Below are 71,535 nucleotides of genomic sequence, written 5' to 3'. Positions count from 1 at the left end.
ATGATGGTTTGTGAAGCAGGTAATGGTGGAGCATCTGATATGGTGTAGGTCAAAGAAGAGGATAACAATTTGGTGGGAGAATGAGCGATGGAAGTGCTTTTGCTTGTTTATTTTTCTTATTTTGTGTGTGGACAAATGTAAGAGACACTGACCTTGGTCCATTAGCATCTTGCTGAAGGGCCAAGGCCCAAGGGTTGATGCCATGATGCAGTAATTTGTTTTGATTATGTAAATACACTATCTTTATTGATCAAAAAGAAAAATAGCAGAAAACATGTGTCCTCTAGTTCACTAACAAAACCAACTTATTTATTATGGTCCAAATTCTAGTGGGCCACTTATATTGGCGTAAATAAGAAGCTGTGCCAAGCAAAACGAAAGCGGAGCGGGCTTCTACTTGACTAAGGGTATAGGGTATAGGGCTAAGGGCTTTGGGGGGGAAGACATGGAATAAAACATGATTACCCTTAAAGCCAACTCATTGGGTAGAGTCGTAGAGAAGGCAATTGATCAGAAAAACTAATCTTGTTAAGCAAAACCATTCAAGGTAATTATACCATAACAGTTGGCCGAACAATAAAGGACGTAAAAACACGAAAACTCTCCAATGGAAAATAAAGGATCACTTACGAACTTGAACGAGGGTCTCGTCAGTCATTAAAGAACACATCTTGAAGAGATTAAAATTTTGCCTATTGCCAAACAGTCCCCTCCCACCCCCCACCCCAAAAAAAAACAAAACAAAATTTAGAATGTAATAACCTTGGATTTTGGTATTGGTAGTCTTCTCTCAAACCTATATGTTCTGTGTTACATGCCAATTATATATCCAAGACTAGTCATACCAAATAGATCCCACACCTTCATTTCTAGAAGCATTCACTCTATTTGCACTAAACCCATCAGACCAAAACACCAAAAGAAATACAAACTTTCTGAATACCTTTCTTAAATGTGAATCATCAAAAAGTGCCCATTGTTTCAAAGTTACTTTTTATCTATCGATCTGCCATGAAAAACTTTACATGCGAATCATGCATTTGTTTTACATAACATAACCAGGGTTAAAGGCCGATCGTGTTCTTTGGCCTATAATTGAGGCGGACTGGCCTTTAACACTTACTAACTTGATAGCTAACTAAGAGTGGAGTACATGCAAAAAGAGTAATCAGTTCACAATCAACAAAAGGAACAAAACCTAACTCACAAAGAATAAGGAAGATAAAAGAATAGGATAATGTTGGTGAGTCTCTTGCTCACTTTTTTCTTACTTTCTTCTCATATGAATAAGATGCCAATTTATCAAAAATATATATATATGATAATGTTTTAACTCAGGAAGAACCAAAGAACAAGGAAAAAACAAATACAAGTACATTGACAGATGAGACCACAGAAATGAGACACATCATTCAACAATGAAATTAAAGGATCACCTGATAACTTGAACCTGAGCCTTTATAATAAGCGTATCAGAAGTAATAAATCCATCTTGAACTTTTGATAACTCCATAAACTTTTTCCAACCCCAGTCATGCTCTTTCTTCCAGAAGCGATGTAATGTATCTGCAAAACTTCAACGATTAAAATACAACGGAAGAAAGATTAGATGTGCTTAGGAGGAAATAAAACCTAGATGCAATCAACGAACCAGAATATTTGGATTTCTTTGGATCCTTATTCACAACAGCAATTGTAAATTGAGCAAAATGGCTCCATCCTGTCAATAGTTGGAAATAGAAGAATATTATATTAGCACCACTTGCAAGGAACCAAGAAGATATATTGTGTAGTATAAAGTTGAATATCAGTAATATAAACCTGGAAGAAGTTTGTCGTGATTAGCAACGCATAGAAATAAAGAGAGGTGGTTGCAAACATCACATCCCTGTGGGTAGATTAAAATGTACCTGGCAAGCCATCTCAGAAATTTAATTTAAATGCACAAGCACAGCTAGGCTTGCATATAATTACAAATAGATGCAAGTAATATATGCATATGGCAATATAAAAACTGACAGAGCTGTAAAATTAGGATAGGTTCCAATATCACAGAGAGAGAGAGAGAGAGAGATCTTGGTCTTAATTTTCCATAAGCAGTGCAAACTATAATGGTTTTGAACAAGTTGTGAATACTTCTGTCTCTGTGTCTATTGGTACGGAATTTGCTGGGCTATTAAATCATTGAGTACTCACCGATTAACTCGCTGCTTAGCTGACCCGACTAACAATTTAATCCCCGATCACGATTGGGCTCAAAAACTCCCCGAGTACTCGGCTGATTAACCGATTAATAAGTGTTGATTAGCCGATTAGCCGAGTAATTGTGTTCACTATTTCAACTATTTCAATGCTAAACATCGAACTCGACATTTCACCGATTCGATCAACCCCGATTCTGTAAAGTTCTACACTTTAATCATATTTATTTTAGTTGATTGAGTGTTTTAATTGTTTATTGATTGATTGGGTTCTTAATTGGCTCCATTATGTTGGTATTTCAAAGTTAAATATATTTAATAAGTATTTGTAAAGAAATATAGTGTTATGAAAAATCGCCGGATTAATTCCGATTAATCCCGACCGATTACACCTAACCGCTACTCACTCTTCAAACGAGTAGCGACCGAGTAGCGATTTAACTGCACAGGGAATTTGGAAAACAAATCTTTCAAGAAGAGTGAGATTGGGGGATAGAAAAGAACTAGAGAGAAGGGGAAGGCTTATGATTATCTGCAACGGTACCTATTACACCAACACCAACACCAACACCAATAATAAAGTCAAATGAAAAGGTGCCTCTCACACAAACAACAACAGTTGAGATATTTAATTCATAATTTCTAAGAACAAGGGTAATTTAAAGGACATGTGGCACAACTATCACATTACATGGAAACTTTGCACCAATAGAAAGAAGAATCATCCACCACAAAAGTAGAAAGTCGTAACCTGCTTTCTCAAGAAATAATATACATCCGTGAGCAGAGTGAACTCTTGGGCAAACGGGGGTGGGGGCTAAATGCCTAAATGTATTTGGCATCCTACTATCTGATTGTTACCTTTCATCTTCTTCATATCTAGCCTCCCTCCTTCTCTCCATTCTTCTTCTTTCCATTTTCACCCTTCGAATCTTGTCTCCTTCTCACCAATTTCTCCTTTGCTCTTCTAAAATCTTAAGAGTAATTTTTTTTCTGAGCACTACTCTTTCTCTTCCATAGGCACCAAACAACATCATCTTTCTTTTCTGTCAGCGACTAATATCGAAACTTGTGTCTGCTCACGCCCCACTGCACTGCAGTTTGTAGTCTTGCAAAAATATAATAAAATAGATCCATCTAGATTCCTTGAATAGCTTGGTCCACAAACTTTGATGGAAACAAACAACTCTCATGTCTTGTTATTCTTGAGAGAACCATCAACGTTACAATTGTCAGAGGAAAATAGGTAAAGCAGTAAAACATGATTAACTAACTCTGCTTATCAATAACGAGAACTCTTTTCAAAGATATATACAATGCGATTCGCAAACTAGGTAGGTAACCTGCCGACAGTCTAGGCAGGCCATCCAATTCCCAGACATTCAATTTCCTTCCAAAACTGAAATCCCATACTAGCAAAAGTATCCTAATTGCTGTGCAGTTTTAAAGCATGCTTCTTTCTCAAGACAGCATACAGCAAAAAAAAATCAACATATCAAATTTTCCATATGATCAAATAGTCATCTCAGACTTTGACCATGTCTCGCGTACCCAATCTTCACTCTATTGTTTTTCCAAAATCCTCATTTACCCATCAGATCTCACAACCAAACAGAAGGCTCCTCTAAGTACCCAGAACAGGAGCAAATTTTTCATATCTAGCCACAATCACCTTTCTAAAAAGCTACTCTTCTACTTCAAACCCCAAACACACCCAGCCGGCAATCGAATTCCTTTATACATATTTATGTTTTTAACCTTTTAAGAGTTGAGACAATATACTCAGAAAAACAGAAAGGCATTACATTCAAACTAAGTCAAAAAGAATTCTAAAGCTCCGTGACCACCATCAAGGAAATATCAAAGTTCATGAACTCGTAATTATATACAGACTTTCAATCACACGATACCAAACTGACAAAAGAAAACAACATCCATGATAAACCAAATATAGTAATCACCATACCATTTGTATCCGCCAACCTCGAATGCATTGCTTCGAAGTTCCCTTTTGCTAATTTGTGAAAACTTCTCTATTCTCCAAGTAAACTTTCCATATAGTTCAGAAGGCTTTGGCCCTGCAAAGAACTGAAAATCAGCTCACAAAAACTACAGCCATACAGCTTATTAGAGTAGACAGCAGCAAACAACTTCCTTCTAAACATCAGGCATATTACTGTTAAATCCTAAGGTGAAATCAGCCTAGTTATCACCTATATGCCAATCAGGATTTATGGTGGCTCTCTGTGGAATCAGGTACAGATAGGCGATTCACAGTAATGACAAAACCGATTATGAGGAAGTGCACATTTTCTTCCTCACGTGATGGGAGTATATTATAATTTATTTATTTTTTCAATTTCCTATAATATGGTCATTTGAGAAAGCGGGCACTTCATGATAGGAAGAATCCTTCAATGAAAGTTACAAAAGTATATCTTTCCACCTGACAGCAGCTAATCAGGTTACAGGCTGGTATCAGGTTGCTGGTTCAATCCAGTCATAATTGTGCAGACCTTTCTTTGCTGACTGCTACACATAAATCTAAATATTTTATTAGACAATGGGGGCTATCATTGAGAAGATAACACTTGCAATTCTCTTTGTTGAGTACTATTGCCCCACCTCCTAAGTCCCGCCCCTCCATATCCCATTCATCTTTCCAATAATTTTCCCCTCCATATCCCATTCATCTTTCCAATAATTTTCTAGTTGTACTTGGAGTAAAATCTTCAATAATTTTCAAAGCAACTTCTAATTCTTTGACCTACTGAAAACTTTCATTCTATCAACAAGGAATATCAGATGCAGTATTTGTCCTTAGAGTTGTCCATAATACCAATGCACTCCAAAATTATCAAACGACTGAAAAAACATATTTGCCCACTCTATTTATATTTATTCAAAGTAATCAAAAAACCGAAGCAACATAACAGAAAACATTTCCGGGCTTTCATTTTTCTTACCACAGTCATCATCATCCTCGTCTGTATCCCAGTAAGGTGGTGATGTCGAGGGAGTGCCATTCTCGACCTGTTCACTAGAACGCCATTCCGCCAAAGCTTCTCCAGACTGGCAACGTTGTCCGCTTGAAATTCCATTCGACGACCCTCCAACCCCACAATCGTCATTTGGACTACCAGCCATTACCCTTTCTTCTTATTCTTATTACCTCACCCACTCCTTCACCTGCACCCATCAATTTCAATAAAAATAAGCCATCCCATTTCTCACAACATCAAACCCAATACAAAACTCCCATTTCCTAATCATAAATTAATAAAAGAATCAAAATTTTCAATTTAAAAATCAAATAATCTAAAACCCATAAATTTATAATCAAAAAACAAAAATTAAACAATACCCAAATCTTAAAAAACCTCAAAACACATAAAACCAATAAAAACAGACCCCAATAAATTATGACTAATTAAAACCACTCAAAAACTAGTCAATTCTAGCTGAACAAATGATCAAATTATGTAATTGAAATGGAATCAGAATCGAGGGTGTACCAGTAATGAAGAGGGAAGAAGGTGGTATTGTTTTTTGGTTAATAATGGCGGAAAGACGCCGTTTTACCTCTCTGGAGAAAAAAAAAAAAAAAAAAAAAAGAGATTGGGGCTCGAAAGACAGCGAAGCCAAATGAGGTAAAATAAATTTAATTTTTATTTTAAGACCGAAATAGTTTTATATTTATATTGAAAATTTACTTAAAGGTTGTGAGATATCGAAATTTATTTAGGCATTTTGTTTGTGTGAAATATTGGAGACTTTAATAGTTTGCCAGGTTTACTCCGATTAGGAAGATACGATGAACACAACAGTTTTCGGTATAGATTTTGGGGGTGCGTAGATTGTGCCATAGTACAAAATATTTATGATATTTATAGAGATTCCAATAAGAGATACATAAATATTGCGATATATTTATATATATATATATATATATATATAATACTGCAAATATCAGTGATATTTCAACAACATTAGTAATATTTATAGATATATGGTGATATTTTGTATAGATAGTAATTTTATTTAATATTTATCATTATATTTTAAATAAATATAAATAATATATATCATGATATATCAATAAATATCTCTAATATTTGTCGATATTTTTGATATCTACGATATTTGCATATGAAACAATATAAAATATCTCTAAAAAGATAATTATATCCACGATACATATCAAGAAATTGAGTTAAAAAAGTATCGATAAATACTCATATCTCGATATTTTATACTATGGATTGTACTATATAGATAGTAGTCCATCACTTAGTTAGAGTACTTAGTCCATCACTTATTTTACTATTCGGTAATACGGTTCTGATTTTTTATTGGTTCGGTTCTTAAAAACCCACTGTTAATGGGTCTAACATTTTAGGACCCAAAACCCCTATAAACAGTTTCAATTCCGGTTTGGTTTTGGGTAATCGGACCCCCAAAAACCGATATATATTAGATTGGTTGATATATATTTTTTGGTTGATTAGTCAATTTTTTTATATGTTGATATATCATAAAATATTGGAAATGTCGCTAATATAAACCGATATATATCGGAAATATAGGAGATATTAATAAAAAAATCAGTCAAAGTCAATAAAGTCAATAATATATATTGAATAATATTGGATATATCAATTGATATATTGGAAAATTGGGGAATCTGATATATATCGATTCAAAATTGTATCAATATATCCATATGATATATCATAATATATTCATGTTGGTACCCCAAATACCAATATATATCGTAGATATATCGGTTGATATTTTCGACCCTAGATATTTAGACGGGGAAGATCGATATATCGATCGATATTTTCGGCCCTGGATACGGGGAGGATCTAGGAGGGGTTGTAGCCCACCCCAAGCTTGCCTAGGAAAAAAATATAGTAATATTATAGTATATAATTCACCCAAAAAATATAGTGATGTAAATTAAAAGTAGTACCCAGTTAGATCGAGCATCTATAGTTGGTGATAGTATTTTCTTCAAATTTGAAGGCGAAATTTGGAAAAATTGGACGCAAATTTTGACCAACTCTAAGTGGTCGCAAATATCATTCGCAAATTTGGAATATAGATACCTTGCGCGACATTAACACTGTAGCCCCCAAGTGAAAAAAAAAAACTCATGCAATATTCCCACTGTCGCACCAAATTGAAAAAGTAAAAAAAAATAACTCACGCGACATTAGTAATGGCGCACGACAGTACTACTGGCGCTGTGTGCTTGTCAAAGTCAAAAAAAAATTTGGGGCGACATTTGCAATGGCGCATGACATTACCACTGTCGCTCCGCATCCGCATCTGAATCCCAAATTTGCGAACAAGGAAGCGGCTAGAAAGGTGATACGACCGAATTTGCTTCCACCTAGAATTGGATTTCTGCGAAATTCCAAGTTTTGGATACAAATTTGAAGAATTTGGGAGGTGATACTACCACCTATAGATGCTCTTAGACTGGAAATCCTCTCCAAAAAAAAAAAAAAAAACACTGGAGATCCTGGATCGGCCCCTATATTTAGACCATTATTATACTTGCCATACATAGTAACTAAAAGCAAAGGCATTTGCATCGATAAAAAAAACAAAAAACAAAAAAAAAAAAAAAAAAAAAATAAATAAATAAATAAATAAATAAATAAAAACAACAACAAAGCCATGTGTACTGATTTTAAAGTTATTTGGCTTGCATCGCTCATCAATATAGGGATTTAAAAGAGATATTGTCATTGAGACATTGACAACGAAGATGCTTTAAAGAAACTTCTAGAGGAGGCTAGATTTGTGGCAGCTTGTACATAATGAACAAAACACATAATGGGGAAAACAGGCAAGTCCTAATACTTAAAAATGCCGCATCTGTATATCCGTTCTGTTAGAATGACGCAACTTTTATATGTATCACTCGTCTGATCAATCAAAGGTAGGCTTCGGGTACCAATGTGTACTAGAAGATGTTCTAACAAGGATGCTCTTGCATAGGATAGGACCGATTTCGATATATTGGTAACACAAATCTGTATAACTCTTTAATTCAATTCACAAGATGGATGTCTCGGATGTTACTAGTCAGTTTATCAAAGTTCTACCCTCTAACTTATCGGGCGTCTCAAATTCCAGTTCTTCAAATTATGGGTTACTCATACATCACATTGACGCCTCTAAGCTCTGTCTTTGTACTTTGCCATTTGTATCGTTCCCAACTGTCTCTTGAATGACATCGCCATGTACCCTAAGGTAAATCATAAATGTTACATTTTATTTTCCGTGATTCAAACTATACTACATCTTAACATCGATTTTTCTCTTATACAGGTTTCAGATCCTTGGTTTGCAATCTTTGCTATTGTTTACGTTTCTCCCACTTTACAACATTTAGAAGAAACTATCTCTAATGGTGGATCCTTCAAGATGTATTGGAATGAAGAGAGACTTTGGTTTATACAATCAGTTATACCTTACTTGTTTGCATGCTTGAACATTTTTATGAAGATGATGGGAATGAAGGATATCAATTTCAGTCCCACAGATAAAAGTTTAAAGGAAGAAGAAATCGAAAGATACCAAAGGGACATATATGACTTCAATATAAATGAAACGTTCCAACTTATCCCTAGCTACAATTGCAAGTCTAAACGTAGCACCGTTAGCTGTTGGCATAACAAGGGTGATTGGTGGGAAAACCTTGACTTGTTTGGGTAGATTTTCCTCTCATTCATGATAATATTTGTTAATTACCCGTTAATTGAAGGGACGAATTCCATTCAATGTAACGATCTTGTCTATGTCACTTGTAATTATTGGTTATCAAGTAGGAGTGTTGTTGCTATGATTGTTTTAAGAGTAGAGCGATCAATGATGTATTCAAATTAAAGTCAATTGTAAATTTTCTTCTTTGAAATTATCAATGTATTCCCAGAAGAGTAGAAACTTGGTGCACGATATGAATGTCTCCGAAAACGTTCTCTTTCCTTTACAGGATTAGTGGTAATCGTTACTACAAATGTTGGAGTTTCTACAATACTTATTCTGAGCACAGTTGGCCTGATCTAAACTTGACGAAAACTGGAGGAGACGGAGGTTGGAGTCCCTACTTGCAATGCTACTGAAAGTGACTAATTGAGGCGGGAGCCATTGCCTACTTCCTGACTCACCCTGAGAAATGGCTAGTTATAGTCTTGTAGCCAATCATCCTGAGGTTGTTCCTCGTTATTTTATAGACAACAACTTAATCGAGTCTATTTAGGTAGTAGACGCTTATGGATGTGTGCCTTATTCACAGAGGGTTATCTCACTTAACGAGAAATGAAGGATGTAGCGCGAAGTTTTGGATCTATTACGGATTAGGCTGCAGTCTGCAAAGTACTCAACCTTGACCACCGTTGGAGTGAATATGTGGTTTTCATTTGGAAGGCATTGATATAGGTATGGTGTTGAGATTTAATTTAGATCCACGCCTTCGAACTCTTCCAACAGTGTGCAGGATCGGAATACCTAGAGGCTTAGTGTGGAAAACGAGACTTATTTACTTGGGAACCATTGTTTCGTGGGTAGATCACGATTTGTGTTGCTCTTAGCAATTTCTTCTTCCTTACTTTCCACTGCTTGGTGATAATAATAATAGAACGATAATGACTGAAAAATTAATAATTTCAAATCGAAAATTAACAGTACGAGTTACCAAATTAACAGTAAAAGCTACCATCCAATTAATAATCCACATCCAATTAATATACTGATAACAAATATGTGCTGGTAGATTGAGGGAATTCCCTTAATATTCCACATCAATCTAGCACCAAAAAAAAAAAAAAAAGGGTCCCACCACCACCACCACTACACTAAATAAGCCAATTAGAATTTCTCCCAAATGGGAAATTAGGGTCTCCCCCAATACACACAAAAAACACCACCACTAGATGAGCCAATTAGAATTTTCCCCCACTAAATGGGAAATTAGGGTCTCTCTCAATACACAAAAAAAAAAAAAAATCAAATTGAGTTGACCGTGTATTTTCACTGCATCATTAACAGACACTAGCATAGAAACACCTCAAACATTAAAACATTTTATCAAAGAAACATATTGAGCGTTAGAGAAAAATATCAAGTTAACACGCTCTAAGCCTCTAAACATATTGAAAAGGTAATGAAATCAGTCAATGAAACAAGATATCCTCAAGACCAAGCAGAGACACCAATAGCATGAAGTAATGAATCCCAAGTTACTTGACATAGCTCCAGGAATCTTTGTCCTCATTCTCATAACTGAAAGCTTCGTTCACATTTTCCTGCAAAAAGTTAAAGGGCAAGATTTAAAGGTTCCTTAGAACTGAAAACTTAAATGACATTTACAAACTTACCGGAAACGAGACTTTATCCAAAGGTTCATCAGTAAATTCAGCAACCTTAATCACTTCATCCACACCATCATCCTATAAAACAAAAGTTAAATGGTTGTAATTCCATTTAAATAGAGCTTGTAAGTTAAATGGCTATCAGATGATTTTTTTAACGAAATCAGAAAATTAAAACAAAAACAAGGACTACTGGAAGGTATCTATTAGATTTTTTTTGTATGAAACTGTGAATATAATAATAATAATAATAATAATAATAATAAAGTTACAATATAGAGGTAATTCATGTAGGCCTTGTTTGGCACCCTGGATAAAGAAGCATGTACACTATATAAGAGGTTGATAGTGTATTTTCTGGTACATTTTTTTTTTTGTGGTTTGTGGGTGTAACTTAAGGTATAGTGGAGGCCCAAAATCGTGGAAAACCCTTGATAACGGTATCTATGGGGAAAGTTAGGATTTCGATCTACATCTTAACAAATAAGAAAAAGGCTGAGAGAAATAAAAGAAAAACACAGTCGTACTTTTTCACTCTCCCTTCTTCTTCATTGATACATGATTGATCTCCATTTCAAAAGGTAAAAGATCTCCACTTCTTCTTCTTCTTCTCTCTTTTTCCCCACCATCTTCTCTCCACGCCTTTCTCTTCCTAGAAACAAAAAGGGGAAGTCAACCCTTAAACAAAACCACCATTTTCATCTCACAATAAAATCCTTGATTTTTCAAAATTGAAAATCCCCCTCCTCACAACATCTCTTGATTACTCCAAGTTTTTTATTTTAAGAAATGTAAAAGACGGAATTAGTCCAAATTTGAAGATACAAGGTCAAACCTACTTGAATTTGGTGATTTCAGAATTGTTGGTGTTGCTATCAAAGAAGTTGATGTAATTTTTGTTTGTAAATTTCTTTTCAAGAAAATAAAAATATGTATAGAGTTGTTTTCTTCGTAAATTAATTTTGGATCTTGATGAACAACTCTGCCCTCTTAGATTTAATTGTATTGAGTTTTCCATTTGAAGCAATTCGGATTATTTTGGGTAAATTTCTGATTTTTTTTTGTTGCTATATAATTGGGGTGCGATAAATTTTGAGAAAGAGTTAGGTGAGAATCAAACACCTTCAGTACTGATTATCTCTAAAACATGAACTACTAGAATTGGATACTCCAAACTTGATTAGGTACCACCTTATACTGTATAATTTGTTGCTGCCAAAAAGAGCCGTAAGATATGATATAAGGATAGAACTAACCCATATGGCCCAGCACAAAAAAAAACGTCCGAAGTCAACTCTGATTGGTGTATTGCAATAAAATAATGATTCAAACTCTCTCCTTCTCTCCTCTCTCTTAACCAACCAATCATAGCCGACTTCAGAAGTATTTTTTTGTGTTGGGCCATGTGTTGTAGTCGCCCTCATGATATAATAGTCCAAAGGCCACTATAACATATCCTCCATAAAGTGGTCAACAAGTCAAAACTTTATAGACTTTCGGTTTCTAAATTGATGTGTGGGTTACTTCTAAATAAATATCCTATTTACTCATGCCTAATTAATTGCATTGGCTAATTAAGAGAAGAATGTTACATTATCCATTCCACCTTTTATGGGAAAGGGGAGATAAAAAGACTTGGAAGATTAAGAATGTAACCACCATCCTCTCTCCATCCTTTATAAAAGAGTGTAGAAACCCTATATTTCAACACTACAACAACTAACACAATAAAGAAAATAAAGATTTGGAAGAGAAACGGTGCTTTGCTATCGGATTCAACACATCACTCTTGCAATGGATCAAAGTACAATTTTTATTGATTCATTATTTACATTCTTTATATAATGTGAAATAATAACATATGATTCATGATCCTCTAAACACTATTAAATTAGTATTACAATTCATTTATATCTTGCGGGAATGTTTCTAGCTATGGGTGGAAATGGAATCGGATCCACATCTTTCGCCTTGGACTTGCTTCCTCTCTTCTTCTGAACCTACCAATCTACCTTTTTAGTGTAATCAGCTCAGCAATCTTTCAGATTCAATGCTAACAAGATTTTTTGTAGGAGAACATGTAGGTTATTCACCTTCCTCATCATCCTCATCGAGCTCCTCTTCATCAACTAGATCAGTCTAATTGACCGTTCGTAGAAGTGAATTAGTTTCGTTTAAGACTTTATTGCCATTGCCAGAAGACGAGGACGTGGGCTCAACCATTTTTGTCGTTGAAGAGGAATAGGAATATAAATATCTACTATTCATGGTCTTTAACCCCATAACTTCCGCAGTAGGAGATCTAAAGTTAGGGGCTATGTATTTTGTAGTATTTCCCATAGTTGGAGGAGTTGAGTTCTCAACAACTGAATTTGCATTCAAAGCCCGGGCAAAAACTCTCCTTATCAGCTATGGCAGTTTCAATATAACCTAGAGAGCTTGACATGTGAGCTTCAGTCACCATTGCTTCAATAACATCATCATCAACTACTACATTAACTGTAGCATGTTCCTCAACTGTTGGTGGGATAACCACCAACACATTTTCCACATTTGTATCTTGTGGTATACTATCTTGTACTTCTTGTTGCTCAATTGCTTCTGCATCCCCGTCCTCATTTCCTTGTAAAACTTGAAGGTATCTATTATACACTATGAATGAATTGAATGTCAACATATTACTACTATACATAGCCTTCCCATATCAGACTAACGTGGTAATTTAACTATGAAAAAAAAGCTTATAGCTTCTCTAGCTCCTTTTTGTCACCTTCTTAATAAGAAAATGAAATTGCCTTTCGTTTTCTTTGCGAATGAATTTTGCATATACTAATAATAGTTGATAATATGTTACACGGACACGCCATATTTCAAAAATAATTTGTGTCCCACACTTACACATTGTATGTCATATAATTCAATTTTTAATATTTCGCCATGTCAGAAACTTCATATTCGTGTAGAAACTTTGTATCCATGTCGGCTACGTACACACATATCCGTGTCAATGTAACTTAGGGTTATTCTTTTTTGTGTGGACAAGTGTAAGAGACATTGGCCTTGGTCCATTAGCATCTTGCTGAAGGCCCAAGGCCCAAGGGTTGATGGCTTGATGCAGTAATTTGTTTTGATTTATGTAAGTACACCATCTTTATTGATCAGAAAGAAAAATAGCAGAAAACCTATGTCATCTAGTTCACTAACAAAACAAACTTATTTATTATGGTCCAAATAAATTCTAGTAAGCTACTTATATTGGCATAAATAAGAAACGGTGCCAAGCAAAACAAGAGCAGATGGGCTTCTACTAGACTAAGGATATAGGGCTAGGGGCTTTGGGGGAAGACATGGAATAAAACATGATTACCCTTAAAGCCAACTCATTGGGTAGAGTCGTAAAGAAGGCAATTGGCCAGAAAACCTAAGGGCGTGTTTGTTATGATGGAAACACTATGGAAAGCAAGAAAAGAAAAATAAGATGAGTGGTCTATCTTTTCCATAGTTTTTAAGCTGTTTGTTTACCCATGGAAAGGAAATGTGCTTTTCCATAGGGAAACAAAATCATGGAAATGGAGAAGGTTTTGTGTCCTTTGCTAACCCCTAAATTTTTTAAGGAAATGGATAGCTAGGGACTCCCTACAAGCACACCTAATAATACAATTATTTCTTTCCATAGCTTTTGCAAACAAACATGATTATTCATTTCCCCAGTTTACCAAACACACACTATTTTGGAATTATTTTCTTTTCATTCCATTCTATAGTGGACCACCCATTTTATTTTATTTCCTTTCCATTAGCTCAAACTTAACAAACACACCCTAATATTTTTATGCTCTACACCAGATTAGAAACTTTAAGTAGGTCATAGATTAGAAACTTTAACAAATTGAAAACCCGTATCATGTTAGGCTCTACACCAACCATAAGTTTGGTGACGACCAAGTCATCAACATTACTGAACACTTTCTTCCTCAAATTAGTGGTTACCACCTGATCTGGTTACAAACTACCCCATTAATGGCGTACTGCCCCTAAACTGATATAGGCCGACTAGCGCCGACTGCACAAATTTCCACAAACCAACGATTTCATTGGCTATACTGACCCTTTTAAACTATATTTTTGCATTGAAGAACTACAACCCTGGTGATGTTTGGCCAATGTTGTGCATGCCAAAACTATCAGGAAAAAAAAAGAAATAGGAAGAAAGAATAGAAAAAAAAAAAAAAAAATTATCACCATTGCCCTTAGGGTCTGTTTGGAAGTTTTCATTTGGAATTGGAATTAAAAATATAATTCCAAGACTTACAATTTCAAGTAGTTAAAATTCCTGAATATATGGAAATCTCAAGTTTCTGCCCTTATAAAAACTTACAATTCCTTGATTTTGGGGATTTGAGGCTTCCATTCTAGTGTTGAAAAGGTTGCCAAACAGGGTGATTCTTAATTTTCAGAAATATATTCTAAATTCCACCCTAAAATCCTGGTTGCTAAACACACCCTTACACAAGTTCTTATTCCAACTATATATATATAACTCCAAAATGATACACAAGTACATAGAATCTTCTCAGTGTATGTGCTCAAATTATAGAAAATAGGGGCTGGCATTTCCTCTCGATTCAAAGAAACCCCAACCAACTTGTTCGTTTCATATCATAACCTCTCCAAAAAAAAACTCTCTTAAGGATATCGAGCCTAATTTATTTTCCACAGATATTCCAATCTTAAAAATAGGACAGTCTAAAGAGAGTATTTAACACGAATTTAAAATTTCATCATCCGTTTTAATTCTCTTTAACAAGAATTTAAAATTTCATCATTCGCTTTAATTGTCTTGCTATAAAACAAGATTTTTTTTTAGAGTCCAAATCATATTTCAAAAGATTAACAAACTTACCATGGACGATTTTTCAATAGGAACATTGGGAATTCCAACACAATAAGAATTCTTCTTTCCAATCCCAGCTTATTTTCCCTTTCAAAAGAAACAACATATAATAAGTGGGAGTGGAACAACGTGTACTCATAAACCATTAAAATGTGCACCAACCTGTTAATGATGATAATTGTGGTGAGGATCGATTAGAATATTCGTACAATCGTATACACACCCCGCCATGAAAAGCCATTTTGGGCTTGAAGGGTCAACATCTTGCTCCAGCTGTTCAACATGCTCTAGTTGTTCATCAGGCTTTCTTATCCTTGCTCAGATTCTCTCAATATTGTTTTAAACTGAGATTATGGTAATCCACCGTGCTTCAACAAATGCTCATATTCCTCCTCCTCGATATCTGACACAACAGGATACCGTTCTTCAAAGAATCTTCGATGGACTCATACTTTTGTTTCTTCCTATCACCCCATCTTCGTAGTCATCATTGGGTTTCCAACCTAAACCCTGCATTCAATTTAAAGTAACACTCACACTCACACTCACATCACAGATAGGAAAATCACCTCTTCAACAAACAAAACAACAACATCCATCATCCCTAACTAAACATAATAAACACAACCACCAACACAAAACATTCTTCCCTCAGATAGAATAACCACAAATTAGTACACCAAAAGAAGTAATAAGGGAATCAATATTATAAACGAATTTATTAAACATCAAAACCAATACAACCTAAAACCATAAAACACTACACCAAAAATAATAACAAGGAAATCAGTGTTATAAACGAACCAACACAACCTAAAACCACCAAAAGATGTACGTAATAATAAGGAAAATCAATATTATAAACGAACTGATTAAACAACATCAACCTAAAACAACAAATTACTAATAACATGCAAATACCACTATGCACACATCATTATGCATGTATATACCAACATGCATGCAAACACTACTATGCATGTGTATATCACATATGCACATACCATTATGCATATGTATTAAAACATACATACACCTCTTTGCATGTAAATTCGTTGCTAAAATTTGAATCGCCCATTCTCTGTAATTAAATATGATTCCCAAAAATTGGTGGAGGGAGATTCATAAAGAAAGAAAAGGGAAAAAACGATCAAACAAAGTGGAGACATGTTTTTGCCCAAAATCATCAAGTGGAGGGCAAAAATGTCATTGAACAAAAACTGCCCATGAACCATAATTATATGCCAACCCTAACCCTAACTAAAACCAAAATTAAAACTCAATACCGTTCTCTTATTTTCTCTTCTTTCACGCATTTTAATATCAAACTAAAAAAAATAGAAAAAATGTCAGGGAAAAATAAATATCCGATGAATCCTGTGAGTATGTTATTAGTAATTTGTTGTTTTAGGTTGATGTTGTTTAATCATTTCGTTTATAATATTGATTTTCCTTATTATTACATCTTTCGGTATAGTATTTTGTGGTTTTAGGTTGTGTTGGTTCATTTATAACACTAATTTCCTTGTTATTATTTTTGGTGTAGTGTTTTGTGGTTTTAGGTTGTGTTGGTTTTGATGTTGAGCATTTCTACTGAGACTCCCTCTATAACTCCCTTGGGGCTCCATTTCCTACGTGGCATCCAAATCCCACTTTCTCTTTCCAAAAATAAAAAAACAAACATAGAAACAAAATAATAACTAATAACTTATCTGATTAAATAACTAAAACTGTAAATAGTAACAAATAAATAAAAAACTTGCCAATATTTCCACAAACAAAAACAAAAAATAATTAATTAAAGAAAGAAACAATCTTACTTAACACCAAAAAAAATTGAATAAGGTTAATTAATTTTCTTTTCTACTGTATCTTTATCTTAAGTCACACCATTTTCATATTCAAAACATTTATCTTCCATCATCTTTTTTCATACATTTGTTCAAGTCAATAGATAGAGAACTAACATACAAAAAACAAAAAAAAAATCTCCATTCAAAATTAATATAAATTAAAGTGATAAAAAGTGGAACTTTGTAAAATGAGAGAGAGAGAGATTGATAATCAATAAGGTGAATTTTTTGGGCGTCGGTTTTTTCTTTCTTTTTTAGTTTGATGAAATATAGGTAAGTTTTTTGTTATTTATTTATTAATATATTGAGTTTTAGCTAATTAATTGGGTAAGTTATTAGTTATTTATTTGTTTCTATTTTTGTTTTTTAATTTTTGGAAAGAAAAATATAATTTGGATGCCACCTAAGATATGGAGTCCCTAGGGAGTTATTAAGGGAGTCTAAATAGATTTTTTGTTTGATGTTTAATAAATTCGTTTATAATATTGATTCCCTTATTACTTCTTTTGGTGTACTAATTTGTGGTTATTCTATCTGAGAGAAGAATGTTTTGTGGTGGTGGTTGTGTTTATTATGTTTAGTTGGCGATGATGGATGTTGTTGTTTTGTTTGTTGAAGCAATGATTTTCCTATTTGTGATGTGAGTGTGAGTGTTATTTTAAATTGAATAAAGGATTTAGGTTGGAAACCCAATGATGACTACGAAGATGGGTGATAGGAAGAAACAAATGCATGAGTCCATCAAGATTCAACAAAGAAAACAAGAACATCCTGTTGTGTCCTAACTAAACATAATAAAGGAGGAACACTACAAAGAATTGGTTGAAGCACGATGGATTGCCATAATCTCAGTTTAAAATAGTATCGAGAATCAATCGGGCAAGGATAAAATTGGTGAAACATCAAGACCTGTTGAACAACCTAAAACTATAAAACCCTTCTCAAAAAGGTGTAAATAGGAATGGATATAAATCTAACCCTCACCACAAAAACCAAAATTATGTATCGGAATAATAAGGACTATGTACTACTGTTAAGTCCCAACTTAAAAATATCATCGATGACAACAATATTGAAATCGTGATAAATCACACGATTAATTAACATAAGATTTGAATAGGCCTAAAATTCAATTGTTGTTTAATTGCTTGTCAAACTAGTGTTGAAATTGACCCAATTATTCTTCAATCAACAATAACCTAGAATTGAAAAGTTAAAAAGTAGATTGTAAAGTGAGAAGAGTGTTTGTCATGAGAGAATAAGATGTTTTCTCACATCTTAAATCACTAATCACAACACACAAATCAACTAGATCTCAAACATGGAAACAACTAGATCTCAAAAAATATTACAAGTTTATAGGTGATTTTTTTTTTAGATGGAGAAGAATATAGATGTTTATTATGAGAGAATAAAGAATTTATCGATAGAAATGGAATAGAGATTTGGGGAATAAGAGTTTGCTCACATAATAAACACAACTTAGGTTGAGTCCAAAAAATTTCAATTTCTATTATGTATAGGAGAATGTTATTATTAGAAAAAAAAAAAACAAAAAAAAAACAAAAATAGAAATTTTGTCCTAGAACCATAATTACTAACACTGGCCTCGTTAATTTGTCATGAAACCATAAATAAAAGTAACTCGATACTACAACTATAATTATTCTTCAATTTGTGTGATTGGCCCTAATTTTGTGAATAAGCATTTATATAAGTCACCAACTTCTTTCTCAAGAAAGTTGTGAAGTTATATTAACCGTTGGATCTAGTTTATATGTGTGGTTCCACCAAAAAGTAACAAACCAGCTAAAGACAACAAATGGTAAATTACTAATATTTTTTTACTTTAAGCTCTCGACCACCTTCATGGCCAATGTATCTAGTATTTCCTATCTAGTATTTCGAAGCCGAAGCCACGACTTTCGAAGAACTGCATGATGTTATGAGAGTAAAAATGTTCTGCAGTATATATACTCTACTAAAATTTGAAAAAACATAAATGGTAAATCACTTACTGTAAATCAAAATAAATTAACCCAAGTTACCAGATGCACTATGGCACTCCATAATCTTTATAATCTTTACGCTATGGCACTCCATAGACTAGATCAAACTTTTAGTTTACCTCTGTATGTGTGTAATTTGGACCTTTGGGATTTTAAGCCCTATGCCTATTTATAGTTATTGCTAATGCTAAGAAGTGGTTATAGAAGGGGCACGATCTCTTCCTTAATCATTTGATATCTTACCAAAGAAAAAGAAACACCTCAATCAAATCGTGGGTGATTATTTTTCTTAAACGTGGTAATTTAATGTTGTTTCTTGACCAGACAAGGTCTGAGTAGTCCTGCGTGTCATTCAAATTCCATTTTCTCTTTCAAAAAAAAACAAACAAACAAATATAAAAACAAAATAATAACAAATAATTTATCTAATTAAATAACTAAAATCAGAAATAGTAAAAAAAAAAAATCTCAACAAATTTACCAATATTTCCACACAAAAAATGAAAGAAAATATCTTGACGCCCAAAAAAAGTTGAATCAGATTTCATTAATTTTCTTTTCTACTGCATCTTCATCTTTAGTCACACCTTTTTCATATTTAGACCATTCATCTTCTATGTCCAGTTCATCTTTCTCCAAACATTTGTTCAAGTCAATAGATAGAGAACATACAAATATTTTTTCCTTATTCCAAATTAATATAAACTAAAGTGATAAAAAGTGAAACTTTGTAATAAGAAAGAAAGAGAGGGGGGGATTGATTATGAAAGTAAATTTTTTGGGCATTTTTTTGTTTTGGTAGAATAGATAAGTTTTTTGTTATTTGTTTGTTACTATATTGGGTTTTAGCTATTTAATTGGGTAAATTATTAGTTATTTATTTGTTTCTATTACTCTTTTTATTTATTTTTTTTTTTAAATATTTTGGAAAGAGAAATATAATTTGGATATCACCTCGTATGGAGTCCCTAGAGAATTATTAAGGGAGTCTAAATAGATTTTTGTATTTCTTAATTAGTGATCCCTCGGTCATAGCATTATATCTTCCCTAGTTCCCTACCCTAATAAAGAAAACGTGAATATTGCCTTAATTAGTGAATTGGAGGATATTGATTTTGTTTCCTTAACAAATAACACTAATCACGTACAATTAACCTCAGCTAGAGTTTGATTTTGTTTCCATAACAAAAATATATTTTCTTTGTATTTTCCCTAATAATCACAGTCACATACCTTCCCTAATGAGAGTGTGACCTTAATCTCACGAATAAACCAAAGACGCCGTTAGTACTTACCACTTCGCTTTTACAAGTACAAGTATCAAAACGAAGGTCCAGTGGCCACCGTGTCCCAATAGAGATTGAATAGTTTATGTACCTGCCTATTCTTTTCTTATGCAGCAGGGATATAGTTTGTACACCTTCCTATTTTTGCCATTTCGAGAAGGAATTTGGCTGTGGGATCCCTAAGATCCACGAAAACCAGTAATAAATATCATATTTCATCACACCTATAAAGCTTCAATCATGCCTAACATTTCATTTTCATTTTCATTTTCTAAAATATGGTTGAGTCGTTACAACATTTCATTTTCTGACATTCAGTCGTCAAAGATGAGTACTAAATGATTCACAGTTAGCTTCCTTTAACTCATGAATAATTGTTTCACTAGCTACTAGCAACGAAAAGAATGAACGAGGTCCAGATGGCTAGAAGATGTCCAAGTCACCATTGCATCATCCTCAGCAAATAGTTAAGCAAAATTCTAAGCACCCCGAAAAAATACAGCACAGAAGAACAAAGGGAACAAGTAGGTAAAAGTACAATTGTAGTGATATCCCAAAGGGATTCGACGCAGCATGTAGAAAGTAGTGCCTTCTACTTCAATATGATGGAAGAAAATTAAAAGTTAAAAAGTAAATCCTGGTCAAGGTCCATTGTGCTTAGGGTAATTAATTGGCCTAAATCTCATGATTACCCTTTCGATATTCAGAGGTTTTGGAATGACTTCCATCCCTGCTGTAGGCCCTTGCTCGTGTTATTCCCAGAAACAGACTATAGGAGACTCTACAGAGAGAGACAAAGCTAAAGATCTAGATACTGAGATTGAAGAGTGTGATATGATTCCCATGAGCATCATCAGCGAAAGGGCAGTTTTTAGTGTACTCTCCTAAAATCGTGGATGGGGAGGATGTATACTTTAAAGGGAAATTCAGAAAACATAGATTTTCGCTTCCAAAGGGTTTAGATTATTCCTTGTTTATGTTGTTATGAATTTATACATCCGGTAGAGAACGTTCTCTCTCTAAGAACATTCACACTGTTTAGTCTAGATCAAGTCGGATGTATGAAGGCTGAAGGTCTGGTGCAAGTCAAGTCAGTCTCCTCTATGTAGAACAAACATTGGTTCCCCCTGGCGTATTTCTGGACTTCAAGTAACAATGTAGGCCAGAGGCCCGTTGGAAGTCAATGTTGGATGCCCAACCCCTCTATAAGAAATGAAACAGAAAATGAGAAAATGCTTGGTTTGAGTTGTGTGTGTGTGGAGTTTTTCCAATAAGTTTTCCCATTTGTCTGTATTGTTGTTTGACGCATTAATTATTACCCAGTAGTGTGCTTTTGTAATGTTATTTCATCAAAACTGTCATTTTTTTTTGGTAACTTATCAAAACTGTCATTTTTTTGGTAACTTATCAAAACTGTCATGGTGACGGTGCTATTTGTGGATTGGCATTATATGAAATGTTTTCAATTGTTTGGCTTGGATTTAATTTGTAACCTTTCAATTCACATAAATAATCATGTACTAGATTAATGCAATTTGTTAACTGTATCTATTTGCTGACTAACTCATCTATCTGCTCCTAAGCACTTATCTGCACTTTCTCAACATTTGCTTGAAGTCCTCTCTAGTGATGAATCCATAAGAACATGGTGGAATGAACAGAGGATCTGCATGATAAGCAATGTGTTTCCACCTAGATCCTCTGCTCTCTCGCTCATTATCCTTCGTTCATTTTCCTCGGTGCTTCCACAACCTCAGCAAACATGACATTTACAACAACACAATGAGACACTAGTGTTTAAGGGATAATAAGAACATCTAATTAAGTTTGAATCATTATTAGGATAATGGCTTACATCAATGAAGGTACAAGTAAGTTAGATTCTTTAGTTTACACCTTAAATGATTCTATTTCAGATATGGTGGGTAAATCAGCATATATGAAAATGTAATTTTTAAGTGCCCAAATTTGGTGCATAAACGCCCACTACGAAATCAGATTCCCTTCTACATATTGTTGTTGAATGTGGTTTTGCACGAGCAATCTGGTTTAGTAGACGCCCATGCTCTCGAATATCAAAGCGCAGAATTTCTCTTCATGGCCGAAGGAGTTTATGCAAGTGACTTTTAAGTTGGACAAGGATGATCTGCTCTTATTCTTTTTTTTTTTTTTCAATAATAACCCTTCACATTCATCTTAAGCAACTGACAAAGAATTTACAGAGTCTAGAGACCAATAGGGAGGTGGCCCAATAGTGGCATATTTCAATGCCCACTTAGCTAATACATGAGCTTCTCTGTTGTTATCTCTTTGAAACCAGAAAAACAAAACATTACAACCATTATTTATAATCAACTGGTTAAACATACTAGAAACTTTAGAAATGAAATCAGAGAGCTCCCAACCAGCGACTGCTCCTTTTCTTCTCAGCATAAGTTCTTTGCAATCTCCCAAAATCAATGTCTGTTCCAGTTTTAATCTTCCCATCAAAATACCAGCTAGGTCAGCTCCATGGCATTCTGCTTCTAGTGGACTCCTTGTGCTGAACTTCCTGTACAATGAATCAATGATCCCACCAATTGACCATTTGCATTCCGACAAACAACTGATGCATCACCTCTATTTCTTATCTTGTCAAAGGCACCATCAAAACTAATTTGATTCCAAGATGTATAGTAATCAAATCCTACTCTAGTCATCAACTCATCATTATATTAAGGGTTCTGGGAATTGAGTCAACATGCATAGTCATGTTAGCATCCTCTTGGTCATTCTTAAAAGCTTTCAAATCGCTATTTGTTCTTCGTCTCACTTGTGTGTAGATGTTCTCCATGCTCGGTTGCTGCTTCTCAAACCTTAGTTTATTCCTACTGAGCCATATGTGCTGGCAAAGTTTTTGTTTTCATCTTCAAGTGTACTGTTCCAAACAATTGCTTCTCTCAACCAATCCTTCAAGCCCTTACCTCCATGTTCATGCATTCTCAAATTTACGTCAGACCCAAACCATAAACACTTGGTCCACTCACAGTTAAGAAACATATGTTCATCTGTCTCTATTTCTTTCTGGCACAAAATACAAGAGATGTCTCCTTTAAACTTAGGGTTATATTGACATACCCCCCACCACTAGTTGCAATTAGGATTACCCCCATAATAATTGAAATTAGGATTTCCCCCCCAATTTGACAGTCAATAGGAGTCAACTAACAGTTGTCGTCAGTTGACTGGTCAAGGATCATGAATTGTCCTAAATACCCTTTTTCTGTGGAAATTACGAAATTAGCCATTGACACTGTTCAAAGCCCACAACTCAAAGCCTAAACTCGAAAAAACAAGTTAAAATACAACTAAAAATAAAACTCCAATCAAAGTTTAAAAATCAATTACCTAATAAAATTATTCAAACAAAAACCAAATAAGAAAAATGAATTAAAAAAACAAACACCTGTGGTTTAATTTAAGGGTATTATTACATAAAATTTTGATGACTGAATTTGTGCGTGTCTGAGCCTATATATTGTTTGTTGGGTACCCTTGTTTGTTATTTGTGGTGAAAAGCCATAATTCATCAAGGTTCTAAAAGAGCATTGAAACCTTCGGTATCAGCATCTAAATGGTACCTCTTGATCTTCAGATAGAGCAGAAGAAGTTCAACCTTTTCAAGAAAATCATTGCTTGCAAACATCTTAATCATGTCAGCATAGACCAACACCTGTGGCTTATACCAATACTCCTTCCGAACATCTTTAAAGACCTGTCGAAAAATGTATGTCATCAGTCGAGTTTCATGGAGCTAAAGCAATAATCAACTTTATAAAACAAAACAATCAAATTTATAGATAATCTCCGTAAAGCCAAACTCATTTACCGAAACTGAAATAGTCAATAAGGAAGAGTATGAAAGGGGACAATACCTGGAGAGCCAAAAGAGCTTCATTCTGCCTGAGGAGTTCCCGAAGAACAGCGAGCATATCAAACTTCAACAATCTCCTGACTTTGGATTCAAAGACTTGCTCGACCATGTTATCGTCTTTCTTGGCTCGCTTCAGAGCTTGAACGGTTTGAAATGCTTCAATACTCAGGTTTCTCCCTCTCTGCAACTGTTTTCGGCTCTGCCGGTGTTTCTGGCGTTAGTAATAAGCCACAGGTGTTTGTTTTTTTAATTCATTTTTCTTATTTGGTTTTTGTTTGAATAATTTTATTAGGTAATTGATTTTGATTTTTAAACTTTGATTGGAGTTTTATTTTTAGTTGTATTTTAACTTGTTTTTTCGAGTTTGGGCTTTGAGTTGTGGGCTTTGAACAGTATTAATGGATAATTTCGTAATTTTCACAGAAAAAAGGTATTTAGGACAATATATGATCCTTGACTAGTCAACTGACGGCAACCGTTGGTTGACTCCTATTGACTGTCAAATTGGGGGAAAAATCCTAATTTCAATTATTATGGTGGGGGTATGTCAATATAACCTTTAAACTTATATCGATGAATCACTTCCCTGTAGGCAGCCCTCCATAATACACTTTCCAAACAAACAATTGTATGCCTGCCTCAATTTTGGTTTTCCACAAATTTGTCATGACTTGATGATTTGTATCCGAAGCCTCGCTCATGCACAATTCATTAGTCAAATGTTTATAAGCAGACTTGACTGTCAAAACGCCAAGTTTACCAACTCATAGACCATGAAACGCAAAGTTGGAGTCAAACTAGGTTAGGAGAATTGTTTCATACACCTGTTATCAGTTGCATTAACCAAGTGGTCATAAACCCTAATATTGCTGATAAAATCATTTGGCATGCTCTTATTCTCTACACCACTCACTTTGGCATTGTTGGATTGGTGGCAGCAGTGGTAACCCACTAACCCAAGCTCTTTAGGTGCATCAGTGCATGACATTGCCAAGTTCATGGCGCTAAAATATTGGACTAAAAGTTCAAAAAGGTCAAGCATTGATGAAGTCGTCACTGAGAATGACTCGAAATTTCTAAAACATGGTATATTTATATTTATTAATGATAGCAAGGTTGGTTGCAATACACATGGACACGTATTTCTATGTAAATTAATGATTATGACTTTTGACACATCAGTAGGTCAAATAAGTGGGTTGGTCTAGCATTACTGCTTCTCAACCGAATAGAACAAATAGGCTATTTCTAAGAGCATTTGCAATGCAAGTGAAAATAATTCCCCCCTTATTCACCGCCACCTCAGCACTTATTCACCCCTTTTTCACCAAAACGGTGAAAAACAAGGTGAAGCTATGTAACGCAAAGGTGAATAAAATATCTCGGACGGAATGTTAGATTCTGTATGGACTTAAAAATCGAAAAAACGCTCTGGACGGAATGAAACATTCCGTCTGAAATTAAAAAAAAACCGAAAAAAAGTCGAAAAATCATGCGAGACGGAATGAAACATTTCATCCGAAAAAAAAAACCCATTTTTTTTAAAAAAAACACACGAGACGGAATCCAACATCCCGTCCGAAGTTAACAAGTCAACCACTATCTCGGTGGAAGGTTTCACCTTGTTTTGAACTGGTGAATAAAGTCACGGCTTTTTCACCCTTGCATTGCACAGCTTTTTTCCTCCCAACCCGGTGAAAAAAGTCACAAACCCCTTGAAACCCCCTGCATTGCAAATGCTCTAATGAGTAGTGCTACACATACCTATTTTTTATACTTACTATTGCAACTCACTATTTGGATAACATTTGCATTGCAATACACACCGACATGTATCTCTATGTAAATCAATGATTATGACTTTTGACACATCAGTAAGTCCAAATAGTAAGTCAAATAAGTAGGGTCAGTCTATCATTACTGATTTCTAATCTCTCATGTTTTACAATTTAGAAACACCTCCCTCAATTATTTTAATCAACTCCCTCCGTTTTAAGTAATTTACAAAACACTCTCTCACCTCACTGAAATTAGAATTAGCTTTAAAATAATTTAAAAACCTCTTTCACCTCACTGAAATTATAATCAATCTTTGTTAATATTTTTATATTGTTTTTTAAAGATGTTAGAGCGACAAGTGTAAAGATTTGAAAAGAACCGAATGCGTAGCATACTTGTCCTTATTAATGGCTTTTGAAAGCTCGATAACATTGTATCTCTTGTTTTATTGATAGTGTTCCAGGGGATCTGTTAACTTTATTAAGGAGTTTGCTCCAGCAGGCGTTTGGTCAGTTTGGGTAAAATATAAAAATGGATAAGGATTAAACTGTGAAAAAGAAAAAGAAATCGGAAGATGGAGAGTAATGCAGCTTTTAAGACTGAGCAGGATATTCACAGATGATCTATCCCACAGTAAAGCTGCGTTCAGATCCAGCGATTAGTTTGTTCGGATCCTTCTGTGCAAAGCAGTAAAGCAAGTCCCAAAACCATTGAAAACAAAGGGCGACAGCTTTTCATTATTAAGAATACCAATTTGAACAGATGGCTAACATTAGCACCCATGTTTGATAGGATTATTGTTGTGCATTGTTCACAAGCATGATCTACTTGAGATTTTTTAGATCCAGATCACTTAGGAAAGAAGATACAACTTCAACAGGCAGAACTATAAATCCAGCGTTCTGGCAAGCATCCACAAGAAGTTTTACTTGAGAAGGTCCATCCGGACAAAAGACAATAACAGCTCCTCCACTTCCTGTAAACTTTGATGCGGCACCTACCCTTCGAGCTACCTCCACCATCTCTATATTCAGAGAACCAAGGGCATCATCTCCAAACATGAGCCTGTGCAATACCCAACAAGAAAAGGTTGCATATATATGAGACATGAGACTATGAGAGTAGTATGAAATCTAAATGTAAACAGAATACTGAGAAACTATAAGCCCGTCTGCCTATGGATTAACTTAAACACATAAAACTATTTCCCAATATTCATCTCATTTGAACAACTAATGCCAGCAAGAATGAACATCAGATGGCAAGAGTATTGAGAACCATGGGGTCTGACAGACTATATAATACTCGTATTCGAATGGAGTTAGACATGCATCCAAAAGACTTATTGATTTCCTTCATCCATTTGAACTTGAGAGCCATTTCTCTCGTCAATAAAAAAGCTTTGCTAGTGTAACTTACCTTCGAATATCAAAATTACGGTTCATCAGTTCCGCAAATTTGGTGAAATTCTTCTCCAGCAAAGCTCCTCGGCCTTCTAAAGCCAAGTCAGCAACTTCCTTCATAGACGATACTATTAATTCTTCCCCGTTGAGCCATCTTTTGCGGACATTACTGTGCACCTGCAATTACAATAATTTCTCACTGGTTTATGTTCAACATATGGTCCAAGATCCACCTACATGTATTAGAATCAGACAAGATGACAAGCCAAAGAAGGCTTGCACATCCGTCACATGCTCAGAAGTGGACGGCCTACTTATATTAGTTTGACACATCCAAACCATCAAAAAACGAATAAAAAGAAACTCATTTAAAAAATTCAGTCGAAGAATATTCAGCCAAAAAGTCTACTGATGCTTGCTGTCAATTGTAGTTTCGATTTCAAGCACCTTTTTCCTAATCTTCAAGGGTTTCAAGTGAGTACATCTAGTCAACTATCGTTCTGGAAAAAATTGAGAGAAAACATTAACCATGAAATAAAGATATAAAATTGCACAGACGTGTTTACCACAAATGACCTTGTTACTAAAAAAGAATCTCTACATTTTGAATATGATGTATAAAAATTAGAGAAAGAAAAGAAAGCCTACCTTCCCAGAATCACTTGGATTTTCAGCATAAATGAGGTGGAGAGGAGGAAGAAGACGAGTTTCCATAGGTGTATATATACCATGTCCAAACTTATCCATGTAATCCTTTCTGAAGTCCTATATAATCAGTACCAAAGTGAGAGATTTTAAATATTGAAATTTATCTAGATTTTTATACAGTAAGGGAGCAACAAATTGTTTTCTTAGTGGGTATTATATCATTTTTCAGCACCAATAAATTCCTAAAGAATCAATATTTCAACAGTTCAACAGTAAATACCATGTAAACAAGCCCCCCATAGACTTGTGCAACCCGATCTTGAAGACCAGCTACAATCCCGAGTTCTTTTTCTGCACTCAGAATCAAGTTGGGCCTGACCTCTACTTTAACCAGATGTCTCACATTGTAGAAGTCAAGCATGCAGTTTAAAGCAGCACAAACAATAGCACTCGATCCTGAAAGCCCTGTCTGTCATGTCAAAACAGTGCAACACCGTGTTAAGAATACTGTTTCAACAAACCCAACCTCTAACAAGTTTCCACGTGAGAAAAATATGAAGCCGGCAAGCCGCATATAAATTAAACATGCAACTGAAAACTCTAACAATCAAACTAAATCCCAAATTCTCTCTATATAACTAAGTAACATCTTCCAGGTTCATAGCCTGCTATTGCAGAACATGACTGATTACACAGGACATTTCGCAGGGCCAAGAATTTTCAGTAAGACATGCTGTATTTATTGAAGTAAAACTCCGATGTTCTCAATAAAAACAATCTATAACCAATTCACATCCCCCAATGGATGGTGTCAAGGTTCAGCGATGTCCTAGTTATTTAAGACCAACTGGGACTTGAAAGTTGTCGTCCAAAGTGTACTAAGGTTCCTTGCATGGCATAAAATCCAGACACTTGATCATCTATGAATTTGAAAAACGGTAGTGACTGAGTTATACTAACTATGCAACCAGGTCCCAGAAACAGTAAACATATCTTGTTAACTTGTCCTGTGGAACAGGTATGGAATTGTTTGGCAGGACCAAGAAGGCACAGTATATAACAGTCAACATTGCATATTAGTGTGATTAATGTGTGGCATGCTCGTGATAGGATATTGGTAAAAAAAACAAAAAAGTTTACCTGGCGAGGGATATTGGTATCATAGTTTAAAGTGAAATTTCCACCTTTAAGCTCGATATTGTTTTCATTGCAATATTTGCGGAAAACTTTACAAATTGCCATAAGCAAACGCACCCCTCCGTAATAACCTTCATTTTCCAACCTATTCACCAGGTGATCAAGTGAGTTGAATCTGACGAGATCATGATTTGGGTGAGGCTGAATGACGAGATCATCCGAAGGTTGTAAGCGAACAGATGCCCAGAAATTGCCGAGACTGAAAGAGATAGTACGGCCAAAGTAAACATCACTAGGATTACCAACAAGACCCACCCTTGCATAAGACTTGTGTTCGATCATCATCTCTCTACAAGACTGCAATGGCCAGTGGGCGTAAGTGATTGTAAAAAACAAACCCAACAAGTTTACAAATATAAAATTGTACAATCAATTAATTGAGAGATTACCTGATTATTATTATTATTATGGCTCACGGGGCAAAGACGAGTGGATAAACGATGAAGGCATTGCATGGATTATTTTTTCTTTTAATCATTTTGGATTAGTTGTTTGCCAAATTTGGACAGTTGGACTCACTTTTAATTTTGTTTTAATTGTTTTATGCTTATCTCATTATCAGCAAACCAGTCTTATGAGGCCCCCACATGCATACTAGTGCCCATGGGCCTATATCACGGGCTTTCCCATCATATATTTCTAAATGAACTGTTGGATACCTGATCCCAAGCTGAGTGTTGAAATGCTTGTAATCTTTTTGACTTTTGACATTCCATGTCTCATGAAAGATGTTTGTATTATTTCTCTTCCTTATCTTATTAACGGAATTGGGATTGATTGATGTAAGATGTTACTTATGGCGTTTATACAATCATGTGGTTAAGAAAAGAAGTTTCTTCCAGACTTAGTATAAATAAATAATTGGCTGAAATTCAATAATAATCAAGATTTTAACCATAAATGAGTTGTTCAACTGCACTAAAGTTGGCAAGATGAGGAAATTAAAATGGAGGGTTAATCATTTGGTAAAATAATTTGGTAAAGGAAAGGGGCATGCAGACGAACTGTAATGACCGGACACAAAGTCCCATACTCTGATGAATACAACCATTACTGGGGATTTCGCATAAATTAGAAAGAGATGCATTCGATATTTTCATTTTGACATATGGCAGCATATTGCAGAATCAACCAAGGGTCCATACACCCTCTAAAAATAGCATCCCACCAAAACGATGGTCTTCAGCGAAAGGTAGTTTGAGTCCTGGCGTTTATAATAATGTACATCCAAGGATCCCACTGTCCCACATCTACTAGTCATCCGATCCGTATGTAGTATTGACTTGGTACATAAAGAGGGAATGTTTAGGCCAGCACTAATTGGAGGAAGTAAGTGTATGGCGAAATCGTGTGATAAAACTCCTGGCGTCCTTTAGGGTCGTTAATGATGGTCACCATTCACGAATTAACTCATCTACCCCCTTTCCTGCGGATGCATGACCTAAAATAGAATATTAGGAGAAATTATTTTTACTTTTCAACAGTTGTAGTAATTCTGCTATGCTATGTTTCTGCATTTTTCAAACTCAGGAGTTGAGAGTATGCGGCGAAGCACTTGGAATGAGCAATTGCTGCGGACATGCAGGGTAGTATAATGAATGAGAGAGAATCAAAATACCAGGAATCCAGTAGCATGTCCGGTATGCCTCAGCTCATTCCTTGTACACCCTGCATGCATTTCTTCAATTATCGGGAAAAACTAAAAAACCAAGAAGGATGAAGCATATGATATGGAACAAAACTATCTTATTGACCGCTCTGTAGCACCTGCCTTGACATACTGAATGACAGAACACTCCAGCGTCAAATTGGCTGCAATTAAAAGAAGAATTCAAGAGGACTGAATGAGTTTTTGTGCACTATCCGACTATAAGACTCCTCAAAGACCAAGATAGAATAGATTGCTAAAAGGCATCATACCTGTTGAACAATTGCACATTGATGAATGAACTAGTTGCTTAATCGCTCTATGGACTGAAAAAGAGGCACCTTAAAATAAAAAGAAAACAAAAGCATGTGAGATGGGTATGCATTAAAAAAGAAAAGATAAAGATAAAACAGTTGTGAGCCTTTAATTAGACGCCAGCATATCAGCGAAATGGAGTCGACTGTACCATGAGAGTTGAGACAAATTGAAATACAAAAGGGGGAGGGAGAGGGGTTACACTAACGAGGTTGGCCGTCAATGTATGCATTATATTGTCAAGTCGTTTCCCATTATCTTTCCATTGAGCTTGGAGGATTGCAGCGGTTGCAGGTAAAGTGTGAGGACGCCAACTAAGCTTGTTGTAGACGTCGTTTGAACCTACACATCCAATCACTAAATATTTAATGAAATGCAATAAAACAAAAATAAAAATCAAGAACTTTTTTTTTTCTTTCGATAAACAAAAATCAAAAACTCAAGGTGAGTAAAACAATTTCTAATGAAAATAAACGTCACTCTTCAAGGTAAACAAATAAAATATTCCACTACCTGGACACATAACCCAAGCATCGCAACTGACATGCCAATCAGAGAAGGGATTGATGCCTTGTAAAGGTCCTTGAAATAGGCAGCACCAGTACGTAGCTGTAAAGAAGAGATTACTGTACTGAGGCGATACCAACTGCAACAGTTTCTTGGAGTGCGCATCGCAATCTCAAAAACAGTGACATGGCTTTTGACCAGCAGTACACCAAGATATCAATGTTCTCCTCAGTCGTCATTCAATTAATATGACGTTTAGCTACAGAATGATTCTGATAAACGAAAATAGCGCCACACTAGATTAGTTGACAGAAACTTCACACCTCAACAGCATGCCCAATTTTCTGAACAAAGCTGTACAAAAAATGCAACTATCAACTTGAAGGATCTACAGTAAGGAAAAAAGTTTAAAAACTATTAAATGATACATGACGTCTACTCCTTGCGAACCCATAACTGCTGTATGATACACCTGATGAGTTCTCATTGAGTGTTCTTTGGTTCAAACTTTTCTCCTAGGGCTCATGAAGAACTGAGTATATTAGATTCTGTCTTCCTAGAGTATTAGACTGGTATATGATAACTTGGGAAATACTCCAGTTTTAAGAGTTCAACTTTCTACAGTTAGTTTTGTATCACCATCTACAAAATCCCTCTTCTCAAGGCTTAGACTTATGAGTGAACATCACTTCTTACTTCAGGCCAGAGTTTGTCAGGAATACCTGAAAAGTTGTTTTAGAGTTTATCAGGAGATCATATGAGGTGTCATCTACATTCTACAGAGCTTGTTGACGGAGAAATGCAGAACTGCATTCTCTAATATTAACTGGAAACCTTTTCTTCACGCCTAAATGCAAAAAGGAGAATCTTCAATCAGACACTCCACATATTATAAAGAAGAGCAATGGCTTTGGCAGTGTTTGTTTTTCTTCCATTCAGTATTCAGAGCTCTCAACTTGAAAACCACTTAAGACCGCTGATTATTTCTGCTACTTTCAACAAACTCTTAACTAATTCAGATATTAACAATCAAACAAATTAAGTCCATAGGCTTTCAGTGTTCAAAGGCAATTAAACTCAGATGGATGGGCACATTCAGAGGGTGGTCTTTCAGAGGAATCAGAGCCCTTCAGCGGGGGAGGGGGGGGAAGAAACTTACAGAGATGTGCATAGTCAATGAGGTACATCAACTACAATTGCAATTAATAACAGATACACGTGGTTGAATATGGAAGAAGTCAAATATAGAACTATACACCCTTGAGGTGCAAAATGCAAAGGGACGGGCATTTATTCTGAAAACAACATGTTAGTATGTTTCAGAAAGAATACATCCATTCTATTGTTGAACAAGATGGTGAATCTTAATTCTTCTTGCCTACTGATTAAGGAACAAATGGGCTTATTTTCTTCTGACAGATTCTTGCATATATGTCATGTGTGGAATTATCTACAAAAGCACAAAGTGGGTTGATCTTCCCATCTGATAAAGGGGAAATGACCCCATACATTCACTATGAATTTATTGAACATTGTAATAAGAACTTATAGTACTATATAAGAGGGCGGGGGTTACTTGATGTGTATTCAATAACTTTAGTAAGCATCAGATCTATGATCTATCCACACAATTCATAACATAAATCAGAAAATCTACTTGGATAAAGCCTGACCTATGACGCCAGAGCAGCTGTGTAGTGTTGAGTTATATCCAAACCAGAAGTAGCACCAAAACAATTCACACACATTGAAGGAGCACCATGTCAGAAGAAATCATCGAATGCCCCCTCACGCTCATTTTCCCAATTCACAGGTTCTGCACGATCACAGCCATAATAGAAATGATAATAAGAAGAATAATGTAATAGAGTAATAACAACATATACCTAACTAAAACAGGAATATTCAAGATCTAGGACAGCTTCAGGCATAACCAATATCACATAATACAATAAAATACAGGGAGAGAATATATACTATTTATATACACGAAGAAGGTAATGGCATTAGAATTTTTTTTCATCATCAGTATGGATCCTTCATGACCACAAGAAGATTTCACGTAGATTAGACTGATCACTGATGATGATTAATGTTCTATACTGCTGACCGCCCTTATATATACCAGTGTTATATACCTGTTAAGAATGATACTAAAAGAATGGACTGACCTGCAACTGTTGTTGGTGAATGTTCTTGAACGATCTGGCGAAGAGCATCTGGAGTGAGGGAGGAGACGCTTATTGGCGTTGGAACTGGAGTGGGAAAAGAGAAGGGATTGGTAGTAGCATCATCCTCATCATATGAATCATTGAGCCTTGAAGTTGAACTTGAGCTTGATGAAGTAAACAAAAACATTTTCAACTCCGAAACTTGATTCGAGAAGCATCGCATCATCCTGAGATACACTAGATTGCACATCTTGTAAGTCACGTAAAATGAAGGAATTTTATACCTTTCGTACGTTTAGGTAAATGGAAGCAATAAACATGACTCCTAGACAGTCAAAATACTAAGTTCTGTTATGTTCTCTTTCTTTCTTTTTCTTTTATTACATGGCAGCACCTTTTCAAAGAGGCAATAAACAAATCAATTCTGATGGGATTCAAGACTTTGAGAAAGGTATTAGACCACAAATATGAGTTATAGATTCCAAAAGAGAAATGGTACAAAAAGAAGGTAAGGGGACTTGCTTTGACTTCATTTTGAAGGATTCATACAAGGGTCTTTTCTTGGTTAGGTTGGACCAAAGCACTTGCTGAACATCGAGAGACGGTTTATGGATAGCCCTTCTTCATATCATGAAGGAAAAAGGCTTGGCCTGGTCAAATACAACTAGATAGTGCTATAAAAATCAGTTTGTGCAAAGACGGTCTGTATAGTGCTATAAAAATACTAATTATGCATTTACTGAAATGTGACATATATAGCATTTTCACTCCAATTAGTTTTGGACTAAAAGCTGTGTGATTCAACATGAGCTTGTAGCCTCAAGATTGTGCAGTGTGCACCACTCTTCATGTGTGGAGGTTGCAATAATATTAAGCGTCACCTAGAGAGTTTTTACTCCTGTAATTATCTGGGCCCTATAGTACTGACCGTAGTTTTTGGCCTTGTTTCTTTAGACTCGGTTATCGCTTAGTCAATTACCAAACAAAGACAGTTAAATATCTTACAGTTTCTTTGCCTTTCCATCTTAAGCCTAAAGTATCTTTCAGAGAATATCTTCATGTCAACCATAACTTCTCTACCTCTATTTCTCTAACATAACTTCATCCCACAATTATCTCATGAGAAAATATTAATGGTTAAATTTCTTATGCCTCCACAAAAAACTGATTGATCAGCTCAAATGGGTGGAGGTTTTGGTGGTGATAACTTCTGGTGGGGATTAAAATAAACCTCACACGGAAAGAATTAAATTGCCCACCCTCACGGAAATTCACCCGTCCAATGGAATAGTGAATTTCTCATTTTGCAAGCAAAACCTCGCTTTCACCATTGTTATTTGCAATCACAATTTAGCTTCATATCAGTCATTCAAATGGGATTTTTAAAATACGTGTATGTTAAAAACCACCTAAATCAATATATTAATATGTTCATATACGAATACCTACCAATGCTTCATGCAAATGCTATGAACCTTGCTGAGGAAATTTGGACAGCACTTAAACTAAAACTTCAATGTTTTTAAGTTAATCAATATTCAGGATGCAGCAAGCTCTTTTGCCTTTTTAAGTTTTAGTCATGTGTCAAGTGTAACAAGGCAGCTGACTATTTAGCTAGCCTGTGTAGTGAACAAGAATGCAATTATTTTGTACCTCCTCTTGATGAAAGGCTTTTGAATATTGTTGAGGAGGACAAAGCGGGTAAGATCTATGTAAGAACTCCAAGATTTTAATATAGGTTGGGGTCTCCTTAACCCTAAGCTTCAATTAAAAAAAAAAAAAAAAAGTTGATCAATATTAAAAGCAAAACCACACCTGTTCAAATATTCCTGAAGTTTATCAACTTTTCTTTCTGTTGCTTCTAACTTCTTGCGCCTTTCTTCATTAGATTCTTGAGCTTCACTACATATCTTTTCAATATCAAGAGATCTTTGTTTCTCTGATTGCAATAACGCCTGTTTGACATTTTGACTGAGTCAATATCAACCAAAATAAAATTGTAACTTGGTAAGAATCATAAGGAGCGTTCTATAGCAGTGGAATAGTTTGAAAAAGGTAAAAACACAAATAATCTGCAACCATGTATTTGGCATGTGAACACAAAGCAATGTCTAAGCACACTCCTCACATAAACTCTTCACATTATATATATCTAGCACAACTTATCAAAAGAATATGAAAAGAACAAGATTACACACCAAGTTCCATTAAACTATGGATGTAGTATTTAGTTATTTTAGATTAGAACTCCAAATATATGACATGCATGTCCATGTCTTCAGTCTTCCAGTTAGAACCTATGCATCCATGTATAAGAAGTTGGACACAATCATTTTGGAGAAGTCCGCTACTCCAGGTGTCATTGTTCCACTGCCTTGTCCAAATATAGCAATGAGGACAGAAAATTATCAGCCGTCTAACAATCAAAATTGGCATTTTCTATATGATATTGGTTCAAGACATGCAGAGGACACTTAAAAAATATTTAAACATATAAAACGAAATATTGTAAGGAAAATAAGCCTAATTTACATAAAAATTTAGTATAAATGAACTAATGAAGGAACAAAAGAAACGGACAAGAGTGACCATCTGCACCCATTATAGTATACAAAAATAGGAAATCCTACAGATATATGGAATTACATTTATAATTATTGATATTATTATATTATTATTATTACCAACATTTTTTTTAAGATCACACTTTATTTTAAAATGAATCTGTGGTTTACTGACAAGAGGAGCTCTACCAGCTGCAGCATAAGATCCAGGTATGACATTATATTTGCTAACTACACCGGAGAAGAGAACTAATACGAGCGAATTTTTCTTTAGTCTAGTATACTTGACTAAAACATTCTCTAAAACATGTTTCTCACTACTCCATGTCCTGGGAACAAGAATCATTGCATCTATGATTGGTATGTAACACAGATTAAATAAAGAAGAAGTACTTGACCAAAATATTCTCTAAAACATGTTTCTGCTCTTTAAGCAAATGCTTGTAAGCAAGTTGAATGAGAACGCATTTCTACAAAACAAGGCTTTCTGAAAGCCATATGTTCTAATTGAAAATTCCATGATCTAAGTGACAAGTAGAAAGAGAACAAGTTAATTAGCCAAAGCTATGTTAGCCGTGACTTGGACTGCACGTCTGCACCTAAACAGACATTTGAGATTTCTTCTTCACAAGTTAAAGATGTTACAAATGATTCGTCATGAGTGTGATCAAATGCAATCCTGAAGAGGACAAGAAATTGGAGCCTTTAGCGGGCAAAAAGAAAATTACCTGTAAGCTTTCCACTTGTGCTGTAAGAGAAGCAATCTTTTCAGTAACTTCAACAGGAACAAGGATTTCTTCAATAACAGGAGCTACTTCTTCAACCATCTCCTGTGCAGCCTCGCGTTCCTTCACAAGCATTGCATTTGTTTCATCAAGTTTATTTTGTATAGCTTGCAGAGTGTTCTGCAATTCCATTATCTCCAATCCTTTAGTTTCCTCCAACTCAGCCTGCATATGAAGCCAATCCTTAATTAAAAAGGTAATGATATCAAGCATCTGAATTCTAATTATATCCTATTACAAAACAAGGTGAAAATAATAAGCTTACAAAGAAAAAGGCTTATCAGAGAAATTACTAATTTTAGAGTTTATAATCACACGTCAATTTATTTGTAACACAATCCACCATTGGTGCAGAGAGGCAAAAAAGTTGGTTGACTAGAAGCAGTGGATACCGATATTGTGCGGAAAGAGAATACGCTGAATAGGGTAATATCATGCAAAACAAAAGGCTGGGTTTAAGATTACCCTCCAAATTCTTTCCAACTGCAATTGCCTTGTGAGCTCCTCTACTCGCTTTTCAAGTTTATTCTTTGCTTCTTTAAGTTCACCTGTTTCTTTTGAAGCCTGCACCATAATGCATATGCAATTATGCATTTAATAAAATTATTCAGAGAAGAAGAATGATTATGAAAGAAAGTAGAAAAATAAGTGAATCGCTGATACACTCGATGCAGAAGGATGCTTAATTCCATGTGTATACATACATTCCTGTGTAGTCTATTGTAATCAATAGTATTACAGCATGCATTCTAGTATTGATCATATTCTGAATTGCATAAATTTGAGAAATGATTTTATAAGGAAAAAGTAGATAAAGTGGAGATGTCACAATATAGGACAGATATTCATGTCAGTATGTGTACTGGATTATGGAATGTTGCACTTTTGACCTCCACCGATCAAGTACACTGAAAAACAAAGGGGGATATAAGTGAAACGTTAAAGATAACAAACTAACACTGCAACTGCTAAATCCCCCTCCTCAAGCGGCCTCCCAGTTCTGGAATGTGCTCAATGCTGATAACCAGGTGCACACCAAATTTCATGGACTATAAGTACTAGTCTCTACAGTGTTTTTCATCATATATACTGATTAGAAGAGTTGCAATATTTACATTTGCAAAAAACAGTTCCCAATTTAAATGGAAAATATAATAAGTAGCCACAGCTTTATTATAGCCTTCACGTATTTGTCCAGAATAGGTTTAACTAATCAAGATGGGCAAGGATGACTAAGCAAACAACCATCAATTTTAACGTGACCGCATCCCAACAGCTACTCCAATTTATAAGGCTACAACAACAGTTGTAGAGAACAAGATAGTGCCTTTCATACATTCTTAGGTGCCAAAACCAGAAGCCCGATAAATTTCACCATAACAATGTTTATCCTATGACTTTTCCAAAAATGCTTCTACATCCTTCTCCCATAAACCTCCAAAAGTGATAATAGTTCCAAGGAATTTAACCTCGATCATTTCCAAAGACGACGATACCGTCGACCATTTTACTTTTATTTACTGTCAGGAGAAATACATATAATACGCATAAAGTGGCAACTGGTTAGCTACCACAGCAAATATATGATAAATCTTCTGAAGCCCATAGAAGCAGCGAAATGACTTGTCCATTCTGAAATTACATCACATGTGTTTCACTTTCCTTATTATTGAAAGTTATTGAAGTTGTGAAACTTATTATACAAAAAAGACAATAACAGCGTCGACAAGAGCTGTCGATAAGACTAAACGAGTAGAATACAGTGGATCGCATGCTTTATCAACATGGTGTCTCCAACGGCATTGGCATCAACTAGCTCGTCTCTAAACAATTATGTTTTTACATTATACAGCATATTATCATACTAATACACTCACCATTTTAAGCTTATTAAGCTCCCTCTTGGCAAACCTCCTCCTCCCACGGCATTGAAAAGTGATGGATGCCCTCTTGAGCATCTTATAGTATGATGACACTTGGTGACATCGCCATCGAGCCTGAAAATAGTATTTTTTCCCCAAAAAGGAAAAAGCTCCGTAAGAGCAAGATAGACGGCAGAATGTCTCATATCAGTGTAAAGGTAGATAACCTGAATTATAATGGCTGCTTTAGTTTGCTTCCTAAGTTGAAATTTATTCTGAGCGGCCATTGTCCTTAAACCCGTCTGCAAGACAAGCGATGAGAACAAGACTTGGGTGTAAGCCTTTCTGGCTAGATATCTACGCAAATTCTTTTGAAGTTTGATAGCAGATGCCTCCCTCTTCATGTCTACAAATGAGTTGCGAGCCAGTCTTCCTACAAGTCATACTGGCAATGTGTGAACATCAAAAGAAAAACAAAAGAGTCAAGAGCATCAATCGACTAGCACTTTTTATTTTGCTTTTCTATGGGGATGTGGGTGGGGTGGGACTGGGAAGACAAGCGTTCCTTAGAGTACTGAGAACTAACAAAATTATATAGTGTTGTTCGAACTGCAAATGTGCTTGAGGTAAGATGTAGTACCTAGAGTTTTTTAACATTTGTGGTACCTAGAGTTGATAAATAGTTTACTACTTTAAATGTAACTGGAAATACTTACTTCTCCATAGAGCTTGTACACAAATAGTAGCCTTTCGTAATGAAGAAAACTGATTACGCGCAATATGTGTCCTTATTCTCCGCTGAATAGCTTTAGCTGTGTTATCAAGTTCCAAAGTTCTCCATGCATCTAGTTCAGCCAACTGACGAGCCCTAAGGAAAACTTTTGTTTTTCCCATCTGCAAAGCCAGAATAGACACTTGTCAATATGGATAAATATTCCTATTGTGGTCATTATGACAAATAATCCGTCTTATATCAAATAATATAACAAACCAGATTCTAATGAGTTCACCAAGTTTTTTTTTTTAGGTTATTTGGTTTTCTTCTTTTTTTTTTTATTTGTTTTTTAACTCCATTCGTTTCAGAGTTTTTTCCATTTTTTTTATCGGTGAAATTCAATGCACTAATATGGTAATATTATAATAGGCCACATAACAAGAAGCTAAGCAATGCCCAAGAAGATCCCCTCTACCCAGCTACAAGCTTTATAGTGCAAATTACAAGTTAATAGATGCTGTAAACGATGGAAGGATGGAATATTCATAGATGCGGCAAACCTTGTTTTGGACCATTAAAACATTGAAAATTTGATAGTAAATGCAAGATTACCTGAAAACCTGCAAACCCCTTCGTTTCCAGAATCACTACACAGGCATTCCTTTCGTCATAGCTGTCCAGAAATGAATATATTCAGAAAGAACATCAACATGATATCTAAACCAGTAAAATTAGACGACCTCAGGAAATTACTCTAAGTAGACTGACTGAACCAAGCATAAATATCTTTGGACTTTGTTTTGAGTTTACACCAAAGCTAAAAGAGGATACATACTTTCCTTTTAGGACATCTGGGGCGAGAACACCATATCGCTTCAGAAATTCATTGAACACACGCCGAGAAGGATACCCAGCAGAACAAATTCTAATTGCTTCCAGGACACCCTAAAAAAGCAATCGAATAATGAGCCCGGTAGATTTGACATAGCATGGAAATTTTGAATTTTCCGTACAAAACAGATTATTATAAAAACTTCTTCAAATTGTACTCACACCGCAGCGCAATTGTTGCATGATGTTCACATTCTCAAACATGCCAGGTTTTAGAAGATTGTTTGGCTTCACACAACGAATATAGTGAGGCTCAGTTGAATTTAAAGTTTCAATCAGTTGCTGCAGTTGAGTCTGCATTGATTATAACAGCAAGAATTAGTTGTCGGCACGTCACCAAGTAAACCTCCAGAATTACAAATTACTTGTCTATGGGACATGATTTTGATACGTGTTATGATGCATCATTGGCTGTACTTACTTTGGAAGACTTGGAAAAAATTCAGACATCGATATTCGATACCAGCAAAGTAACAGAACATATGTACCTTAAAGCGAGATGCAATGGAAGAGAACTTAGAGGATTTGGTTGACTCTTCGGAGACAGGCGGGAAAAGCCTCACTAAAAAAGGAGATTTTGAGGCACGCAACAACTCCTGATGTTCAAGAACAACATAATCTTTATTTTTGTCAAGAAACTGATCAGCTTGATATAGGACCTGAAAGATGATGACAGCAAAGACATTGTCATTGCAACAGAAACATAGAGTAAGATATCTGGCAAAAGCCAAAAACCACACCTCTCCTGCAAAATGAGCAATGGCAAAATTGGTGCTCGACAGTTTTGGCTTAACAAAACATTTGTGACTTGAGAACGTCTGATAAAGCTTTTGACAAAATGTTTCATGTGTTGACTTTGGAAACATACTGGAAACCAAATACAGTCAAAAGTTTAAAGTGTTAGAAACATCAGAGAAGCATAAACGTTCATCCAGTGATACCCTACTATCGGGATAAGTGATACGGCTAATCTTTTATCTTCTGGTGAAGTTTGATAACCTTCACATACATCCAACGGTCAAAACTATACAGTATAAATATGACAAACATACCAAGCTTCATCAAGAAGAGCAATGATTCCTCGAGGTTTCTGCAAAAATGATTTATATGATTTAAAGGTCAATAAGAAAACAGCGTTCTTGTAAGACCCATGTCCCTAATGCTAGACTATGAAGAAGCTTGTTCAGGTCATATCGGAATTCTACGCTAAAAAATCAATTAAAAAAGAATAGGAGCATTATAAATATGACAAAGATTCTGAGAACATGAATACAAAAAAGAAGGAAACACAAAAGCTAGTTTTCAAAATTGTTATATGGGTGATATTATCTATAAGTTTAATTTTATAAACTATTAGAATCAAAGCCAAAGGGAATAACCTTCTCAATGAGATCCAAAACATCTTGGTTATCAACATATTCGATGTAGCTCCAGTCAATCTCCTCCTTTGTGTACTCCTCCTGCTCCATCTTAAAAACATGCTGAACAATATAATCCATATGTTAGGCTTTAGAGTAGAATTCTAGCTAATGTTAAAGAGGCGATGCATGTTCTTACAAACCTGGTTGAAGTGTTGTTGAAGCTTCTCATTTGTGAAGTTGATACAGAACTGCTCAAAACTGAACAGCATAACAATGTTAAAAATTGAATACAAAAAAGCCAGAAAGAGTCAATAAATACTGATTATAAAACTGCGTGATGTGAATACCGAAAGTCAATAAAAATATTCAATTTAGTCAAGCAAAAGAAACAAGTAATATCGCCACAATAGTCAATTTTACTTTCCATGCTTTTACATTGCTACCTGTTGGTCTCAAAGCTTTCAAAGCCATAGATGTCCAGGACCCCTATATGAGCATTTGAATTAGGATCTTGTCCAATGGACATATTAATTTTAGCCACCAACCTGCACATAAGTAAAAATCATGCCACCTTAGCGTCATGTGTGCACCTTAATCTAGTACTTTCACAAATGTCAATATAAGAGGAAGGAGACGAGATCTAACCAATCCTTTCCCCATGACGCCATAACCTTACCAGTCAAACAAGTGTGAGTATATTGCCTTGGCCAAACCATCTCTGCTAACTACTGCACCAAGAGGATCAAGGCTTCTTTTAATAACTTCCTCAGGGGTTATCATCACACGTTTGCACAATGCATCTTCCAGGGCCTGAGGATCACACCTGAAATGATGACATTAATAAAAATATTCCAGCCACCAGCATATCTAACAAAATGTAACCATCTGGTATGCTACTATAAAGGATCCAGTAGAGTACATGAGAAGCTCTGCGGTCATGTGAAGATGAAAACTGGATGTCTCATCTTTTAGAATTGATGAATCACTTTCTTCCCCCTTATCAAATTCGATATTACCAAGATGAAGAATCGCCGCGACAACTTTGAATATTGAATCCTGGAAAAATAGAAGAATGAGGACGTGGCTCTTATCAATGCAAGTTGTAAAGAAATTAAAAATATCTAGTTTGTGCACCTGTTCTGCTTCAGTAATTCCTATTATATCCATAGCTCTGCGAGTGGCAAGGTATTCATGAGCATCGCTTACACCAACTAGTTCATAGCAATTTGACTGGTTAAGATAACGAAATGATTGGGGATTTCCCAACTTATACTTCTCAATTTCCTGTTAAGTTTCAAAACAATAGGCGCATCGGCTATATTAGCACTGTATCCAGTCTAATAATGAAAACATTCTCTAGGACAGAGGATCAAGTTCATAAGAAAATACCTGTGGTGGTGCTGCACATAGAAGGTAGAAACAATGGTAGTTGCGCTCAGGATCAGAAATTTGACAAACACGAGATCTTTCAAGAAGATAAGTTCTAATAGCAGCTCCTGATATTTTTCCATGTTGATCGAATTGGATCTCAACAAATTTACCAAAGCGACTGAAACATATATTTTAGGGACCACAAATAAATACAGAACGACAACTCAAGGAACTACACTACTATAGTCTAAATCAAGAGAACAGTTAAAATGACAGGGTTGAAACTTCCAGCTATGAAATTTATGATATCAAGTATATACCGTGAGCAATGTTATCAAGTGTCTGATGTCAATTAGTGAAGGTTCATTTGCACACTAGATACAAATTACTACATTAGAATAAAACACATTTCATTTTCACAAGCTACTTTAAAGTTTAAAATCATGAAACACTTATTGATGTTCGAAGATTGTGACGACCACCTTCAAGAGCATTACCCATACAAATGTACCATAAGATACGTTACGTATTCAATACAAAGGTTTTAGGGAGAAGAAATATACAGAAAACATATGCCTTGGGAAGTATCTCACCTCGAATTATTATTTCTAACAGTTTTGGCATTGCCAAATGCTTCAAGAACTGGATTTGACTGCAATCATAGCAGTTGAAACGTAAGCAAATTCTCCATGAAGGAAATTAACCAATAAAAGAAGAGGATGTCAAACTTAAAAAGCGTTAGAATCAAGACCAGATTAAGTGGGGACCCATCTTACTTCTAGAACTTGTTGTTCAACAGTTCGTCCTTCAGTGGAAACTCGCCCACCCAAGTAGGCAAGGTAGCGCATTAGCATTTTCGTTGTTTCAGTCTTGCCAGCTCCACTCTCACCACTAACCAAAATAGAGTTATTTTTCCCTTCATTGATCATTTCCCTGTTTCAGTATAATCATTTTCCAGAATAAGTGCATTCCTAGTCCAATACTAATAATTAATCATGTAGTGGGCATATAATATTACCGATATGCATCATCCGCAACTGCAAAAACATGGGGGTTTAATTTTTCAAATTGTGCTCCCTTGTATTGTTCCATCATATGTGTATCGTATAGATGAGGTAATCTTTGAAATGGATTTATGGCAATAAGAATACTACCGGTATAAGTCTGAATACAATCAAGATAAGGACAATCTTTATTGAACGGTCCATATCTGCTGCAAAAAATTTATCAACTGTGAACTTAAGCCAAAAATGAAGACCAAGAAAAACTCACATAGATTTCATTTAGTTCATATCGAGTTGATAAATTCTGTAGGACTGCAGGCTCATGAAAATATGAAAGTTTTGTCATGTCATGTACTCCACAAGAAGGAGCTTCCACATCCTTTGGATATACTTTTAGTATATTTTCAACCACCTGAAAGATATCAAAGAGGAAAAATGGCATTGGCTCCTAATGTTAGTTATCAATTGATGGGCATAACACTTCAAAACTTAAGCACCAAGTGACTTGTGGATACTTCAGATTTCAGATTGAAAAAATTAAGCAATTCCTCTTAACTGTGTACTTTCTCCATCTACCGCACCTAAGTGCAAGTTAACAAGACTTTACTGTACAACATGAGTATATGACATGAGAAACCTTATCATGTATAACAAAAATAAATATTCCAGAAGGTTGTTTCTCACAACTTAATACAAACATATTCAGCGAAAATATGATCCCCGCCTTCAGTCCCATGGAAATATAATTGATATCCTACATACCGTTTCCCCGTTGCTAGTTCGAATCTCAGCATCTTTTCCATTAATGTTCATTACTTGTCCATCAATCCAAGCTAATGCTGAGTCTTCAACCCATACATGAGAACCCACATGTATGTTTACTTGAGTTTCCTGAAGCAAAGAACAGTGACAGTTCATGCAGATATCATACTTGTGATTATGATAGTACCAAACATGTCTCCTAAAGCAACCACAAATGAAGTATTAACATATGTATAGAAATACTACAAGGTGTGCATACATGTGTTAAGATGTTCTAAGCCCTCAATACCAGCCCATAACAATCTTACAGCTACTTTAAAGTTTTCTAAGTAGGCACAATTTAAAAACATCAACAGGGCTAGAGAGTTTTATATTTCTCATCTCTGATGGTTAATGTAATTACATACCATTCTTAAGGTCCAATGAATAGCTCAAAAAATCAGAAATCTACTCGTGTAAATCCATTCGAATATGATATGAGGTTTTAAAAATGGGAGTGGAAGAACGTGAATTGGACAAGAATGTAAATAGTTAGATATGAAAAATGGTGCGGTGAATCTGATTTTTGAGTGTTGTTCGGTTGTGAGAATGATGACATTTTTTTTCTGCTTTCGCCTTAAATTTCGGTCTCGGCAAATTTTTTTGCAAATGTTTCGGAGATTTCGTGGTTGCAAATGAGCGGGAGAAGAGAGAAGCGGGTAAAAACAAAAGGGAAAGAAAAAATAATTAAAAACATTCGTCGCCTGAGAGATTCGAACTCTCGCGGGGAAACCCCATGTACTTAGCAGGCACACGCCTTAACCACTCGGCCAAAGCGACTTGATTGTTAAAGAAGTCCAAGTTATATATTTGTTCCATGGGTTTCCTTTCTGCTAAGTCATGTTGTGTGATTGTTCCATGTTGTTTTGAGAATACATATGCAAATTTCATGTCCCTTAGTCAAGTTATGTGATTATTCCGTGTTGTTTTGAGAATACATATGCAAATTCCATGCCCCTTAGTCAAATTATTGTGTGATTGTTCCGTGTTGTTTTGAGAATACATATACAAATTCCATGTCCCTTTTTGGCTTCATAATGTTAACAACGTTTACTTCTTTGTGGGGAAGTTGGGTATCTGTGTTATTTTTTCTCTAGGATATTTTCTCATGTTATTTTAAGTTTTTAACGTAAACATATATATACTTATCTTTAACAATAATAATTATTTTTGGAAGATTGGTATTTATTATTTAACATTGTGGTTATGAATGTGCATTGAATATTTCTTGAGTATTCATCGTTGCTTCAAGGCTTATCGGACCTTAAAACAGCGTTAAAGGGGTCTTCGATTGGCACGAAAATATTTAATTAGTGAACACTCTAGAATTTTTCTATCAACTTGGCTAAGATTTGAGTGGAAATAATAATAATTGGTTAGTTCGAGTTTGATGGATTGCAATGGGGTTTTGGTGAATGCGCTACCCTAAAGCTAGTTAATTTAATGTATATGATCCTAATTCAGTTAGTGATCCCTCCTTGTGTTAGGTAACCAATCTCAAAACATAATATAATATATAGGGCTATTAATGGATAGGCCCGAAGCCCGATTGAATCCGAATAGTTAAGATGGGGACTTAGAACTTAAATGTTGTCCGATAAGACTATTGGGCCAATTATGGATATATCCCCGTCCAACCCGATAACGGCCCGGCCCGAAAACTAAGGTTATTTTTTTAGTTTTTCAAATAAGTACTATTAAATTTGTAACTACTGGTATACATAAAATGTTAAGAGGCTTTATGGATTAGTGTTGTAGTGCCACATATAAGGCTTGGGTAAATGTAAATATAATTTGGACAGGACTTGAGCATAGGTGAGTCATGTTCAAGTCCCGCCCGTTGACATCCCTAATAATATAGATTAATTAACACTATAGATAAACACGTTTCACCTACCATTAAACCACCATTTTTACACATTAGCTGTATTAATAATTAAGTCAGCAAAATTAATTGTAACTCAAAAGTCACTTCATTTTTCCAATTCCTTCACCAATATCTATAATAAAATAACAACAAGATTGAAGTAGATTTACCCAATGCAATGGCCCAAAAGAAACATCTCACTGGAAATGTATAACTGGAAATGTATAAGTAAGTGTTGTAAGCTTCAACATCTTCTCTATCACCTGCAACCAAGGTTTTTCGCTTTGTTTTTTGGACAAAAAGATATGTAGGGCCTCCAAGTACGTTGATATATACCTAAAGGCGAAAATCTCTAAGTGCGAAAAATTATTAATATTGAATTGAGGATCGTGAAAATGATTATAATCTAAATAGGGTATGAGTACTTAATATGAAAAATTTAAGAATCTCTCTCTCTGTACAATATTAGGTTTCTATATAGTTTTGTTTTTTAATGGTGATGAACTCTAATTTTAAAGTTCTAACCTATGAACACGCATATCATTGTTTTTTAAGCATCTACTATATAGTATATAGATATCTTAACTATTTAAAAGTTATTGAGAACTTACAAAAGAGTCCGAATTTGTGGACAAGTCTGTCCACAAACATCAGTTTCTTATTGGTTAACAATTTTTTTGGTCACTTTTAACAGTTTTTTTGGGCAGTTTAATAGTTTTTTCGGGCAGCACTCCACCAATCACCAGCTGCTTGTCCACAAATATATTTCGACTTACAAAATCCATGTGCATTTTGTTATAATAGAGAACAATTATATCCCCATATGGTAAGATCAATTATATCTACAAAGGTACTTTTTTGTTGTTCTCGTGTAGAGTTATATATTACAAATTTTTAACGATGCTATTGAAATTTGGAAAAAAAATATATATATCTTAATTATTGTGCATACTTGTTTATGAATATGCCTTGGCATTTCTCACCTCGCCTACTGAAAAACATGCAAACAAATAGTAAATCTAAATTAGCCACTAATAGCCAACCTGTTTTTGAAGGAACTTATTTACCCATTGTTTTTTTTCCCTGTCATTATTAAATTGAGATCACAAACTAATCGTGATAAATCATGGATTGCTTTGGTTTGAGATTTATTTTGTAGTCAGCATTCACATTAAGGATGATACTCTTGAAAATCCAACTCACAAAAGCAAAATTATAAAAATGTCAAAATTTATTTTAAAGTCACAAAATTTGTAACAAAAATGATGTTTATGCACAAAATTATATGAGGTTTTTTCATAATGCTAAGTGGCACATTTAGCCATGAAACCGTATGTTTAGGACCTTCATGTTTCCCGTATCTTTCTCATATTTTAAATCACACTGCATTACTGCACCCACATCATCAATAGTAGTATACATTTTTGTTTGAATTCTTAAGGGAAAATAACATAATTAAGTCATAAATTGGTTTAATTAAGGAATATACTTTTAAAATAGTGTAAGAAGCTTACGTCATTATATCTTACTATCTTAGAAAAATATGGGATAAATCATTCATTAATGTTGGGACATAACCGTCCTTTCGTGAAAAGATATAACAGAAAAAGAAAAAATCTAGAGAAGGAGAGAGAGTACGAAGGGAAGAAACCAACTCTCTTCTTATAAAAAAAAATAAGACCACTTGGTCGCTAACATACAAAAGGCATGACTTGGAATTGGGTTTTCGCTTATAGGAGTTCCTCCGTATTGTTGCGATTATGATCTGAGAACCATATTGGTGAATTTGCTCTTATATCCTATCTAGGGATCATCTTTTCAAATGGAATATATGGACTTAATATGCAACGTAATAAAAGTGTAATTGTTCATTAGGGATGTTCACTTATATATATTCGATCTTGACAATCTACTTAGCTCAATTTTAAAACTTAATGCTATGAACTTCAGAATCGTAGGGAAAAATAGTGCCCGATATTTCTTTCATGTTTGCACATAAATGACATGTAATTAATTCATGCAATTTTTTACATCGCATTGTTCAAAGTGCATTACTTATTAGTTCGAATGTCATACAAGTAAGCCTTATCGTATACTTAGACCATTACACACATCATAGAAAGGAAACCGATAGTTGATTGTTTTTTTTTTTTTTACATTGGAATGTTTAAGAATTGTCATGAATTACCAATGTCGAACCTAATCACTCAAGTAGGAACATTTTCGTTTTACATATAATACCTATTTACACATAATGCTTAGCAAGTTGTTTTGTTGAGACTAATCTTTTTATGCTATATATTTTTTATCGAGGAGAAGTAGATATGACAAATGGGACTTTCAAGAGGAGGCGGAAAAGAAATAACACTATTTAGATTGAGCTAAGGTAATTTTCTATGGGCTTAAGATTACGTGATTTTTTTGTATTTAATTGCTATCCCCTACCTCAGTCAATTTACCGACTTTTCCTTCTTGCATTTTTGGGAGAAAACAAGAGGTTAAAACCATCAAGAATTTTAAATGTTATTTTGTTTTTTCTATTGTTGTCAATTTTATCTCAACGTTTTATTGTTGTCTCGCTTTTAGCTCCATAAATGAATAAATTGCACCAGTGGTACATAAATGGAAAAGGGTGCATCACATTAGGGATTCTAAGTGGTGATGGGTAGTGGTGAAGAGGAGAGGAACATATAGGACTCATGGTGTGTTTCCATGATGAAAACTCATATTCGACCAAGGACCAATGACAGAAACGAGGGACCGGGAAATGATGTTTAGTGCCAAATGAGTGCCACGTGGCGTGGCATGAGATGAACTGAATGGAGCTGCTTTATAAATTTCTTTAGGGTGTGTCTCTTTATATTTTTTCTCTAGAGATTCCCTATCATATTGCTCATCTTTGGAGCATCACTAGAAAGGGGAATCACTTTTTGGGTTCGATGCTCTCATGCTAGACTTGATTCTCATTGTTCTCAGGCACAAGCATTCCCAAGTCCAGGGGACACTATCTCGAAGGTTTACCTCCTATTTCACCATTTGGATGACCATCTTTCACAAGAACTTCATTTTTGTTTTTTATGTGAAATGAGGTATCCGGAATAGAGCTTCGGACTTATTTTCTTCTTTTCTATCTCTGTGTTTGCAGATACAATAGTTTCCTTTGCTTCATTTACATCCACTTCAAATTTTCCAACAACATGCATAGAAATTCCGGGGTTCCAAATTTCGACCGTGATCTTAGCTATAGTGCTACTTCTTTGTAAGAAATTTTCAAGACTAACTATTGAACTGCTCTGTGATCTTTTTTCATGAGGCTTAATAAGTTTGGAATGGTTCTGAGGAAGGATTAGATAGTGCACTTTCATTTCTAGAGTTATCCATCGGGTTTGCTAGACAAGGAAAAGTTTGACAACTTTTATGAATTTAGGACCCAACACTGGACTCTTGGAGGGTTGGTAGTCAGATCCATTTTAAATGTAAGATCCCATTTTTTTTTTTTTTTTTTTTTTTTTTTTTTAATTTTCTTTTTCAGATTATTCTCTAAACATCAACTAAAAGTTGGCTCAAAACGTGCGTGAGCACGTGCATGATGCTAGTAAGGATAAATTATTATTGGTGTGCCACATGCAATTTCTTATTAAAGGTATTAGTATGGGCACGTGCTACGCACGATTTTGGGCACGAGGGGTATTTAAAAAATAAATATTAATAATAATAATAATAATAAAACAAAAACAAAATATTATGACTGGTTGTAATGAATTTGTTTTTAGAAGAATATGATTTATTATTAAAAAATGACTTATGTGCAGTTTGTTGTACATTTGTCTTAATTATTTGTAAAACTTATTACTTATTATTAATAAAATTTTCACTCGTTCAAAAAAATAAATATATTGTTTGTTTGTTTGTTTGTTTTTTTTTCGTTTTTTTAGAATTTGATTTGGGTGGCCAGACATAATTTGATAAAGTTTGGGCGGTGGGGTGGGCCGTATTTTGTAATCAATACGCCAGTTTTGTTTGTGTCGTAACTTTGGTATTTATTGATCCGAAAATGACCTTATAGCAAACACGAAAGTTTGTTATAGTGTGAGGACAAGCTATTGTTTGAGTCGTCAGTTGTGAGTTGTCAAAATCAGCTATGTTTTGTCTTTAAAAAAAACATTGGCTGGGCTATTGAGGCGGCTCTAGAGGTGGGCAACTGGGCAAGCCTCATTAATATAGTAGAAACATCAGTCATTCGTCATTACTTGATTTAAACGGAACCAAAAATCACAGACCAATAATCCAACAGAAAAAAAGACTTTAGTGTGCACGTGGTCAAAATCAATTAACTTCACTCAATCGTTTTTTTCCATATTTGTACCACGTAGATGCTTTATATACGAGTTCATTTCACAACAAAGTTTGTTTATTACTAACAAGCCATGACGTTTTTTTTTTTTTTTTTTTTTTTCCGAAAACTAAATTCATTATTTATTAATAAGTCTATATTTACAAAAACCCCAAACATCAAAAGCTAGACTGAAGCAGCAAAAATAGGTGAACGATGCAACCAAACTGAAGAGAAATGAGGTAAAAAACTTAAGTCATCTAAAGACCATGAAATGTTTTCTGCATCTGGATGTTCCCTCCACATATCTGATGATGCCAAACTAGCAGCATGAGAAGCAAAACAGTCAGCGCTTGAATTCCCCTCCCTGTAGCACCAATGAATTCTGAACTCCTCAAATTTTTGTAACAAGGAGAAGATTTCCCTGTTTATTTTCGCCAACATCTAATTTGTATCAACCGTTGTAGCAGTCATGTATTTGTACAACAATTGTGAATCAGTTTCTAATTCAATCTTGCGGATGCGAAGTCTTATAGCCAATTGGATACCATATAACATAGCCAAAAACTCAGCAAATTGTTGGAGGTGTGGAGTATTGGGATCGCAGCACCCATGATGAACTGCCCATTAGCTAGGGGTGGGAATTTGGCCCTAACCCTAACCCGTACTGACCGACCGACCGACCCTAAGCCCTATAAAGCCCTTTACAACTAAAGCCCTCCGCGAGTTTAGTTTAGGGGGACCGACCCTAATGCCTAAAAGGTAGGGGCTAGGGCTAAGATTCTAAAACATAGGCCTCGACCCTAATTCGGTCCTCATTAGCCCGATACAACCAAGCTCTAACCAAGCCCCTATTTCACGTTTTTCACACTTTTACTAAAAATACACATACCATAATTGTCCAACTCTTTTTTGTTAAATATTTTCAATTAAAATAACATTGTCCTTTGTAATTTATCACTTACACCCAATGGTGGTACTTCCAATAACTTGTCTTATATAATAAAACTTGTCAACTTAATGAAGAACAATGAGCACTAGCCTAATAAAAAATAAGACTTTATTCCTTTGATCATCAAATCAAAGTCCATAACTTATTATTCTCAATTTCTTTTTCTCACTTATTTCTTATAAATTATATTTTTATTCACATCCAAGCCAAGTCTAAAACTAAAGATTTCCTTCCACACTATTAAAGCAAAATCTGAGCGGACATTTGTAACATATAAACCAAAAACAACATTTGTCGGAAAAATGACATTTGTAATCTCAAACCTTTCTCCATCACTTGTTCAAAAGCCAATATTTTCATTTCCATATACAAAGCTTGAATCACTTTTAAATTAGAAGAAAGGTAATATTATATTTGTTTGAATCTATTATAGAAATAATTTATGATATTACAAATAGTTTAACAACTTTCATGACCTTTTAACCAAAACTATTATGTTTCTTCTTTATATCTATTACTTCTTCCTTTAAAATGATAATATAATTATTTGTCTATGTATTTCAATTTAAAATGTAATTTTAGTGAGGTTTGAGTACAAGGAATAACAAATTCGAACTCTCGATGTACTTGAGGTTCATTAGATTATGGATGTGCATTTTAAATTTTTGGACTTATACAAGATTATTACTAGATTGGTTGGACTTTGAGTTTGTAGATTATTGTACATTTTTGTAATATAAATGAGTTTTAAAACCGATGTAGTAAAAAAAAGAAAATATATAGGCTCGGCCCTAAAAAAGCCTTTAAAGAGGGCTTAGGGTAGGGGTAAGGGCTTGAGGTTTAGACTTGTGACCGGCCCGACCCGACCTATATGTCGACTTTAGGGGGGGCGACCCGACCTAATATTTGAAGGGCTTTAAATATTTAGGGCCGGGCTAGCCCGACCCGCCCATTGCCCACCCCTACCATTAGCCATTCGTAAAACACACCCAGCACCTCCGAATCCCGGATTCGCAAGGGTCGCTCCATCTGTGTTGAGTTTTGCCCATCCTTCAATAGGTGGATGCCACTTAATATATATAGTGATGAGCTCATTTTGTTCTTTTTCATCTAGGATGTCTTTAAGAATTTGCAGCTGTCCATAAATCTTTCTGATGTAAACAATAGGATCTGGACTGTTGCGGTTGAAACGTGAATCATTTCTTGCAAGTCAAATGAACCACAAACCCAATCCCAGCAGGCAAACTTGAGTATCCCCTTCAGGCTGCTTCCTTACTGTATTGAACATCTAGAAAATTCTTTGTTTAAAATCCTGAACAGAAGAGTAGAGGACGTCGTCAATCATTGACATGCAATTTGTACCACACCATACAGCCCTTGCAAAGCTGCATTCGAAGAAAACATGAAATGGAGTCTCTGAAGTAGTCTCACATAGAGTACACCGTGCATAAACTTGAAAATAAAGGGATGTCAAATGATCCACTATGGGGATGACACCTTGCAAACATTGCCACGAGAAAAATCTTATTCAAAAAGGTAACTTGAGTCTCCATACAAATTTGAACAAAAACCTTTGTTCACACACCAAACTACTCCCGAAATTCACCAAATGTAGACATCCATTATATGTTGACTTTATAGAAAAACATCCTGAGCTGGTCCACTTCCATTCGAGTTTATCACAATCAGTCGTGTGAAACAACGGAATGGAAGCGATCTTATGTACAAAATCAGTCGGCCAAAATTGACGAAGCAATTCCAAATTCCATGTGTTATTAGAATGGTTTATAAAATCAGCTACTAACTCCAAATCACATGCCTGTGGTTTTGAAGGCATCAACAGACGTTCATTGTCATTTAAAATCCAAGCATCCTCCCATGCATTAATTGATGAACCAGTCGCAATGTTCCAAATACCACCAGCTCTAATCACCTTTCGCACCGCACAAAGTTGCTTCCACATGATAGAGTCATTACTTCGAATTTTTGCATTTAGAAAGCTTGTTGAATGGAAGTACTTGCCATTCATCTGTGTCGCCCACATGGAATTTTGTTGCAGCAAATCCCAAGCTTTTTTGGCAAACAGTGCATAATTTTGAAGTTGTAGGTCTTTGATGCCAAGTCCTCCATTACCCTTGGCAGTACATGCTAGCCTCCAAGAAAAATAATGCATCTTGTGTTCAGAAGGAGAGTGCCCCCAAGAGAAAAGATCTTCTTATTACATCCATAGTGTCAACAATTTTTGCCGGTAGTAAAGTGCAAGACATAGTGTGAGTCGGTATTGAAGATAAAACGGAATTTACCAAGGTTAGACGGCCTGCTTTAGATAGAATCTTCAACTTCCAGCCAACAAGCTTATTTTGAAAATGCTGGAGTAACGAAGCAAATTTATGAATGCGGCCTCTACCAGTAAGATTTGGTATTCCCAAATAGGTCGGCATATAGCTGGTGGATGACATTTTGAAGGATTTGCGGAGAAAATAAACAAGCCTCCTGTGGAGCTTTGGATGATGAAGAATCTGAGACTTATCTCTGTTAATTGTTTGACTAGATACTCTGCAGTATTATGTTAACAAGTTGTTCAAGTGATATTGCTCCGGCAGACCACATTTCCCAAATACAAAGAGATCATCATCATACATAAGGTGGGAAACAGCAACACAATGTCTTGCAAGACGGCAGCCATGAATTAAGCCTTGTCTTTGTAACTTCAGAAAATTCAGAGATAGAATCTTAATGCATAGAATGAAGAGATACGGAGATAAAGGGTCTCCTTGCCTGAGACCCCTTGTTGGTTTGAAGAAACCATGAGTAGCTCCATTTAAAAGAATAGAGTACGAAACTTTCTCCACACAAAACATAATGCGGATAATCCAATCAATAGGAAATCCAAATTTGGTAAGAACAAATCTAAGGAAAGACCATTTAAGTTTATCAAAAGTTTTTTGCATGTCAATCTTTAAAGCAAAGAACTTGGATTTCCTATTTCCACGACCTATAATTTTATGGTAGTAAAACTCATTTGCTAGAAGAGCATTGTCATGGATACTTCTCTGTGGAAGAAAAGCAGTTTGATAAGGGCTGATTATTTTCCTCAGAATAGGTTGTAACCTATTCACAATAATTTTTGAGATTATTTTGTACACAACATTAGTTAGGCTGATTGGGCGATAATGTTCAGGGGATGTAGGATGTGAAATTTTTGGGACTAATGCAATGAAAAAGTGATTAAGCTATAGTGAAAAAGATCCTTAGGTAAAAAATCTGTTTACCGCATCACACACCTATGGTCCAACAAAATGCCAGAAATGATGGAAGAAAATTGCTTGGAAACCGTCTGGCCCTGGAGCTTTGAAAGGGTGCATTTGTTTTAAGGCAACCAAAATCTCCTTATTATCAATTGGCTTCGCGAGACAAAGAAGATCCTCAGTGGACAAAGCTGGTGTCTCTACATTTAGAATTTCTGAATCAAGAGAAGGTTCAGAAGTTGTCATTAAATTTGCAAAGAAATCCGTCAATCTATCTCCAATCTGTCGCCTTTCTGTGAGTATAGCACCTGTAGAGTCGCTAATCCGGTGAATGAAAGATCTTTGCCGACGACATTTGACTAGAGCATGAAAATACTTGGTATTCAAGTCACCGAACTTATACCAGTTAGAGCAAGATTTCTGACCCCAGTGAGTAGCCTGTTGGACAAGAAGATCATTATATCTTTGAATTTGAGTGTGCTCAGCCGCAAACAAATCATCCCCAAGGTCGGTTTGAGTAAGGCTTTCATATTGAATTTGCTCAAGTCTGTGCTGCGCATCTTGCATTTTGGTGTCCAAAAGCCCGAAAATGTTCTTATTCCACCATTTGAGGTTCTTCTGACATTGCTTTAGCTTATTACACAAGGTAAAAGAGGGAGAGCCCGCAGCATCAACTTCGAAGGCCAACTGAACTTGTTCAATACAGCTCCTATCTTGTAACCACATGGCTTCAAAACGGAAAGGTTTTGGAAGGTGATTTGGTTCATTGCAAACTTTGATGACCAAGAACTTATGATCAAAAGTCACATACATTTGATGATAAACATTTGTGTTCATAAAATGAAGAATCCAAGCAGCATTAACCAGAGTTCTATCGAGTCGTTCCCATATTCTTCGTCATCCAACTTGTTTATTTGTCCATGTGAAAATGTTCCCAATGAAACCCAAGTCGATCAATTCACAAGATGCAATCATATCCAGAAAAGGTATGGCTTGTACATAGTTGAAAGGTCGACCACCCCTCTTTTCAGTCTGGGTTGTTACATCATTAAAATCCCCCATCACTATCCATTTTTCATCATTTTGCGGCTTCAACAGAGGTAAAACAACCCATTGCATCTTACAAATTGCCAGTTTTGGATTTCCATAAACACAAGACAAAACAAAACTCTCATCCTTCCCATTCATAGATAAGTCGACATTACAATGGATAAACCAGCTGTCAGATCCCAACACTTCAACATTCACAAAACTTTCCCACAACAACCACATACCGCCTGACAAACCCATACTTGGCACTACAAAAGAACTATATATAGTCACCCAATCTACGTATCATACTAGTAGCTTTATATAGGTTACTACATTTAGTTTCCGTTTCAAAAATAAACAAAGGCCTAATAAAAGAAATCTTCTTTTTAAGCTCCTCCAAAGTCGAGGAACGGCCACATCCTTGACAATTCCAGCTGATGCAATTCATGGCTTGGGGTGGAGTTGCTTGCGGGCAGCTACCTTCACCGTTTGGCTTCTCTTACGCCTGCCAGATAGGCACAAGGTATTACTATTTGAAGACATGGAGTTTTCATGAGCCTCCATAATTACATTAAGAGGAGTTTTTCGCCGCTGCTCTCTTTCCCTATTATAGCTGTCCACCCCTTCAGTCTGGACTTGGGTATAGTTTCCATCAGTATCAGCAGCTTTTCCTTGACTAATTTCTTGCCTTTTGAACTAATTCATCTGTTCCGCTTCCCCGCCATCAAACCGCGTAGTAAGATCAACCAAAGGAACCACATTAGGATTAGACGTTTCTATCTGTGATGCTCCTGCATAGAAAGGCTGTTGTGGAAGTGTATTAAACTGAATGACAGGGAGTTGATGGTTAAAACCAAGTTGATCAGGAAAAATGACTTCAGAGTTGATAGGGTTGTCATTGATCATCCAGTCTTCATTAAAATGCTGACCTGTGCCCATATTAGAATCAGGGGTGTTTAATTCCATTATCATTGGTCCTTTACCTTTACCTGATGGTCCTGGATTGTAACCATCGTCATTTGGTCCTTTCATTGAAGTATACAGCCCTCCTTCATTAAAAGAGTTCCTGGTAAGAAAAGGGTAATGTCCTCGAGGTGGTTCAGTTGGCGATATTACTTAAGATTCTTGGAGAGGGCGTTCAGCAATTGGTTTAGGAAAAATGCGGTTCTTGGCGTTGTAGAGTTCAAACTTCAAACCAGTTGAGGTGAATTGAGGTTCAGCACAGAAATCAGCATTGTTGTAATTGCATGAGGCTTGAATATGTCCAATGAAACCACACCGAAAGCAGAATATTGGTAGATACTCATAAGCAAATTGGATCCATTATGCTCCATTAATCGATTCCGGAAGCTTAAAACCAGGTGGAATAGGGTCTTTAACATCAAGCAACACCTTGACTCTTGTTAGTTCAACCATTTCTTTATGCTTTGGATATAGTTCTAAGTGCATCAGTTGGGTTGGTCCGAAACAACCAGATTCAAGTAAGTTGTGCTCAACTATTTCCTTGTCCTGAAAAATCTCAGGGAAGTTTAGTAATTGAACCCATATGAGGAACTTATTGAAATCAAGTTCCTTGTTTTCCTTCACATCTATCCAAGGTTCAATCTGCAAGATATGCTGTGACACAATCCAAGGTTGCCTTTTGAGGATCAGTTCCAGTTGGTGTTGGTTCTTTAGCCAGACCTGAAAGATTTCATTTCTATAAAACTCCATCTTAACTATCTTGAAAGGCGCCCAAAGTTTTTCCAGACCATCACGCAGATTTCTAGCTACTATTTTTCCATCCAAGACACGAATAAAAATGCTTAGTTTATTATGATCCAACAGTTTTGATTTCATACGGTCTGAGTAAACAATAGTAGGAGCTGATTTATAAGGTAAACGAACTTTTTGGGCAAAATCAAAAGAAAGGTTTTCCATGTTGTTTGAGTGACCTTTGGAACTAGCCATGGTTATTTTGATAGATAGGGCAAAAGTGGTGTTGAGATGATGAAGAAATATTGAAGGATTGTTTATATATACCTTCCATTGTCTCATCAGCTTCCAATCCCAGCTCGCGTGGTAGTATCTCATCATGGAAAAAACACAGAAAAAACCAGTCTGCAAAGAGAAAACACCAGTATCTTAGAGTTCCAACACAAACTTGCATCAAGAAAACTCTTCTTCCGCCGCTCTGCTATGCTCGTGCTTTACTAGGTTAATCATGATTAGCGTCAGTCCTATTAGTTTAAACTCAAAACCAATGAAAAAACAAACACTTGTTTGAAACAAAATCTACTTAGCGCATTTTAAAACAAGTCCCCAGACATTGAATAAAACAATAGCTGGCTCTCTGGGTTGGATCTGGGCTTAGTTGTTTGGGTATGGGTATGGGCTTAGGGAGAGATGGGTGGTGAGAGGTGTTCAGAGGTGTTGGGTGTTCAGAGGTGTTCAGATGTGTACTACTTCGATTTGATCCGGCATCTCTTTATCCATTGTAAAGAGGACAAGGAAATGTGAACTCTTCTTGGATACAGATATTGGAGAACGCGGTCTCCATAAAGAGAGATAAAGAAAATAACGTTTGGTAGCCATGACGTTTTTTGAAAAGTTGAAAACCACTGTTGTATCTAATATCCATAAACTTCTTTTTTTGCTCTGGCTCAAAATTGTAAAACAATTAACATTCAAAATCGGGATTTTATCTTTCAAATATAATTCATTGATATTTTTCAAATTGAGTAAAACTTTGGAATATTCATTTAATTAATTTCATATGGAAATTGTGAGAACTAGGATCAATTTGAGCATCAGTGAAACTACACGAAGAAAAGGCATTGAGCTACATATTCTGTTTATAGCGTATATATAGACAACGAAAACATTGTACTAAACATTGTACGTACTATATAAAGTATAGTTCTTCTCTGTAAGGTTTAAACTTATTAGATTTGTTATTTGTTAGGATTGTTGAAACCTTTAGGTGGTTGTAAAGGGAGGCGCGAGCCCCCAAAACCTCTCCCCTGTAAATATTCATTACTGCGATACTGAGGGGTTGGATTTTATATGTGATTTCGTTTTTGTGAACTATTTTGGTTGTGTTGCGGGTTGTTGGTTTCATGAATGGTGGTAGTGGGGAGTTTGTGGGGGGTTGAAAGTTCCAAGAACATTAATGGCGGTCAGGTCTGTGATTTGAGAGGGGATTGGCTGAAAATTTGGGGAAATTTGGGGCTTGGTGAAGTAAAGTTGTGGGGTTTTCACCCACACAAATTTATTTGAGTTATTTGTGGGTGGTGTGTGAAGGATTTTTTGGGGGTGGCTGGAAGCTAGCGGTTGTTGCTGCGAAGGGATGACCGTGAGAGCGATCTAGTGCTCCCGGTCGCTGTGTAATTTTTTTAAACTTGGGACTAATTAGTTGGGCGGACCATATCAGTTTTTGGTTTGGGCCGGTTTAAAAGGTTTATGTGGGCTGGTCCCTAAAATTTGAATTGGATCGCATTGGATCTAGTTAGTTTTGAAATTTCCAGTTGGGCCAGATTAGTTTATGGGTCGGGTTAAACTGAGTCAGTTTAGCCCAGTCGCGTAGGACCAAGGTTTGAACCATTTTTAAATATGGGTTTGGGTGAGGACCGGGTGGGATGACCACTGGTTAGGACCATTGACTTTTGGGTTGACTGTTGACTTTTTCCAAAATGTTATAGATTGAATTTTTATGGACCAATCCGATGATAGGATGTTGGTGACACTTGCAGAAACTTGTTTGTCAGTATCTAATATAGATTTGACGTTGATCTTGTGTGAATATTGACACGTGAAGAGAGGGAAATTTTAAGATGCATAGATATATACATTTGAATAAATTACATAACGAAAATTCTATAACTTAGCTACCACAACTCATGTCATTTGCCCTGTGTGGGCGTGTGCAATTTGATTGGCCCTTCGGGAGTTTCAGTAAATCTGAATGGCCTTTCTGGCATAGCCGAATAGTGGCTTGATTATCTCGTTCGCAAAACTTTAGAATGAGACGCGCATTACTTTTATGCCGAATAGTGGCATTACTTACATAATGGCTTTCGTGTGAGGGTTACGGTGTCGCGACATCCCATTTCGAGGGTAGTTTACATATGAGTGGTTCATTATGTAAGGGGATGCATGTAGATATACATGTTCGGCATTGGGTAGCGATTGTGGTAGCTAGGAAAACTAGGTAAAACATAGAGACGACGTGTTACTAGGGACACTTGATAAAGGTTACTGCCATGACATTTTCCTCAGGTGTGGTTATTGATTTAAGACTTTCAAGTTAAGTTTCATTTTTGCTATGATTATTACAAATTGTTTGCAGGAGAGTGGGTTAAACTAATTATTCTTGCAGAGAGGACCCACTCTGCGATAGAGCATGCATAAAGGTAAGTACTAGGCTGCCATAAGTTATTTACTCTTAGTTAGAAGCTAAGGTGCCTTTATGAAGGAACTAACTACCTTAAGCTAAGGCGCATCGGTGAAGGAACTACCTGCCATGTAAAGAATGAAATATTATGTATATCTAAATGGTTTTACTAAGGCTACTCATACCAGCATTATTTATAATGCTGACCCGATTTGCATGTTTGCTAATCGGGTGTATTCTTATATGAACATAGTCGATCAGCCTGGACAGGGTTAGCTGATGTTCGAAAAAGCGTCTTTGCTTTCGTGATTGATGTTAGCATTTATTTTTAATAAGATGTCGTTTCATTTTTCCTCAGAGATGTAGTCGAATTTGTTGGGGACATATGTTTAATGTATTTTTTTTTTCTGAATTCTTAAGTGAAGAAGTTTGTAACTTACTTTTGACCACAAGTTTACATAATGATAAGTGATTGTTTTGAGTATTTTATTGTTTAGTTTTTCCGCATGTGTTATTATTCATTAGGGTTATGATATAGATTGGGTTTTGAGGTTTGTTGTCACATCTCGGATATCGAGGAGTCGGATATCATTATTATTATCTGATTTATCGAAATTTGGGGTGTGACAGTACTACTACATCATAGGGATGGGTACAGAGTTTTCACTCTAGGTGTAGTACCCCCACAAATCACGCAGATAACTTGTTTCCCCATTGAACCTTGGTCCTGGGATCTCCATTCACAAAGGTTGGGTGTCAGTTATCGGTGATTTAAATAAATAGGCTTAGTCTTTAATAGACTTTAGCCCCATCCCTTCGATGTACTAAAAACTAGCTCTCTAGCTGGGCCTTTAGTTAAAGGATCAGCTAAATTTTCTTTTGACCTCACAAAGTCAATAGCTATGATCCCATCTTTTAACAACTCGCCGACGGTGTTATGTCTTCGAATTTAATATGTCGAGATTTCCCATTATAGAAAGTATTTTTGGCCCTCAAGATAGCAGCTTGGCTATCACAGTGAATAGAGACAGGTGGAACAGGTTTAGGCCAAAGCGGGATATCCATAAAAAAATTCCTGATCCACTCTGCTTCCTCACTAGCTTTATCTAAAGCTATAAACTCAGATTCCATAGTGGAACGGGCAATGCAAGTTTGCTTAGATCATAGTGAACACATAGCCACTAGTGGATTTAGATTCCTGAGAATCAGCAATCCAATTGGCATCACTGTACCCCTCAAGCACAGCTGGATATCTGCCATAATGAACACCATAATTTGAAGTATATTTCAAATATCTCAATACTTTGATAAGAGCATCCCAATGCTCATTGCTGGGATTTATGGTGTATCTACTAAGTTTGTTTACGGCGTAAGCTTTATCTAGTCTATTGCAGTTCATAAGATACATGAGACTGCCTATAACCCTAGAAAACTTTAAAGGAGATACACCTGATCCAATATTTTTTGTCAAATGTATACTAGGATCATATGGTGTTCTGGCAGGTACACAGTCAAATTGATTAAACCTTTTAAGCATTTTCTCTACATAATGAAATTGAGTCAAAGTAATTCCATCGAAATTATACACTATCTTAATGCCAAGAATGACATCAGCAATACCCAAATATTTCATGTCAAAATGCTTACTCAAAAAAGATTTAGTCCTATTGACGGTCTCTAAACTGGTTCCGATGATCAACATGCCATCCACGTATAAACAGATAATTACACCAGATTGTTTCTCAAATTTACAATAAATGCATGTATCTGCTTCATTAATACTAAAACCATTAGAGATTAACACACTGTCAAATTTCTCATGCCACTGTTTTGGAGCTTGTTTGAGACCGTAAAGAGATTTATTTAGTCTACAACCTTTTCTCTCAAGGCCTTCTAAAACAAAACCTTCTGGCTGATCCATATATATCTCCTCTTGTAATTCCCCATTTAGAAATGCTGTTTTAACATCCATTTGGTGAATTACGAGATTACGAGTAGAAGCAAAAGTTATTAACATTTTGATAGATGTAATCCTTGTCACAGGAGAGTAAGTATCAAATAAATCAAACCCTTCTCTCTGTTTATAGCCTTTTGCTACTAATCTCGCTTTATATTTATCAATGGATCCATCTGCCTTAAGTTTCTTTCTAAATAACCATTTATTTCTAATAGTTTTACAAGCAGGGGGCAACTCAACCAGCTCCCAAGTGTTATTGGTTATAATGGACTCATATTCACTTAGAATGGCCTCCCTCCAAAATATAGCATCAGAAGATGACATGGCCTCTGAATAGGTCTGAGGATCATCCTCTACCAAGAAAGTAAGGAAATCAGATCCAAAAGAGGTGTTAGTCCTAGGTCTCTTGCTCCTCCTGAGTTAAATTTCATCTTGAGCAGAAGAATCTTCTCGAACTCTAGGAGCAAGTCTTGAAGAACTCGGAGTCCCTCTAGATCTCTCAATAAATGGAAATGTATCCTCAAAAAAGACAACATCCCTAGACTCAATAATGGTATTATCATCAACAAATTTATTTTTAGATTTGAAAACTAAAAACCTGTAGGCACTGCTATTCTGTGCATACCCAATAAAAACACAATCAACAGTTTTAGGGACAAGTTTATTCCTCTTGGGTGTTGGTATAGACACCTTAGCCAAACACCCCCACACTTTAAAGTATTTATAAGACGGTGTCCTATTTTTCCACATCTCATATGGAGTTTTATCTGTGTCTTTAAAAGGTATCTTATTCAGAATATAACAGGCCGTTAGCAAAGCCTCCCCCCATAGGTTCATAGAATCCCCAGAGCTATTGATCATTGAATTGATCATATCTTTGAGAGTCCTATTTTTCCTCTCCGCTATCCCATTGGATTGGGGAGCATAAGGGGCAGTGGTCTCATGTATAATACCATTATCTTCACAAAATTTATTGAAAGGACTAGAATATTCACCTCCTCTATCAGACCTAACTATTTTTATTTTCTTGTCTGACTGGTTCTCAACTTCAATTTTAAAGGAAATAAATCTAGCTAAGCTATCATCCTTACTCTTAAGAAGATAAACACGGCAGAAACGTGAAGCATCATCAATGAATGTAACAAAATATTTATTACCTCCTCTAGTCATGTAACCTTTAAGATCACATAAGTCAGTGTGAATCAATGCCAACAACTCAGTGTTTCTTTCTACCTTTTTAAAAGGTTTCCTATCATATTTAGATTCTACACATACTTCACATCTCTTGTTTTCATAAATAGCATTATTGGATATGTTGCCTAGATGCATCAGTTTTTTAATCGAAACATTATTAACGTGCCCAAGTCTACTATGCCACAGATCAAAGGACTCAACCATATAAGAAGAAGAAGATGCTTTATTAAATTCAAAATTAGTTACATTGAGCTTAAACAAGCCTTCATCTAAATAACCTTTACCCACAAAAGTTCCCCCCTTAGTCAGAACAAATTTGTCTGACTCAAAGACAAGTTTGACTTCTTACTTAAAAGGGAACCAGAAACCAGATTTTTCATAATATCAGAAACATAAAGAACATCCTTCAAATTAAGAACATTTTCAGAAGTGAACTTCAAATTAACAGTCCCTTTTCCTTCAACTTTAAAAGCAGATGAGTTACCCATGAACATACTTTCTCCTTCTCCCAGAGGAGTGAAGGACGCAAATGCACTTTTAGTGCCACAGATGTGTTTGGTAGCCCCAGTGTCTACCCACCAGTCAGTCATGTTACTCACCAAGTTAACCTCAGTAACCACAACAGAAAAGTTACCATCCTGAACTACATTTGCTTGTGCCTTATTTTTCTTCCCATCATTTGGACCTTTTTTGAATTTACAGTCCGGGGCTATATGACCTCGTGATCCGCACACATAGCAATAAATTTGAGGATTGTAAGGTTTCTTTTTAAAGTGAGGTTGGGACTATTTATTCTTGTTCATATATGGTTTCTTTTTGGCTTGGAATTTAGATGATTTAGACTTAGAATAACTAGCAGCGTTACCTTCAACCAGGTTAGCCTTAGCCTTCATTTCTGAAGTCTCCACATTGAGTTCAGCCTTCTTGTTATCCTCCTCGATCCGAAGGTTGACGATCAGATCTTCTAAGGCCATCTTTTTCTTCTTATTTTTAAGACTGTTTTTGTACTCCTTCCACGAAGAAGGGAGTTTCTCAATGATAGCAGCAAGCTGGAAACCTTTATAGATTTTATACCCTTCCTACATAATCTCATGAACAATGATTTGCAGCTCCTCCACTTGAGAAATAACAGATTTCCCATCTTCCATTTTGAAGTCCAAAAACTTTCCTACAAGAATTTTTTTGAACCTGCATCTTCAGTAGCATCCTTTTTATTAAGTAAATTCCATAACTTTGTAGCAGTCGGACACACAACATAGACATCATATAATTCAAGAGAAAGACAGTCTAGTATGTAATTTTGACATAAATAATCCTTATTTTCCCATCTTTCCACACCACCAGAACGACTAGGTTCTTCTTCATCGTCATTTGAAATGGGTTTCTCAATCGAAATCCATTCAACCAGTTTCAGAGTGGTCAGATAAAAGCGCATTTTCATCTGCCATCGCTTGAAATTTCTGCCATAAAAAATCTCAGGTTTGACAGACTTACTACTAGGTTTCTCCATTTCAGCAATATAAAGAACAAACGAGCACAAACACAATACTAGATAATATATTTTTCGTCTTAAGATTGTATTAACTAGTAAATCAAAAAAGTAATAAGAATTCAAATAAAACTTATCACTCTGGTAACGTAGCCGCCAGCTTCAAGCGCACGCCTCCCAGGATACAACAGTGGAAGGGTAAGTCACCAGCAAATGACAACCCCTAGAACCCTCAGTACTCCAGACATAGTTTTTGTTTGAGAAGAGAAATTAGATCTTTTTTTTTTCATATTTTGAAAACGGGAAAATGTTTTGGTTTATAGAAACTTGAAGTCGCAACTGAAGGCAAGGCAAGAATCACGCATGCACTATCCTAGGGCAAGAAAAGCATGATATGGAAACAACTATTTTTTGAAACCAACAAAAAGAGATTTGCAAAAACAAGCCCAGTACTCGCACCCACGCGAAGCCCAAATGGGTAGATTTGCACCCTCCCCCCCTTGCGCGCGACGTGTGTGGGCACACGCGCTCTAAGGGTTTATGGAGCTCCCACCTCCCGAGAGCCCCCAAACCAAGGTGGCCTTGTGTGCGCGCGAACACCTCCTTATATCTCTCTACACTATCCCTCCATAAGAACACAAAACAATATAAACTCAAGTGACTTAAGTTTAGTAACCAATGTGGGACTAAAGCCCCCCACATTAGAGAGTAGTAGAGACATAAGGTCATGGGTTCAAACCCATGAGGACACAGTTTCATTCAAGATTCTAACATGTAATTACATTTTCTTGTGTTCAATTCAATTAATGTTTTTTCAAATATTATTATATGAGTTTTTAACTATTATAAAAATAATAACAAATCAAATGAAATATATCCAAACTAGTGTAGGCTGAGTTTGGGGGCCCTAAGCAGCTGTCTATTCTGCTATAGGGTTGAGCTGACCCTGGGTAATAAACACAATGGGACCCCCACTACATGAAGAGAAGGCATTGAGCTACATATTCTTTGTGTGTGTGTGTGTGTGTGTGTGTGTGTGTGTGTGTGTGTGTGTGTGTGTGTGTGTGTGTGTGTGTATGGGGATGGTTATATGAACTCCACTAAAACGAACTCCAAATGAACTCCACCACTTAACTCAATGAACTAGAAGCTGATTTTTGGTGGAGATGTTTTCCACACAATAGAGATCATCCTCACAAAAAATCAGCTGATTTGAAGATGTACAACCTCATCAAAAATCATTTAGAAAGTTATGAAATTATCCAACGGTCCATATTTTTTTAATTTCGATATAATTTTTGACAATGTTAGACATATTCAATTGAGCTGATTTTTGGTGGGGGTGTTCTCTATCATGAGATGTACACATCCACAAAAAATTAGTCCTCAATTCATTTTGTAAGTTCATTTTTATGAGTGGAGTAACTTTGGAGTCGCTATAAGGTGGAGTTCATATAACCATCCCCTATATATATATATATATATATAATAATTCTCTAAAAATTAGCTACTTAAGTTAACTTAAAATAAGTACGTACATAAAACTTCACCTACAAAATAAATTCAAACCTAATTTGTTGTGGTTATGATGCCCCGCTCTCAGACGGACGTCCATTTACAGACTTTACTTAAAAACGGAAATTTCAAAATACGAAATAGACTCCCACGAAGGGTTTTCTCATGACTCGCTCCTTCTCTCTCCGAAGTCCAAACTGACTATTTCCCTCCCTCCTGGTACTCTCTTTCTCTCTCTCATGGGGAATATAATTATAGATATGTCAAGACTCAAAAGTATAGACTCTCTTTCATTCCCTCTAATGACATACCAACTCACGTTTGAGCAACAAAACTATAGACAAAGGCACAAACATATATCAATAATCTAAATTTAAACTAGGATTGCTTGCACCTAAAAATGGTGTGCTTTCTCACCATATAAACAACACCACTACATTCTCTTTTCCAAAGAGAAGTCATAACCACAATCCCTCTCCTCTTAGTTTCTCGCTTCCACCTCAAAACAAAAAATTTAGAGGAGGATATGCAGTATAAGGAGGAGAAATCATGGGCAGGGTGCTTGTTGCTGGTATCTCAATCATCTTTGTTGTTGGTGTTATTGTAGGCATTGTTGTCATTGTAAATCGTGGCAATGACAACACCTCTCATCAAAGTAATGGTGGTTTATCAACTGGAATGAAAGCTGTTGAAACTCTTTGTGATCCAATGGATTACAAAGAAACGTGCTTGAATACATTCAGTCCAATTGCCAAGAGAAATAGCAGCGTCACCCTAAATTAAATGACCTTGTGAAAGCTACCTTTCAAGCTGCTCAAGAAGAGGATACCAAGGCTTGGGGGAAGTCTGGTGCACTAGGGAAAGACACTACCACCTCCTTTGATAAAATGTTACTTGATGGTTGTAGTGAATTGTTACTATATATACGCCACCCACATACTTCAAGTGGCAACATCTGCAATTGAACATAGTAATTTTGACATGATGAGTGACCGTGTCGATGATCTTAAGACTTGGTCGAGTGCTGTTATTGCACTCAAAACAACGTGCTTGGATGACCTGCTAGAAAAACCAGGGTTGCTGAAAACTATGCAAGACGAGCTCATGAATGCTACTCAAATAACATTTAATGCACTCGCCATCGTCAATGAGATTTCTCAAATCCTTAGCAAAGTCAAATAGTCGAAGTTTCAGTTAAGATAATCAGAAATTCGGGAGACTTCTTAATGCTGAGGTCGACAAGGATGGGTACCCTGCTTGGTTCTCAACAGCAGACCGCATGCTTTTGGCATTAAAAAAACACACTTGACACCGAATGTAGTTGTAGCTAGGGATGGAAGTGGGCAATTTGAGACTATTACTGAGGCTATCTCCACTTACTCAAAGAACAATGAAGGAAGATTCATAATCTATGTTAAGGTCGGACAGTATCATGAGAAAGTAACAATTCCTGAAACAACGATTAATATCTTCATTTATGGATATGCATGGTCCTAGTGAAACAGTTGTGATAGCGAGTGACAACAAAAAAATCAACAACACCCAAACTTGGAGGACTGCCACTCTCTGTGAGTTGAACTGATATACAATTTTGAATGGGTATCCCTTGAGTAAGGTTTTTCCGACCTTTTTTCTTTTCAGTTACTAAATGCTTTTATCACATTTTGTTGTAGCGGTTGTCGGAGACAGTTTCATAGCAAGTTCAATGGGTTTCAAAACGTTCTTTCGGTCCCGAAGGTGAACAAGCATGTTGCTTTCCCTCCAAATCAGATTTTTCCGCTTTGTACAACTCTGAGAATGCAAAGGGTATCAAGACACTCTGTACTATCATACTTGCCGTCGGTTCTACAAAAATTGTGAAATCTCGGCACAATTGATTTCATATTTGGCGGGGACGACTTGATCCAAGATAGTCATATCATTTTGAGGGAGCCTAATCCAAATCAAAAAAACACTATCACTACTGATGGGAGATCAAATGACAACATGCATACCGGTTTAGTGATCCAACACTGTAACATTTCTACTGAAGTTGAGTTCTTCCCTAATGGATTGAAGATCCCTATGAGAGAGAGAAAGAGAGTACTAGGAGGGAGGGAAATAGTCACGGTAAGTTTGGACTTCGGAGAGAGAAGGAGCGAGTCATGAGAAAATCCTTCGTGAGAGTATATTTCGTATTTTGAAATTTCGGTTTTTAAATAAAGTCCGTAAACGTACGTCCGTCTGAGAGCGGGGTTGTATATATATATATATATATATATATATATATATATTGATATCTGAGCTAATTGATATCTGAGAATTGACATCCTACCTACCTACATAATTAACTAAAAGCTGATTTTATGGGGATGTGATCTCCACAACATGGAGATCATCTCCATAAAAAATCAACTCCTTTGAACATATCTAACCCTACCAAAAATTGAGTTCAAATTAGAAATTTATCTGATGGTTCAAAATTTTAACACTCTTTTGACAAGACTAGACACATCCGATTGAGCTGATTTTTTGTGCAGATACTATCCATGGTAGGGAGATAATATCTACCAAAAATCAGTCCTTAGAGCAATGTGCAAGTATACTTTTGGATTGCATATGTCAATTCCGTATGTCATTTCTGTATGTCGACATAGCCACAAAAAATCAGCTCCTTTGAACATATCTAACCCTACCAAAAATTGAGTTCAAATTAGAAATTTATCTGATAGTCCAAAATGTTAACACTCTTTTGACAAGACTAGACACATCCAATTAAGCTGATTTTTTGTGGAGATACGATCTATGGTAGGGAGATAATATCTACCAAAAATTAGCCCTTTGAACATACAGAAATGACATACGGCTATATGGCTATATGGCTACGTCGACATACATAAATGACATACGCAATCCAAAAGCAGACTTGCACATGCTCTAAGGGATGATTTTTGGTAGATATTATCTCCCTACCATGGATAATATCTCCACAAAAAATCACCTTAATTGGATGTGTCTAGTCTTGTCAAAAGAGTGTTAATTTTATGGGCCATCAGATAACTTTCAAACTTGAACTCAATTTTTGGTAAGGGTAGACATGTTCAAAGGAGATGATTTTCTTTGGAGATGATCTCCATGTTGTAGATATCACATCCCAAAAAAATCAGCTCTCAGTTCATTATGTAGGTAGGTAGGATTGCGTATGACAATTCCATATGTCATTCATGTTAATCCCGAAAGATAAAAAAAGATATTTACATTTGGAGTCGTCTATGATTGATTTATTGAAAATCCGATAACTCACATAGCTATCTCTCATCTCCGGTAATCAACCTCCTCCATTCAAACTTCCATAATAGACGTTGCTTTTGTTAGAAAAATGGATTTGCATAAATCCATTGAGATATAAATGAGTAATTTGTCTCCCAAGTTACCCAACTTGAGATGAAATGAGTTTTACTTGAAACAATATGTAAAGAGATGAAGACCTTTCTGAAATAGTGCGACCTTTTGAAATAGGCACTCGTTCGAAACAGTGTTTTATGTCGAAATTGTGCGTCATTTCAAAACATGTGACTTTTCAAAGAGGTGCCTAACTTTTTCAAATAGTAATTGTGTTGTTTTGAAAAGACACTAGTCACTTATAAATAGTAGACAAATTTGGAGAGAAAGAGACACCAGATCACACATTTTCTGATCTTTATCCTACCTACCTACATACCCTATATATATATATATAGTGGTGCTGGAAGTGTAGTGGTGCAACTGTTTATTGGATTTCTTTGGCGAGAGGAGAATCGTCGAACTTCTGTAGTGTTTGGAGAACAACTTGAGACATGTCTCTGCTCCCGTGTAGTTCTGTAATGACGGGAGGATGTTGGGTTGTTGTTAGGGTGGCAACGTCAGTATTTGCATGGTTGTCTGCTTAAGAACCGGATCAAGACGTGTGGTTCTGAATGCATCGTATTATTCTTGAAGGACCGTAGCTAGGTTGCTAGCTCAGTTGTGATAAGTAGAAGAGAAAAATCTGTT

At 35.7% G+C, this 71,535-nt stretch overlaps 6 protein-coding genes and 1 non-coding gene across 31 annotated transcripts in view; all 7 read right to left on the bottom strand.

Annotated features, from left to right (window-relative positions):
* LOC147505688 (TNF receptor-associated factor homolog 1a-like) overlaps positions 1–5,871 on the bottom strand; it is a 12,679-nt gene extending 6,808 nt beyond the window's left edge. Inside the window, exons 1-6 of the mRNA XM_086558172.1 lie at positions 5,717–5,871; positions 5,168–5,390; positions 4,168–4,279; positions 1,822–1,910; positions 1,652–1,720; positions 1,437–1,566 (exon numbers count right to left, since the gene is read on the bottom strand). Coding sequence (XP_086414298.1) covers positions 1,437–1,566; positions 1,652–1,720; positions 1,822–1,910; positions 4,168–4,279; positions 5,168–5,348 — 581 coding nt within the window. The 5' untranslated portion in view covers positions 5,349–5,390; positions 5,717–5,871. The remainder of the gene's footprint in view (positions 1–1,436; positions 1,567–1,651; positions 1,721–1,821; positions 1,911–4,167; positions 4,280–5,167; positions 5,391–5,716) is intronic.
* Positions 5,872–22,777: 16,906 nt separating this feature from the next.
* LOC147505687 (pentatricopeptide repeat-containing protein At1g62350-like) lies at positions 22,778–24,837 on the bottom strand. Of its 3 annotated transcripts, none has more exons than XM_086558170.1 (3): positions 24,545–24,837; positions 24,251–24,384; positions 22,778–23,892 (listed from the first exon to the last, which is right to left on the bottom strand). In XM_086558170.1, the coding sequence occupies exons 1-3, from the start codon at positions 24,650–24,652 to the stop codon at positions 23,859–23,861; spliced, it is 276 nt and encodes a 91-aa protein (XP_086414296.1). In that variant the 5' UTR covers positions 24,653–24,837; the 3' UTR covers positions 22,778–23,858. The 3 variants fall into 3 exon arrangements, with proteins under 3 accessions (XP_086414296.1, XP_086414297.1, XP_086414295.1); XM_086558171.1 differs by having other exon boundaries at positions 22,781–23,693; positions 24,545–24,836; XM_086558169.1 differs by lacking the exon at positions 22,778–23,892 and having other exon boundaries at positions 23,987–24,384; positions 24,545–24,836.
* A 2,195-nt stretch (positions 24,838–27,032) lies between these two features.
* Positions 27,033–30,118, bottom strand: LOC147505686 (glucuronokinase 1-like). The gene is made up of 6 exons (XM_086558168.1): positions 29,960–30,118; positions 29,514–29,867; positions 28,654–28,842; positions 28,374–28,490; positions 27,742–27,902; positions 27,033–27,387 (listed from the first exon to the last, which is right to left on the bottom strand). The coding sequence occupies exons 1-6, from the start codon at positions 30,023–30,025 to the stop codon at positions 27,147–27,149; spliced, it is 1,128 nt and encodes a 375-aa protein (XP_086414294.1). The 5' UTR covers positions 30,026–30,118; the 3' UTR covers positions 27,033–27,146.
* A 390-nt stretch (positions 30,119–30,508) lies between these two features.
* Positions 30,509–46,267, bottom strand: LOC147505685 (myosin-9-like). 23 transcript variants are annotated; one of them, XM_086558163.1, is made up of 33 exons: positions 45,934–46,265; positions 45,527–45,655; positions 45,033–45,176; positions 44,779–44,924; positions 44,537–44,693; positions 44,354–44,412; positions 43,779–43,938; positions 43,524–43,673; positions 43,309–43,445; positions 43,066–43,212; positions 42,833–42,934; positions 42,590–42,647; positions 42,408–42,509; positions 42,081–42,118; positions 41,769–41,895; positions 41,517–41,687; positions 41,191–41,322; positions 40,973–41,082; positions 40,750–40,810; positions 40,139–40,316; positions 39,650–39,855; positions 39,438–39,557; positions 38,026–38,124; positions 37,504–37,725; positions 36,027–36,166; positions 34,212–34,438; positions 33,714–33,856; positions 32,763–32,887; positions 32,047–32,394; positions 31,736–31,875; positions 31,491–31,559; positions 31,338–31,382; positions 30,509–31,011 (listed from the first exon to the last, which is right to left on the bottom strand). In XM_086558163.1, exons 1-27 carry the CDS (start codon positions 45,934–45,936, stop codon positions 33,804–33,806), a joined length of 3,378 nt encoding a protein of 1,125 aa, XP_086414289.1. In that variant the 5' UTR covers positions 45,937–46,265; the 3' UTR covers positions 30,509–31,011; positions 31,338–31,382; positions 31,491–31,559; positions 31,736–31,875; positions 32,047–32,394; positions 32,763–32,887; positions 33,714–33,803. The 23 variants fall into 23 exon arrangements, with proteins under 23 accessions (XP_086414289.1, XP_086414282.1, XP_086414286.1 ...); XM_086558156.1 differs by having other exon boundaries at positions 31,342–31,382; XM_086558160.1 differs by lacking the exon at positions 32,763–32,887 and adding an exon at positions 31,189–31,238.
* On the bottom strand, positions 46,264–46,345 carry TRNAS-GCU (transfer RNA serine (anticodon GCU)). The gene has a single exon. It is a non-coding gene; the product is annotated as a tRNA-Ser (tRNA).
* Positions 46,346–56,001: 9,656 nt separating this feature from the next.
* On the bottom strand, positions 56,002–56,778 carry LOC147505683 (uncharacterized). Its single transcript, XM_086605609.1, has one exon. It carries the CDS (start codon positions 56,776–56,778, stop codon positions 56,002–56,004), a length of 777 nt encoding a protein of 258 aa, XP_086461735.1.
* Positions 56,779–58,320: 1,542 nt separating this feature from the next.
* LOC147505682 (uncharacterized) lies at positions 58,321–58,947 on the bottom strand. The gene has a single exon (XM_086605608.1). The coding sequence runs from the start codon at positions 58,945–58,947 to the stop codon at positions 58,321–58,323; it is 627 nt and encodes a 208-aa protein (XP_086461734.1).
* Between the last annotated feature and the right edge of the window lie 12,588 nt (positions 58,948–71,535).

Source organism: Coptis chinensis, chromosome 4, assembly GCF_015680905.1.
Source record: "Coptis chinensis isolate HL-2020 chromosome 4, ASM1568090v1, whole genome shotgun sequence".
Classification (NCBI taxonomy): Eukaryota; Viridiplantae; Streptophyta; class Magnoliopsida; order Ranunculales; family Ranunculaceae; genus Coptis; species Coptis chinensis.
Note: the sequence above shows the minus strand (reverse complement) of the source record. Positions and strands in the feature narration are given on the sequence as shown.

Bases quoted from the DNA above. Each gene is read 5' to 3' on its own strand.
- LOC147505687 (XM_086558169.1), bottom strand. From the start codon at position 24,652: ATGGTCGAGCAAGTCTTTGAATCCAAAGTCAGGAGATTGTTGAAGTTT. The intron at 24,385-24,544 runs GTATTGTCCCCT...ATTTTTCGACAG, and splicing joins AAGCTCTTTTGGCTCTCCAG to GTCTTTAAAGATGTTCGGAA.
- LOC147505686 (XM_086558168.1), bottom strand. From the start codon at position 30,025: ATGCAATGCCTTCATCGTTTATCCACTCGTCTTTGCCCCGTGAGCCAT. The intron at 29,868-29,959 runs GTAATCTCTCAA...TGGCCATTGCAG, and splicing joins ATAATAATAATAATAATCAG to TCTTGTAGAGAGATGATGAT. The intron at 27,903-28,373 runs GTAGGCTTTCTT...TTGTAATTGCAG, and splicing joins ATCCAAGTGATTCTGGGAAG to GTGCACAGTAATGTCCGCAA.
- LOC147505685 (XM_086558146.1), bottom strand. The intron at 44,694-44,778 runs GTAATATTATAT...ATACTGAAACAG, and splicing joins GTTGCGGATGATGCATATCG to GGAAATGATCAATGAAGGGA. The intron at 41,688-41,768 runs GTGTGGTTTTTG...ATCATCTTTCAG, and splicing joins TTGCTCATTTTGCAGGAGAG to GTCCTATATCAAGCTGATCA.
- LOC147505683 (XM_086605609.1), bottom strand. From the start codon at position 56,778: ATGTATGTGACTTTTGATCATAAGTTCTTGGTCATCAAAGTTTGCAAT.
- LOC147505682 (XM_086605608.1), bottom strand. From the start codon at position 58,947: ATGGCTAGTTCCAAAGGTCACTCAAACAACATGGAAAACCTTTCTTTT.